The sequence below is a fragment of the Oncorhynchus tshawytscha genome, linkage group LG34, assembly GCF_018296145.1.
Source record: "Oncorhynchus tshawytscha isolate Ot180627B linkage group LG34, Otsh_v2.0, whole genome shotgun sequence".
NCBI lineage: Eukaryota > Metazoa > Chordata > Actinopteri > Salmoniformes > Salmonidae > Oncorhynchus > Oncorhynchus tshawytscha.
In genome coordinates this window covers 10,940,564-11,005,397 of record NC_056462.1, presented here as the reverse complement: position 1 = coordinate 11,005,397, position 64,834 = coordinate 10,940,564, and the positions used below count along the sequence as shown (strand labels likewise).

General features: G+C 43.9%; 1 protein-coding gene across 4 annotated transcripts; it reads left to right on the top strand.

Annotated features, from left to right (window-relative positions):
- Positions 1–6,376: 6,376 nt before the first annotated feature.
- LOC112231925 (protein WWC2-like) lies at positions 6,377–60,559 on the top strand. Of its 4 annotated transcripts, none has more exons than XM_042311762.1 (25): positions 6,377–6,698; positions 20,292–20,401; positions 31,770–31,885; positions 32,049–32,136; positions 32,240–32,316; positions 33,103–33,182; positions 34,193–34,322; positions 34,590–34,718; positions 35,531–35,604; positions 40,096–40,338; positions 41,648–41,737; positions 42,072–42,751; positions 43,650–43,761; positions 46,378–46,461; positions 46,554–46,640; positions 52,497–52,695; positions 52,969–53,130; positions 53,813–53,928; positions 54,453–54,702; positions 54,892–55,059; positions 57,150–57,242; positions 57,810–58,061; positions 58,641–58,768; positions 59,217–59,277; positions 60,352–60,559. In XM_042311762.1, exons 1-25 carry the CDS (start codon positions 6,565–6,567, stop codon positions 60,367–60,369), a joined length of 3,681 nt encoding a protein of 1,226 aa, XP_042167696.1. In that variant the 5' UTR covers positions 6,377–6,564; the 3' UTR covers positions 60,370–60,559. The 4 variants fall into 4 exon arrangements, with proteins under 4 accessions (XP_042167696.1, XP_042167695.1, XP_042167697.1 ...); XM_042311761.1 differs by having other exon boundaries at positions 46,375–46,461; positions 60,352–60,558; XM_042311763.1 differs by having other exon boundaries at positions 6,378–6,698; positions 59,217–60,559.
- The last annotated feature ends 4,275 nt before the right edge of the window (positions 60,560–64,834 follow it).

Here is a 64,834-nt window from a genome sequence, read left to right as displayed (position 1 = left end):
TGACTACTATGATTTCTCATTGTAGCCAATTCAATAATTACACGTTTTAATCACTTAATAATTCATAAACAAAAATGTGTATCAGTAAAAACACTAACTAATTAGTATGTCTATCTTTACTTGTTACTTCTGTGAACTTTGCCTTGTGCCTTGAAATGAGAAAATATCTTAAAGATACTGTATGTGGGTTTTTGAAAGGAATTTCGAAGCACAAGGCATTGTTTCTTAAACTTGCAGACGGCAAATAATTTATCCCAGACTAAATATGGGTTGATATTAGTTGGCAGGGGTCTTTACTTCAACATTATTTCTACTTCCCTTTAATTAAAGTACAAAAGGGAAAATAAATCAACATATATATGGGTTGTATTTACAATGATGTTTGTTCTTCACTGGTTGCCATTTTCTTGTGGCAACAGGTCACAAATCTTCCTGCTGTAGTAGGCACACTCTCTCTCTCTCTCTCTCTCTCTCTCTCTCTCTCTCTCTCCCTCCCTCCCCCTTCTGCCACTTTCAGGAGGAATGGATCTCCAAGAGATATTGGCCAGATGCATTGAATTCCACTGTTGCTAAACCAATTAAGATTAAAATGGCTTTTTCCTACGGAATGCATCAGTCATGCTGTTGTTGATTACGTAAATATGTATTTCAGTAGTTTGTTTAGGTGTTTGTTAAAGTTGAATAGTGAGTGTATTGACAACAAACTTTTTCTCTCTCTCCATGTCAAAGTTATGATGGTGCCCTTCTCAAAGTGGTGTTTGACTGACTGGTTCGAAAAGGTAGTCTCACTTGGCCAGACTTACACACAGGCATCGGATGGGAACGAGACTTCCAGAAGGGTAACAAAGGTATCAACTTCAATCCAACTACATCATACCTTAACCCCTGACGTCATGTCTTAGCACCGTACCATAGGTGTCTGTATCTGTAAAAGTGCTCGAGCGATATCCTATGTCAATGTATGGTGTGACAGAATACTGCTAAAATAGACGTCATCATTATGCAACTTACTGTTGTATTCTAGTATGTTTGAGTATGTTCGAGCTAATTCTGCTGTAGTAGAATTGTTCAATGGAATGTTTACAGTTAAAGTGAGTTTAGGGGATAAAACAGGTAACTTTGAGATGACTTTGGCTTTGAAGGGGTCGCGGGGGGGGGGTGATTTAAGTGGGGAAAGATGGGTGGAACTGCTCTCAGCAACATCAAAGCTCTACTTACAATTAGAGCAATTTTAGCAGCTTAGCTAATAGCGGTAGAGGACTGAACCAGAGGTAGCATCTGAAGAAAGCCATGTCTGAGTGTCAAATGGCACCCTATTCCCTATATAGTGCACTACTTTTGACCAGGGGCCCAATCATTATCTCACCATGTAGGGAATAGGGTTCTATTTGGGATGTAGCACATGACTACCGACGACAAGAATGCTGCGGAATTCTCGTGTTAAACCACAAGTAGAGCGGAGAGCCCACTGACCTAACTCCCCAGAAATGTGCTTAGCAGCTAAAGCTTCACCACCACCACACAATGAAGTCTATGGAGAACTCCGAGAAAACTGATGAACAAGTGTTTATCTGTATTTTCCTGGAAATATTGAAATGAATGGAAGATACTGTATTTCTCTGTCTTGGTGGTTTAAAATGAAATTCTTGAAAGGGTTTTGTGTGACCCTTTAAGAAGCGTCTGTTGGTTCATTAGAATATACAGGTAATTGCCAAATTAAAGGAAACACCAACATAGAGTGTCTTACTAGGGTGTTGGGCCACCACAGGCATTGGCTTAGATTCTACAAGTGTCTGGAACTCTATTAGAGGGATGCGACACCATTCTTCCATGAGAAATTCCATCATTAGGTGTTTTGTTGATGGTGCTGGGAAACGCTGTCTCAGACGCCGCTCCAGAATCTACCATAAGTGTTCAATTGTGTTGAGATCTGGTGACTGAGACGGCCATGGCATAGGGTTTATATCTTTTTTATGTTCATCAAACCATTCAGTGACCACTCGCGCCCTGTGGATGGGGGAATATTTCATCCTATGAGGGCATAGCCATGGTAGCCAAATAATGGACCAAATCAAATTACATTTTACTGGTCACATACACATGGTTAGCAGATGTTAATGCGAGTGTAGCGAAATGCTTGTGAATAATAATACTAGTCTGCACAGCATTTTTATACATGACCCTAAGCATGATGGGATATTCATTGCTTGATTAACTCAGGAACCACGCCTGTGTGGAACTACATGCTTTCAATATACTTTGTATCCCTCATTTACTCAAGTGTTTCCATTACTTTGGCAGTTACCTGTATATCTGAATCAGTGTTCTGGCATGCTGTAGCTGTATGACACAAAAAGAGGCTACAAATAAAGTATCATCATCATCATTTGTTTATGGGAGTAGATCTCATTGATGACATTCTGCCCTCTCTAGAGAGTACCCAGCTAGAGGACCCCCGGGCGGAGTGGAGGAAGGAGCAGGAGAGGATGTTGAAGGAGTACCTGACAGTAGCCCAGGATGCCCTGGTCACCCAGAAAGAGCTGTCCCAGGTAAAATGGATGGATTAGTGAATGGATGGATGGAAGGATATATGGATGGATTGATAGGTGAATGAAAGAATGACTGAATGGGTGAGTGGGTGGGTGAAAGGATGGATGAATGAACAAATATGATGAGTGAATGGATGAACAAACGAACACATGAACAAGACTTATTTCCATTGTGGTCCTCGTTACCAGGTCAAAGAGCAGTGTTTAATTGGGAGATCTGGTGACTAAGACACACCCCCTATGCTCCTTTGAGACCCCTCTTTCAAAGTCACTGATACCTCTTCTTCCAGCCATGGTGGCCAAAAAAATGGGCAACTAGGCATTTTTATACATGACCCTAAGCATGATGGAATGTTAATTGTTTAATTAACTCAGGAACCACACCTGTGTGGAATCACCTGTTTCAATATACGTTGTATCCCTCATTTACTCAAGTGTTTACTTGATTTACTTGTAGGGCGTTGCTATTCCACCCAAAACTACGATGGCAGTCAGTCACCATCCCTGAAGTATCCATCAGCGGAGGCTGGCGAGGGGAGGACAGCTCATAATAATGGCTGGATTGAGCCATCCTCTTCTCAGCAGCATCCACTGGTATCCATTTATCAAATGTGACAGAAGATATGGAAGAAAAGTAGAAGCTTGATTCCTGCCTCGGTCAGCAAATCAGATCAAAAGGTCGGGAATGTCCCTGATCTACCAAATTGAGTTTGGAGATAGTCGGAAAAAATAAAAAGACAAAGATGTTTACCAGCAGCGATGTGAGAATGATTTATTTCAACATATTGCGTAGTCAGCAGCACTGCAGAAATGGCAGTCTTTCCTGAGCTATTCTCTCCTCTCCTCCTCCCTTGCTCTCTCTCTTCCTCCCTCTTTCTTCTCCAACTCTTCTTGATCTATTTCTTGCTTTCATCATCTATCAAACTTCCTGTCTTATTTACCACCCCACTGGGCTCACCACGTCATGGATGGACATTTTTGGTTGAGACGTTGATCAATGAGCCTTTATTCACCCCCTCGAAAAGACTGCCATAAGTTTGTTGAATTCCCAATGTGTTATCACTATGCTTTCAACTATCTGAAAGCACAACCAAATGACCTGGATTGTAGTTGACAATACATTGAAAGGTCATTTGCAAGTCATCAGTGCTGTTCGAGATTCTGCGACAGATATTTATATTGTGAAGCTCTACAAAGACCTGCGACCTACGCATGCTATCTTGAACATACATACTTTCATAGTTACAGTAACCTCAAAATGTGGCCATGGTTTAGTTACTCATTTTAAGGTTGAATAAAAACTGTTACATTAGTTTGTAAGATAGTCTTAACTTTACAAGTCATATCGAATTGAGTTTGGTTGACAACACAACCAAATATCAACAGTAAAGGAGATGTATCTAATGCCTGGATAGTTTCATCTGAGCCACTGGATTAATCCTATTCTTAAACTTTTTTATTTAGTCAGAGATGTGAATCCAACATATCATTTGTTAACAAGTTAATAGGTAAGTTAAGATTACATTTGACATCAACCAAAGCTTGAATCTACGTATATGTATTGTCTATGTTTAGTTTAACCCTGGGTTGAATTGAAACAATAGCTGTTGAGGACTTTGCAAATGTTACAAAGGCCTAAATGACTTATAGAGTTAGATTTCATTTTCCCTATTAAGCCTACCCTTTTGGAATGACTTCGATAGCAACGGTGAATCTATTTAGTTATGAAGAGATTTCTCAATAATAATTCTCATGATTGCACATTGGTTGTAGTCAGTGACAAATATCAAAGCTCAGCAGGACTGGTTAAAACCCTGGATGGGAGACCAAATGGATAGCTGTAGATAGATTAACTCTCCTGTAGGAGGTGCTGCCTAGCCTATTGTTTTTTTCTGATCGTGTTAGATCTTCAAAGTTATATCCACTATTTCAGAGGTACAAATTCAACATATTATATAAGGGTTGTCTAGAATTGAGGTTACCATGATGACGTAATTCTGTGTTGGAAATTTCACCCTCAAAACAACAGGTTACTTTTTGCAAATCCAATGTATTATCCACATAGATTCCAAGTCACAATCCGTTGACAAATTACATTGAAAGAACATTGATTCAAACATTTCGTGCCCACTGGGACCTCTCATCCATCTCCTCTCCTCCCTCTCTGTCTCTAAACTTCCCTTTTGTTCATGTCCTCTCTTGAATGTCATATCAATAACATCTCCGGCCCTGCCCTATACTAACCCGTCTTCCATCTATTCTCCTCCCCTCTGTCTGTCTCTCTATCTACCTCTCTGTATTACTCTACTGCTCTCTTGAATTTCAAACAATATTTCCAGCTCTCCCCTTCTGACCTGACTGCTCTCTCCGTCTCCTCCCTGGTCTGAATGAGCAGCCTGCGAGGCTGATGAGATGAGGAGGGGAAAGAGAAAGGTGCTGTGTACCTCACATCCGAAAACTACATCACACAGACTCTGAGATAGACATATCCCAGCTTTGTTCAGAGAATGAAGTTTTTATCACAAATCTGTTTCTGAAAAGGCCCACCTACAGGGGGATCAAAGGTTCTCTCATAAAGTAAAAAGGATTCATATTGCCATGGACAGAAGTTAACAAAAAAGGCAACAATTAGTTGAGAATGGTTGGGAAAAGTTTGAAAAAGAAAAGAACATCCACAGTCTGTGTATTCCTAGAAATATATTCTCTCACTATAGTTCCTTTTGAAGGGGAGACGTTTTCCGATTATTTGTCCAGAAAATGTGTCAAATTGCATCCTAGCCCAAAGAGAACAGACGAGCAATTGAAATTGTATGAATAAAACTGGTGTTTTTCCCCCTGGCCCAGAGTTCACTCAAGGCAATGTCTTGTAGCCTACGTACCCTGTAGTGTGACTCCATAATGCCTTGCAGGATTACAGCTGATGTTTAACCGCAGGAGTGAAGAGCAATGTGATTATTTCACTAGCCACAAAAACAATGCTGTTAGTCTGTTACTTTTATTATTGATCTATGCGTGAGAATCAGCAGGTCTCTAGATAATCACGTGTATATCTGTCAGGGCTACATACAAAGCTGAAATATGCACTGATTCACCCATAACAGTCAGAAATAGAAAATATAATTATATAACATATGCTTTAACGCTTATATATACTGAGTGCACAAAACATTAAGAACACCTTCCTAATATTGACCTGGTCAGTCTATGTCATTGAAAGAGCAGGTGTTCATAATGTTTTGTACACCCAGTGTATAGGTCTATAGGTTTATAAGATGCCCTTTACAAAAAGTTCAGGCACCACACCCTAATGGAGTAATTTCTCCCCCTTATTCGTATCACAATTACCTTTTACCAGTTCAGTATAGACACTAATAAAATACTTTTTTTGTATTACAGCAATCACAGATTGTCCCTTTAAAGTTATGCAGTGTTGTTAAACTTTCTCTATTATTATGTTTAAGAATTATTTCCCCCAAGTTTATGTAGATATTGAATTATCTGCGGACATATCATATTTTATCCCTGTCACTGTCCCATCATCCTATCTGCCTATATTTTGCAATGGTGCATATTTCACCATTCCAAAACTTTTTCTCCCAGTTCTTGCATAGAGCGACAGCGGCCGATAACACAACTATTTAACGCGGCGGTGCAACGTGTCCCGCTTGTCTGGAATGGGACCGTGGGTATGGGACCAAATACTTCGATTGAACCAGTGTAACAAGTCGACAACACACATATTCCACTGGTGATGTGATGGGTTAAGCCGCAGGAATGCAACACTCAGGAATGTGCATGCAAATAGATTTATGCTAATGATATGCTAATGTACCGTTTGCTGGGAACGGAGTCAAGTCTGTCTGTCCTGGTCTGTCCCGGCCTATGTGTTCAGCTAGGAACCCAAGATGGAGGACAGGGGAACGCAAAACATGGATCTTTACTGAGTTTTTCGTCGCTTTTTAGTATTCCACTGGATTTTTTTTTTCTACCGTACTTATGGCGGAACTTATAGAAGATGAACATGCCTAGAAAGGGGAATGGCCAGCTGCCGTTACCCGACGGCTGGGAAGAAGCGAGGGACTTTGACGGCAAAGTGTTTTATATCGACCACAACACTAAACAAACAAGTTGGATAGACCCGAGGGACAGGTAACGAGCAAGTGTGGCTGTTTGCGAAATTTTGCGAAGTTGACAGGGGGCAGCGTTTGTAAACAGTTCATAAACAGTTTATAAACAGTTTATACAAACGTTTACGTATCGAAACAAAAGGGGTTCGAACAAGTGAATGCCTTGAACAGTAACGTTAACTGTTAACTATTACAGTACTTTAGCTATATGTATTATTATAGTGTGAAACTATCAACACGCCTTTACTAAGTTAGCTAGCACATCTATTGGTATTGCAAGAACGTGCAGAACGTGTTATTTGAACATATCTAACGTTAGCTATTGCAAAAACTGTGGTAACTGATAGCTAGTTGCATAGTTTATAGAAATAGAATTTCAGCTGGCTATGCCGGATGTAGCTAGCAGCTAGCTATAGTTTGCTAACTGGATAGCTAACTTTCACATGCCATGGTTTGGAATAAATTCCTTACGATGCTAACTTTAGCTAGCTAACTGTTTCACAATTTCAATAAGGATTCAACAAGTCATAGCTAGCTTACGTAGCTAGCACCATTATTCTTATGAGCTAGCAAGCTATCAAACCAACGTGCTCATTTTATGCAACTACAGCAAACTCGTGAGCTCTGTTGTTGCTGAAATTCTAGAACTTCTACTGCGTATGATTCCAACAGAGAAGCAAATAGGTACCAAATAAAAGCAATACTAAAGTTATTACAGTAAAATAAGCTATAACGTTACATCCATTATCCCAGAGAAGCAAATATGTACAAAATAAAAGCAATACTAAAGTTATTACAGTAAAATAAGCTATTTCATTACTGATGGCTATACTTACTATTTAGTGGTCTATGAAAAAGGCATTTCAAATGCTAAGCAGAAACGCTAGTGAAGACAGTGGAGTCTCCTGCAATCCCTGAAAGGACCCTAATAATTCATCACTCACTCTGAAATGGTCAAATCTATGGCCCTTTTTTTAAAGCTCCAGCTTCCCTAAGTTACCATTTTGGCTTTTGTAAATGTGTCATTAAATTGTCATGAAAAATATGGGAATCTGAGATCCACCAAATTTAGGGGCTCCCAAGTGGTGCAGCTGTCTAATGCACTGCATCGCAGTGCTAGAGGCATCACTACAGACCCTGGTTAGATTCCAGGCTGTATCACAACCGGCCGTGATTGGGAGTCCCATAGTGCGGCGCGCAATTGGCCCAGCGTCGCCCGGGTTAGGGTTTGGACGGGGTAGGCCATCATTGTATATAAGAAGTTGTTCTTAAGCCTAGTTAAATAAAATTAAACGTTTCCTCTGGAGAAGTGAAGGCCTCTGGTGCAGATGTATATTGACTCCTATGATCAAGTCTGCTCTAGCCCACTAATCAATGATATGCTGTGCCTTGGTATTGGATAAATAAAAAAAACATTTAACACGTAAAACACAATCATCTTAAACTGTAGCATATTTGATTGGCATATTATTAAGGGCTAATTTCATGGGGAGGAAGAAACCTAACAGCCCATTGCTTTGAATAATAGGCTAATTCTGTACATTAGCCGGTATTGACACGCACACTTAATTCAATTGAGGTCTTTCTTACCAGGGTTTTATTACATAGGGTTCACCACATGCCACTTATGACAAACCATTAAGCTCTAATTATGAGGATAATTCGTCAGAAAGTCCGGCCGTAATGGAAAGATAATGCCTAGCTGCCCTATGAAATTGCGGGATTCGTTAATGCTAATTTAGTTGTACGTTACAGTGTTGAGTCATGCATAGATAGAACATGGGTAGCTTGATTAAACGCTCAATGACTGAACAATTCTAGTCATTAGCCTAAGTTCTATCATTTAAATCAACTTGCTTCATATCAATCGCAACAGTAGTCCTATATTGTTGTCATATTGACACCTCATATGTATGTCAGATGTGTGTTGCTGATTGAAACCTGAAGAGTCGAAAGAGAAGGCCATGTGACACTGTGCTGAAAACGGATGTTCCAGTCTGTGCTCACTCAGACCCCCCTAAGCTGAACGAGCAAGGGTATAATTGAAGCCAAATGCTGCTATAGTGTGTCTTAATGCCTTACACTGTTAGAAAACTGCTAGCCTATAATAGGTGGCATGCCAGCCATTCCTATGAGACCACCACCAGGCATTGTGAATGATATTCATCAAGTTGCTCCCACTTAGAAACAAGCCAAATCATCATTATCCACGGTTCCCTCCCTCCACCTGAACTGCGTCTAGATTCTACACATTCTAGAATGATATGAACTTCCTAGAATGATAGGCTAATACCTCTAATTCTAGAACAGTGTTAATCGGCAAGAACGCTAGGATGCCATGTCAGGGTGGAAGGGAATCATACTCAGCCCCTTTCCACAATGTCAATCTTGGCCCAGGCTCAGATATGCTAACGGTATTTACGACCCTAAGGACCTTACCGTGATATGTTCAGAGGGGAAGAAATCATATATTGTAAAAACATATTTGACCCATGGGGGTATGTAGGTCTACTATTAGGCTACTATTGGTCCTGGCCCTGTATTGTCTGTCGATACATTGTTGTGAAGAACATAAATGTTATAAAGATTGTGTGTTCTGAGATAAGAGGGTTCGCTTGACTAATTACCGGCGGCCGTAGCTTTGGTGGCATGCCCTGCTCTTTCCACCTCTGCTACACCACATTCCTGTTCAGGAGAGAAGTTGCAGGTAGGCACAGATCTAGGATCAGCTTACTCATCCGACCTACTATGCATTTTGAGATAGTGATGCACCGATATGACATTTTTGGCCGATACCGGTATCCAATATTTTCCTTGCCCCCAAAAAACGATAACGATAACCGATATTTAAAATTTAAGTGTCCTTTTAAGCATTCTAGTACAGTCAAATAGTTAACACAGATGGACGCAGTGGTCTAATGCACTGCATCTCAGTGCAAGAAGCGTCACTATAGTCCCTGGTTTGACTCCAGGCTGTATCACATCCGACCGTGACTGGGAGTTCCATAGGGCGGAGCACAATTGGCCTCAGCGTCGTCTGGGTTTGGCTGGGGTAGGCCGTTGTTGTAAATAAGATTTTTTTCTTAACTGACTTGTCTAGTTAATAAAGGTTACACACACTCACACACACCACACTGACCAAAAAGTTATTTTGTTGGCATTTACGTATGTTCCCACTACCAGTAAAACATAATCAAAACATATTTCTTTCACTTACTTGCTGTGCTGTTTCATTGTTCATTCGTTCAGTCGTTTCATTTTCAACCAGGATTTCTGTGGAATGCCGTTTGGGTCTTTGCATGTCAAAAAAGATACACGTCAAATAACACTATTTAATGTGTCAAATAAGCTTGTTGACCAATCAGGACCTGATTATGACTGCACGTCGCATAATAATTTAACGCGTTCATACATTTTTTATGTAGTTATTACACATTGATTACACTGTCACTCATATTTCATATGTCACAACGATTCATCGATACCTATGCTATGATGCTAGTAAAGTTGTCTCGCTCACCTACAGTGCTGGTCATAAAAAAAGCTAGCTAGTTCATGGATCCAAACAATGTTCTTCCTCAAAAACATAGCAAAGCGACAATCTGTTTCAGTAGCTATTTGATTAATGGTGGCCGGACCCATCTATATGAAGCTAGCCACAATAAGGATAATAGCCACTAGCCATAATAGTGGATTTTGCCTTCAAAATAAAAGTATGTCATTGACAGTGATGAAAATGCATACAAATAGTATAATTATGCCATAATTGAATTGATCATCCTAAACTAGGCTGGAATGTTGTTATATGAAATCAACAAAAGACAATAATTTGTTAATTTGACAAAAAATCTGTTGAAATCACACTGGATGTATTATATTTGGGGAGGCAGGTAGCCTAATGGTTAGTGTTGGTCCAGTAACCAAAAGGTTGCTTGATCAAATCCCCGAGATGACAAGGTAAAACATCTGTTTCTCTGCCACTGAACAAGGCAGTTAACCTGCTGTTCCTGGGCTGTCATTGTAAATAAGAATTTGTTCTTCACTGACTTGCCTGGTTAAATAAGTACTTTAGAATTGCATTGTGGGCATACTTATTTCACTCTATGGATTGTGGATCAATGACATGATGTATCAGTCTACTCAGTGACACCCAGAGAACGTTAGCATCGTAGTTCTTATTGCGGGACTCTGAAACAACTGTGAATTGAGCCACATTTATTGTCAACCTATGTGTATTCAACACTATTCCAGAGGAAAAACAATACTGCGTGGATGTTTTGGAGTCTGATAACTCTGAGGGGGATGTTGGGAAAAAATATATTGGGTATTGAGTAGACTGTTACCCCATTTCATTGATCCCAATCCTTAGGTAAAGCTGTACAGTGCCATATGAATTGGGAGGTGATTTCATGCGATAAGAGCTACAACGCTAATCTTTGCGTAAACTCTTCACAGTTGTGTTCTGTGTGTGTCACCGAGTCGACTGATATCCCATTTCATTGCTTCACATTCCAACCTTGTTTAACATTATCTAGTCTAAATATGACATGATTCCACTAATTGTAACCTTCTGCATCAAAGTGGTACTATTATTTTGAAGGCAAACCGCAAATTCCACTATTGTGGCTAATTCTTATTGTGGATAGCTTCACAACACATTACCCGGTCAGGTCGAGCCTCACAAGCCAGGTGAAGCTAGCTGGATGCTTATGACGTTAGCTTTGGGCAACAGGTTTAAGTAGCTGGCTAGCTGTTTATTTTCATGAACTGAAGTTCAATTTCAGTAGGCGAACAACAAGTGGCTATCTAGCTAATACTTACAAGGATTCCTAAATCATTGCTAAGAATAGTGAAAATGACTGCAGTTTCTACTGGTCATTGTTTTCAGGCTGGTTGTATTGGTGCTAGCTAGGTACCAAGCTAAATCTAGCTAACCCCGAAGTTGCGGTCGAACAAATAATGCTTTATTACCAACCCGGTATTGTAAACACATCGTTCCTGGCACCGGTGTTTGCTTGTTTGTAGACTTTTTTGTACAGATTTGACAGTGCTACTGATAGTAGTGGTGGCACTTGGCTTGCACATGCAAATTCAGAACACACAACATTCTATAATAGAACTACGTTATTTAATGTGTCAAATTAAAAGCTTATTTAACGTGTCAAATAGTGTTATTTGACATGTATCTTTTTTGACACGCAAAGACCCAAACGGCGTTCCATAGTATGTTGTGAAGCTAATAGCAGTGACTCTTTTACTGTGGTACTCCAGTAGGGCAACATCTGAACAATAGCGCACTTGGTAACGTTAGTGTGTACCGGTGCTCGACCAGTCGTAAAAGCCAACATCACCCACGACAGAGTGATGTCGTTGTCAAGGGCAATGAATTCCGTTATCTTGGTGTTAATGGATTTCGCCTTTGAGTTGAACTTTTCTTACTCTTTCAAATGACTGCTCAATGTGTTGACTGCTCGATTCACACTGCAGACATTATGGGCTAGGTTAGGAATGCTGTGTTGTAGGTGTAGTGCAAAATATTATGTGGCGTCATTAAGTCATTTTACCTACGTTATATAGATACAAAGTTAGTTCAGGGCCTGTATTAAAAAATATTATCATGTTAGCAGTGCTGAACCAGGATCAGTTTAGCCTTTTAGATCATAATCAATAAGATTACATGGACAGAGTGGACCTGTTCCTAGATCAGTAGTCCTACTCTGAGACTCTATGATTATGGACCCAGGAGAGATTGTGCTGTCTGGCTTGTAGGGCTGGGAATTGCCAGGGACCTCAAGATATGATATTATCAGGATAGTTAGATGTCGATACATATGTATTGAGATTCTATATGTACTACGATTTGATTCTGTGATTTAATTTTGATTTGATGTTCCAAACATATTGCTCACTATATGTCTGCTGCAGAGAGACAAGAGAGACCATGAGAAAACGAGTTTTCATCAGTCAGGGAAATAAAAGTGCTGAAAACATGTTGGCTCACTGTTTAAAAAGAAGTTGGAGAACAAGCTATAGGATGAAAAATACTGGAATTCTGGTGCAGGTACAGATGACTTAGAGTCATATATAAATATAATATCATCCCAAAGTAATATTGTGATGTGTAACTGTATCGACCCCTCCCTCCATCACTACTGGCTGGTAGGAATGTAATGCCACTGTAGGCCTATGTACTTAATGGTGTTAATTGCGACAGCTTGTTGACGGCTTGGAAATATTAGCGTGTTTGCCATTTGACTGCACAATGCAAGGAAGGCGACTTGATGCATTTTGCTGACATGTTCTATGATTTCCATCATATTGTTTGGTTTGTTTGTGTGTAGGGTTGCAAAGGGTCAGAAACTTTCCGTAAAATTTCCAGAATTTTTCCATGGGAATTTAAGCCCGGGAATTTTGCTTAAATTCATTAATAAAGTTAGTTTATCACAGTGAACCTTTTTTGTGGGATAACACATAAGGCAATTCTAGGTCTTGTGGCATATTTTGGTTAAACTATCCCCAATTCAATGGAATTGCAACCCTCTGCATGCACAGTGCATTCTTCCATCACATGTGCAGTGCACGCTTCCATCACATGTACAGCTGATTCTCAAGATCTTGCACACTAATTAAACGCTATTGTGCCCACACTACTACACTGTCTGAGCCAAGGACTACATGCTTTCTGGTAAGTTTTGATTACAATACTGGGTGGGGTGAATATATTTTATATGACATACATTATTTTTTTGTTAACTAGTAAAGAGTAGCCTACAGCAAAGTGTGTTTAAATCATTTCTAACTTGTTAACAATTTCTGCTAGTTAGTTTTTGCTACCATGTGGGTTTTAGCTTGCTTGAGCCTACTAACTGAGGAGTGTTAATTCACCTGTTTCCATATATGTTTCATTTGAAAACATTGATCTTACAAAGGAGTTGTTTAATCTAACTGCTTAACTATTTATCTGTACATGGAATTGTATTTTTTTACTAATTGTAATTAGTAATTCCTTTGCATCGGGCACTATCTGATGTAATGTAGAAGGAAAAGCTGTGTACATTTACAAATACTGTGCCAAATCATATGTGAAGAATGCAACAAAGATGATGATTCATCTGGCCAAGTGCATAAAGTTCCCTCAGGGCTCACAACAAGCAACCTCTGACAAAAGTCCTTCTACTTCTATTTGAGGTGAAAATGATGAATCAGACACCTTATCGATAGCAACAGCTCATGGTCCTCCTGGAATCAGAAGTTTTTTTGACTCAATGGAGGAACGTAGTCAGAGAAATGCTGATGAATGTCTTTCTCGAGCTGTGTATGCAGCTGGTTCACCTCTGATACTCACAGGCAATGTGTATTGGAAGAGATTTCTGAATGTTTTTCGTCCAGCATACACCCCTCCAACCAGACATTCTTTATCTACTAATTTGCTGGATGCAGAGTTCAACAGAGTTCAAGTGAAGGTTAACCAAATCATAGAGAAAGCAGACTGTATTGCAATCATCTCTGATGGGTGGTCGAATGTTCGTGGGCAAGGAAGGTGACCAAATAATTATTTTCCACCATAATTTGCAAATAAATTAATAAAAAATCCTACAATGTGATTTTCTGGATTTTTTTCTTATTTTGTCTGTCATAGTTGAAGTGTACCTATGATGAAAATTACAGGCCTCTCTCATCTTTTTAAGTGGGAGAACTTGCACAATTGGTGGCTGACTAAATACTTTTTTGCCCCGCTGTATGTGACGGGTCATCAAGTTATAGCAGCAATTTACCTCACCAAGCAAAGTGAGAAGAATAAGAGCACCGCATTGAAGCTGCCCAGCAACACCTGTTGGAGTGGTGTTGTCATCATTTTTGACAGTCTTCTGGAGGGGAAGGAGTCTCTCCAAGAAATAGCCATATCACAGTCTGCCGATATGGACAACCCCATAAAGAGTATCCTCCTGGATGATGTATTTTGGGAGAGAGTGGTAGCAGCCTGAAACTCCTGAAACCTATAGCATTTGCCATTGCACAGATTGAGGGAGACAATGCCATCCTGTCTGATGTTCAGACTCTGCTTGCAGATGTAAGATAAGAAATCTGTACTGCCCTGCCCACTTCACTGTTGCTCCAAGCAGAGGAAACTGCAGTTCTGAAATACATCAAAAAGCGTGAAGACTTCTACCTGAAGCCCATACACTCCGCAGTGTACATGTTGGACCCAAAATATGCTGGCAAGAGCATCCTGTCTGGTGCAGAGATCAACAAGGCCTATGGTGTTATCAGTACCGTGTCTCGCCACCTTGGCCTGGATGAGGGCAAGGTTATTGGCAGTCTGGTGAAGTACACTTCCAAGCAAGGGCTTTGGGATGGAAATTCAATATGGCTGTCATGCCAACATATCTCATCAGCCACCTGGGGGAGGAGACTTTGTGGATCTGAGGTTCTTTCCCCTGTTGCCTCCATCATCCTCCAAATCCCACCAACATCAGCCGCCTCAGAGCGCAACTGGTCCTTGTTTGGGAACATACACACCAAAGCACGCAACAGGCTGACCAATACAAGGGTTGAAAAATTGGTGGCCATCCAGGCAAATTTGAGGCTTTTTTGAGCCTGACGAGCCATCCTCAACAAGGTTGGAAAGTGACAGTGAAAATGAGGCCTCAGAGTCCGATGTTCAAGAGGTGGACATTGAGGAGGTGGACATCCAGGGAGAACACATGGAAGCTTGAGAGGAAGATAACCAAAGCTTTAGTTTCTAGACTATCATTTAACAGATGTATGTTGAAAAAGTTTTTGGGAGATGCAATGGATCATTGGGGATCATTCAATATTCCCTTTCTTTTGTTGTTCAGTGAAATCATCCCATGTGAAGAGTCAACTCATTTAATTAAAGTACAATTCGTTACTAAATTGTTTTAAAAATGTCTATCGGAAGGATTTAATCATTTGCAATTATGTCTACTGATGATAAGGTAAAATGTTTTTGTCTCCATATGATATGGTAAATATATCCAATGCAAAAAAATCTACATTTAAATTGTATTAATATTAATTGGCATATTTCCATGAATTCCCATATATTCCCGTTAATTGCCACGGAAAGTTTCCACCTCTGAATATTCCCCAAAATGTGCAACCCTAGTTGCGGGGTACCGGTTCAGTGCATCATAATAACCATGACATGATGGATAGATGGAACAGAGACAGGCATAGTGTGCCACAAAGAATAACTCACTTCATCCGTATAATTTGTCCAGAAATGATTCTCCATTGACATAGGATGGAACTTTTTGTGTATGGGAATTGGGAAAACTCCCATTGCCAGATAGCAACAGGTGTTTCATATTTACAAATGATTCACCCCTGTACTCTGGTATTATGAAGTAAAGTTGGAAAGCACGAACCCTGTCAACGCTATATCCCCCAATTCATCCCAAAAGGATGCGTTTTGAAAAGATTTTGGTGTGTGCGTGGGTGTGTTATACTTGGAATCCAAGTGGACCCTCCCACCTTTAGCATAGCACCCCGCCAAGCTTCGCCAAGACTGTCTCATGCTTCATCTGCACGTCATCCCCTCTCATCCCTATGGTTACAGTCAGGCCAGGGACTAGACCTGTTCTGTTCAGTCAAGCAGAGGGGACCCTGGCTGTCCAGTGGAGGAATACACATTTTTGGCAGAAAAAAGGAATCCCTATTTTTTCCCCCACCTTTCTCCCTTGCTTTCCCTCGCCTCTCAAATTCACATTTAAATGAGCGTCATTGGCCAAGGCCTAACTGACAGGAGTGATTTAACGTTGTGAAAACAATGTAGGTTCTACAATATGGTTGACAAATTATTTCAATCTCTCTCGCTCTCCATCCTTCTCTCTTCTTTCTCACTCCCCCTCTCACTCTTCCCCCTCTGCCTCCCCCTTTCTATTTCCCTCCTTCTTTCGCTCTCCTCCCCCTGACGTCTGACAGGCCCAGCCATCCAGATCTCGGATTTATGAGAGGGGCTGAGAATAAGAGGCAGTGTCAGAGTGCTGCACCACATTCCTGAGCCCTCCCTCCCTCCCTGTCTAAATCCCCAGAAAAGAGAGAAATGTAAATGCCTCCCTCCTCACTGCTCCAGCCCCAAAAATGTTTATTTCCAGAAGAAAAGGCATAGATAAGACTCCAGCCCAGGTTTCCCCCCTCCCATACACACACACAGTCCCGCGTACACATGCAGACACACATGCACAAATTCTCTTGGCCCTCTCAGTTTGGAGCTTGACCCGTTTAACTGGGGCGAATTTGTAAAAGCATGGCCTCTGCCACAAAAGTCTTCCCTCTCGCTCTTTTTTCTTCTTTACTTTTTTTGGCGCTTTGTATGACGTGGTTGGCACGGTAGGGGGGAAAGAGACAGCAGAAGACCGATAATAAAAGAAGTGATGTAAATCGTGGCTTTTCACAGCTGCTGGCGTCTGTGCTTGAGTCTGAACGAGAGGGAGAAGGGAGAGGAAAGGGGAAATAGAGGGAAGACAAAAACAAGAGTGTGTGGTAGCCTTGGAGACCAGAAAACATGGCCGCGTCCTGTAATGTGCGCCACACATGGCCGTCCACAGGCCACGGTTTCCTGCTCCTCCACTGGCCAGCCAACATATTCCTAGGGGCTATGCTGAATGCTTTCAATGTGTCTCTATCTAGTAGCCTGCCACTGTATGTTTTCACTTGTATTCAGCTAACCAAGGTTGTAGCGTTCAGTTGAATTAGGTGTCAGTGCTGGGCTGGAACAAAAGCCTGCTCGCCTGTCACGCCTCTTCTGTAGAGCATCTCTTGACACAGAGGTCAGCGCTCTAGTGTGAAAGTGAATTTCAACAAAGTAGGCCCGTCTCCCCAGACGTAGCAGCTAGTTTGTATTATTGTGGTCTGATAGGCTAATTGCTTAGGTGCAAAATTAGCTTTGGCCAGAAAACAAAGCCCCAACTCACATTGTTTACATTGTTAGGACGGTTACAGGTTGTTTCTCACATCCATTCAACCCTTCAACAATCAGCCTGTTCTGTTCTGGAGATGCTGTCAGAGACAGTGACTAATGGGAGTCTCTTTATGTCCCCTCAGCCGACCGCTGTGGTGAGAAATAGGCCCAGGCCTAAAGACATTGGATCATTGTTACCATGACGACAGTGGACAGTGTACCGTCCAATCATCCCATCCCACCTCCCCTGTTGTCTTCCTCTTATCTCTCCCTCACATATCTCCTCTTCACACACACGCACACCCACTCCTCTCTGTAGTGGGGATGTTTGGCTCCTCTTCTGTTGGTCGGGGCGCATCAAATGGCGCTAGTCAGTCAGACATCTTATCTCAGCCACAGCAACAAGCTCCAGTCCAGGTCTTTGTGTCCCACTGCTGACTGTGTGGCTGGGAACCTTAATGATTTGTCCTCAGATGTGTGAAGGGCCAGATTTAACACTTTTCTCTCTTTTGGACATGATGCCATTTGTAGCAGTCTTGGTTATTGTGCAGGGGAAGGAGGTGCCCCGAGGTGATGTATGGGGCTGATGAAGGTGTTGGGCTGGCCATTGTGTGTGTGTGTGTGTGTGTGTGTGTGTGTGTGAGAGAGAGAGAGAGAGGGTTCAGAGCACAATGATGTGTGTGAGGTGATACAGAATGTGTGACATGGCAGTTGGGTGAGGTGAGGACATGTCATTGCGGGGTGGGTAGCCAAGGTGTGAGTGAGTTATCAATTTCTGGAATGTGGTACACACACACACACACACACACTGAGGGGCAGACTACTAGTCAGAAGATTTCTCAATAGTCACGCCATAGTGGAGAGGGAGGAGGGCGGTCCCTGTCCTGTCACTTCAGTACAGCCTCTATTTTCACATTGCTTAGTGTTGCTGCTGACCTGACTGAGTGTTGTATGAGGACATTTCTGTGTGTCAAAACAGTAAAGTGTTGGTTTGATCAGTGTGATGTTAGTGATTGGTCTACTGATAATGTAGAGGTTTTTAGCTTTTCAAACGCTTGGTTCATGCATTTGTTCTTCAGTTGAACAGCCACTCTGATGCTAAACTGATAGCATAGTAATAACTGTAGATAGTAGTCATGGTAGGCCAATACCTATAGTAGGACAGTGCGAGGACAGCAGACCAGTCCAGAGACTGGCTTCTGAGTTCAAAGGTCGTCGTGGTGTACGGAGTGCGATAGTCGGCCGACCCAGCCGAGGGGGCATACCAGGAATACCGCCTGTCTAATTTTTAACGTTTACAGCCGAGGGAGCGTGCATACCAGACTGGCGGCCGCCCAGGCCAAGAGAGTTGGCCTGTGTGTGTGTGTGTGCACCTGTTTGTTAGCATTAGCGTTTGTGTGTCTTAGAGTGCACTGAATAAACACAGTGAAGTACGCCGGGCGGCATGCTGGCTTGGCTTAAACTGCTACGTTAATACCCATTGCCCACATTCTTAGACTTATTCAATATAGATTCTGTCCCAGTTTCTCAAACATTTTTTGGAGTTTCAAAGATGTAACACAATCTTCCAAAACCGCTCTCTCCCTCTCACTCCTACACCCGTTCTCCACCTCCATCTTGTCATGACCCCGCCAGTAAACTTGGTTGTCTCTCGTCTACTGTCTACATGGGCCAAGTCATCCAAAATACCAGTAGAAAGGAGAGCGGGAACAATGTTCAGGCAGCCATCCAGCCAGTCCTTGGGCAACGCATCCCAAATAGATGGAACAGTGGTTTAGTGTCCCTTCTCTCTCCCTGTCTAGCCAGACTTCCCCCAGCCCACAGCCAGCCAGCCACACTGAGCTGAGTGAGTGGTACCACGATGCCAGTTTTAGACTTTGGTCCCTCAGGAATGTGTCACTGTTACTGCTGGATGCTCCAGTGGTGTTGTTGTTGTTTAGTGGCTTGTCTTTCTGAACTCTAGTTTCTAAGGTCACTAGGTCTTTCACATGGAACGTTCTAGACAGTCAATGGCCTCAGACGGAGGTCACTATAAGCCAGCGTTGTAGTAATGGATGATTCCTTTATGGCTTTTCTTTTTACTCATCTTTTTATATGAATGAACCACCTTATGTAGTTTATATATTGGTTATGATATGCACTAGCTTTACATTTCATGTGTTTCTGTGTACAGATACTGTATGTTTCTGTGTACAGATACTCTGGGTTTCTGTGTACAGATACTGTATGTTTCTGTGTACAGATACTGTATGTTTCTGTGTACAGATACTGTATGTTTCTGTGTACAGATACTCTGGGTTTCTGTGTACAGATAAAGTATGTTTCTGTGTACAGATACTGTATGTTTCTGTGTACAGATACTGTATGTTTCTGTGTACAGATACTGTATGTTTCTGTGTACAGATACTCTGTGTTTCTGTGTACAGATACTGTATGTTTCTGTGTACAGATACTCTGGGTTTCTGTGTACAGATACTGTATGTTTCTGTGTACAGATACTGTATGTTTCTGTGTACAGATACTGTATGTTTCTGTGTACAGATACTGTATGTTTCTGTGTACAGATACTGTATGTTTCTGTGTACAGATACTGTATGTTTCTGTGTACAGATACTCTGGGTTTCTGTGTACAGATACTCTGTGTTTCTGTGTACAGATACTGTATGTTTCTCTCTCTCTATCTCTCAGGTTGACGAAGCCCCTGTCGTTTGCGGACTGTGTGGGAGACGAGTTACCGTGGGGATGGGAGGCCTCATACGACCCTCAGATTGGCATCTACTACATCGACCACATCAACAGTAAGTTGACAGGTTTACCTCAGTGTTACCCCAGTAACATTATGTCTGTGCCAAAACCATCTGGGCCTTCCACCCGGGCAATCACTGTTCTGTCCATCCTAAACAAAGGACCCCAGGCTGTTTCATTCAAGATTACATCTCAGATGTTTTGGCAGGGGTATTTCCCGACACTGGATTTGATTTTCTCAAACACAACACAGAGAAATGAGTAGAACGGCAGAAACTGTGAGGATGTCGATTTATTTTGGTTTTCTTTCTCTGAATTACCTATTGGTATTTAGGAACTGAAAACCACTGGAACTTATTTGATTATTTATAGTCAGAGCGCCATGTTGTTTGATATTGATGAGATATTGATGAGACGTATGATCATTCGCCAAGTGTTTCCATCGAATGATGAATGTATTATTTGTATTGACTGAACTTTGAGAAATGATCGAGTTAAAGTCGAGTCAAAATCCTTACTGTGGCCAAAATCTTTACCCGGCCCTTTCTTTGCTCGGTAGTCTATAGCTGAGTTTTATGCTTTTCATTTGTCAAAACCTGTTTTCTAACTGATATGGGCTAAATAACACTAATCTGATGATATCCAGAGATATTATGAGTGTGGTGGTTGACTGCCAGCAGTCTTATCAGTGACATTAAGTAAGCATGTTAAAGCTAAACATGTTGCAAACTCACAGATGTCATTCTTGGACAAGTGTCAGGCCAAGACAATAAGCTATGTTGAATTTATCAAAATTGTCAGCAGATTGATCTTGATATTAATATTGTCAAGGAATTTTTCATATGAATTTTACATATTGATAAGGTATTCCCTCACCTTTGCAACTTATTATGCCACATAATTTCCAGGAATCAGAATAGGCAAATGTAGTATCTGGGATCTACATCTGTTTATATTAGTTACTGTGCTGTTACTAAGCAGTAATGCATTACGGCAGTGTTACGTTACTACACCTAATAGGAAATGCACATGCGCACTGGGGTGCCGCGAACTGTAGAGCACGAGGGGTTTTGAAAACTAACTGTACACCCGTCTCCTGCCTGGTCATTTCTCCACAACACAAATATTACAGCAAACAGAAGAAAAACTGAATACGTAGAGAGAGAGGGAGGGAGAGAGAGAGAAACGTTTTCAAACTCATCTCCACTAAATTAAATCATTTTATGATTCAATTAGTCACGTTCATTTCAAAAAGAGCAGATTAAATTCCACACGGACCGTCTGTCTCCTGCTGATCCCTTAGGAAAACACTCACATTAAAAATACTTCTATTAACTCCATTCAACTAAATCAGATGTTTGTTTTCTCCCAATACAGATTAAATCCATTTCCCAAATGTTTTTCCATTGTGCTGCCTGGCAGTAGCCGCAGGGTTGAGATGTGAGCTAGCTGCTGCTGCTGCTGTTGTTGTTGTTGTTGTTGTTGTTGTTGTGTGGGCTAGAGATTCTATTTATCTGTTGCTCTCACACACATTTCTACTGCGATTTAGCTTTGTTTGTTTGTTTGTCTAACACCGGTGGGTAAACAAACCCAGTCAGCTGTCAGTCAGGATTGGATGATTGTGTGGAGACTCCTTAGCTTCGGTGTATTAAGGCTGGCCCTCCTGTGGGTGGTTGGATACAGTGTATTTCTGCACTTCTGAGCTATAGTTTGAATCAGAGTTTGGCTTGTTGCATTGTATTTTTTTCATTTGGTCTGGTTGGTTTCACATTGGCGAAAGTCAAACAAACTAAAATGCCTAAACAAAACCATAAATCATTTGTTTATTGGAGGTAAATGCTTATGTTAAATCCATCTATGATTAGGAAGAGGCGTAACTTGTGTCCCAAACTTCATATTACTTTCGCTTTGGTCTTCCAACAACATGCAGGAGGAAACAGCTCAATATCCCCTCTGACTGCGAGGTGAATAGGCTATATTCAGTAGCCTATTAGTGTTGTCAAGATACCAGATTTGGACACCGATACCAGGTTAAGTATCACGATTCTCGATACCGTCACAATACTCAATACCAAAACGATAACACTGCAAAAAAAGAAGGCATTTGAAGCTGAGTCACGAATGGCACTTGATCCAGACAGATAAACACAGCTACTGCTCTGTTCAATCGTTGGGCATCTTTTGAGTTCAATATCATTCCATTTGACATTTTTTGCGTCAACATTTTTCAGAGACAGCCATGCATCCATTAATGAATCAATTATACAATCATACAATCAATTTTACTTTGTTTTTACAATCTAACTACATAACAACCTAATGGTAATTTTTCATTTGAATGGTACATCTCTATTGATAAACTGGGTAAATCAAGATGTAGCCTAGGCCTATTCACACGGATGCATATAATCAATAGGAGTGTGTGCGTGCATTGGGTTATTGAGCTTGTTTTGGCCGATTTCATGGGGATACAGATGAACAGAACGATCTGTTTCCTTTCCGTTTTTATTTTATTGTACTGACAGACAACATTCGCATAGGAGTTGTTCGTTTGATAAAAGTGTGCACTGTCTCTTTAACCAGTAATGACCTCATTCACGAGGCAAGAAGGGGGTGGCCTGGGGTCAGTTCATTGATGAAATAGATCATCTTTGGGAGAGATGCGAGAGAGAGACTGATTAAGTGAATGAATAAAGTTTTGGTGGCAATCAGTGTTAAAAATCGGCATATTTTGCATTATGGTTTGCATATTAAAACAAACAAAGCTGTTAGCTAGCAAGAAAAGTTAGCCTACGAAGCTGGAAGCTACCGGTATCGGCATGCATTGTAAAGTGTTCTATCCTTTATGGACATTGTTTTGCGAACAGTAACGACACGGCATGTAGCTTCAACATTTCTACATGCCGTGTCGTATTATTCAAGTGTGTTAACCTCTGTGCAGCATGAGTGGGGAGCTAACATGGTGCAGCCCAGACGCTGAGATCAGGCTAAGTGGACCACACACAGTACTTTCGTACTATAAGGGGGACGTTGGCTGCGCTGACAGAGTTGATCTGTGAGGCAAATTTGACAGAAGTGCCGAAAGGAGAGAAAAAATCTGGTACTGAACCATTTTTCATGTTCTAGTATAGAAAAAGTTCTGAACTAAGGAGGAAAATGCACCAGAGCTGGAAAAACCTCTCCAAACCAATTTGGTGTGAAAGCCTCCTTATCGAAGTGATACAATTTCCTTTCTCACCAACACCCCAATGACCATTTGTCAATGTACACTACCGTTCAAAACTTTGGGGTCACATAGAAATGTCCTTGTTTTTGAAAGAAAAGCAAACATTTTGTCCATTAAAATAACATAAAATTGATCAGAAATATGGTGTAGACAATGTTAATGTTGTAAATTACTATTGTAGCTGGAAACGGCTGATTTTTAATGGAATATCTACTTAGGCGTACAGAGGCCCATTATCAGCAGGCCAGCATCCCGGAGTCGCCTCTTCACTGTTGACGTTGAGACTGATGTTTTGCAGGTAATATTTACTGAAGCTGCCAGTTGAGGCCTTGTGAGGCATCTGTTTCTCAAACGAGACACTCTAATGTACTTTGTCCTCTTGCGCAGTTGTGCACCGGGGCCTCCCACTCCTCTTTCTAAAATCTATAATTTCTCCGAACAAGAATAGACTGACGAGTTTCAGAAGAAAGTACTTTGTTTCTGGCCATTTTGAGCCCGTAATCGAACCCACAAATGCTGATGCTCCAGATACTCAACTAGTCTAAAGAAGGTCAGTTTTATTGCTTCTTTAATGAGCACAACAGTTTTCAGCTGTGCTAACATAATTGCAAAAGTGTTTTCTAATGATTAATTAGCCTTTTAAAATGATTAACTTGGATTAGCTAACACAACGTGCCATTGGAACACAGGAGTGATGGTTGCTGATAATGGGCCTCTGTACGCCTATGTTGATATTCCATTTAAAAAATCTGCCGTTTCCAGCTACAATAGTCATTTACAACATTAACAATGTCTACACTGTATTTCTGATCAATTTGATGTTTTTTTAATGGGCAAAAAAATGTGCTTTTCTTTCAAAAACAAGGACATTTCTAAGTGACCCCAAACTTTTTAACGGTACTGTATATTTCATGTCTAGCTCAAGGCCATCATACTCTCTTCAGACTAAACCTCCCTTCACCTGTCTAGGCTGTATCCCAGATACCTGTGAGGTGAGTGGAGAATGTGGACTGATTGATAAGGCCCCAGAGTCTATCCTCTGCAGGTCAGGTGGTCTGGGGGAAAAAAACTCCTGGCCCTAGTCTAGGCTGTATCCCTGATACCTGTGAGGTGAGTGGAGAATGTTGACTGATTGATAAGGCCCCAGAGTCTATCCTATGCAGGTCTGGTGTTCTGGGGGGAAAAAAACTCCTGGCCCTAGTTTTGTCAAGACAGGGCGGCTGGGGGGTTAGTCTGGGTGGGTATCTACTTCTCCCTGTCGGTCCTGTCCTAGCTTCTCCCTCCCTGCCCAGGCTGTCCCCCGCCCAGCAGGCCTCACTTCCTTATTATGTAAACCCTGCTGCTGCCCTGTGGCCTCCCTGCATTGTTGGAGTGGAGGGAGGGACGGGACGGGGGTTGATAAGGGTCTGTTATGTGTGGTGATTTGCCTTCTTTTATGTGGCGTAGATGGGCCCAGAGAAGCGTGGTTGCCTAACCTAGTGGGAACTTATCCTGACTTCACATACCCACTCAGGGAGTTGCTTTGGGTTCCCCTGTCTTAGTGGAGGTCCTGTTGAAATCCTGGGTTTATTATGCATAGAGGTAGACAGACACATGCTCTCCCTCACACTCTTATAAGCTCTCATAAAATGGCATTGTAGGCTGTAGGTGGACACACGCGCGTGTGTTCTGTATATCAGGCGTGTGTGTGCCAGTCAGGCATTCATTCGGTCAGATATTCAGTCACATCCTGAGAGTTGAGGTGGGTGTGTTCTACCCGTGCAGGCAGGAGTGTGCTGTCAGATACCAATGACGAAACAATAGACTGACTGTGTCAACACTGTCCATTGTGCTCTAGCCACTACCTCATACCTTTTAGGGTTGCTCATCAGCATGTGGCTTTGTGTTCCCAAGTGTGTGTATATGTGTGTGTGTGAGACTCAAATCATTTATCGTATCATACAACCACTTCTGTAGGACATCGATACAGTGTCTAGCCAACATGATTCACATTGATTCACATTGATTCATTCGATTTGTAGGGAACCGTTACCAACCTCAGAGCGCAAGAGCAACTCCCAACATTGACCACAAGTTATATAGCAGATCAGAAACAAAACATTACTTAGGGCCTAACCGAGGATTATCCTACCCAGCAAACTGGGAACGTTCCCAGTACATTAGCTAAGATTCTCAGTTCTCGTTATGTTTTTTTTATATAACATTAGGATGATAGCAAATTATTGTAATATTTTTTTATGGTTTAAATTAAATATATTTGGAATGTTCTCCTAACATTTACTAAAATGTTGTGCACATCTGTAACAACCACATTCCCCAAACTTTCTCATTAGGTTTCCAATGTAATAACACAATGTACGAGTAATGTTTTTTCCAGCAAACCAAAATTGGTTCTGTGGAAGTTCCCAGAACATTCGTTAGGTTTCGTCAAACATTCTCATAACACAGATACTGCCCAGTCGTGCTGATGATTATACAATGTTTGTATCAAATATTTTGTTTTTGCGTTATTAGAACATATCCCGCGAGCTAACGAATGTTCTGGGAAATGTCACATAACCAATTTTGGTTTGCTGGGTAGCCTACACCCTCAGCAGAAGAATACACAGGGCTGAGAGCTCCATAGAGAGAGGGAGACAGAGAGAGCGGGAGAGTGGAGACACAGGCACAGTCACAAGCACGTACACACACACACACACACACACACACACACACACACACACACACACACACACAAAAATCCTGCTGGAGTGAAATCCGGTTATTCCTCATAGCAGCCAGTCTCTGCATTGCTGACATACTTAGTGTGGCATGGAGGGGGCCGTGCTCTTAGTGTAGAGACTTGTTGTTTTCCACACAAAGGCTGTGTCTCCCAAATGGCACGCTATTCCCTATATAGTGCACTACTTTTGACCAAAGCCCTATGGGCCCTACTCTACCTAGGGAATTGGGTGGCATTTGGGACACAGTCAAAGTACAGTAAGGAATGAAGGATTAACCCTTTCGTTCCCTGCCACCGGACAGAGTTGTGGGCTAACCCAGAAGAGAGGGTAAGAGACAAACAAAAGAGGGCCGAGACAGAGAACGAGAGAGGGAAAGGAGTGAGAGAGAGTGGGAGCAAGAGTGAGAGAGGAAGAGAGCGAGCGAGTAGTGTTGTGATTGATTCAGATGGATTGCTTCCTCTGCTCTCCCACTGTGCCTTTTTCTTTCCTCAAAACAACCCACTGTTAGGCCTGCTTCGTTTGCAGTATACAGTTCCTTCAGAAAGTATTCACACCCCTTGACTTTTTCCAATTTTTGTTGCGTTAACAGCCTGAATTTAAAATGGATTAAATTGCAATGTTGTGTCACTGGCCGACCCACAATACCCCATAATGTCAAAGTGGAATTATTCTAATATATTTTTTAAACAAATTAATTAAGAATGAAAAGCTGAAATTACTTGAGTCAATAAGTGTTCAACCCCTTTGTTATGGCAAGAATAAAAAAGTTCAGGAGTAAAAATTTGCTTAACAAGTCACATAATAACACGGACTCTGTGTGCAATAATAGTCTTTAACCTTTCTAGGGCAGGCTCGACAATATTCCGCTGAAAAGGCAGCGCGCGAAATTCAAAAAATATTTTTTAGAAATATGTAACTTTCACACATTAACAAGTCCAATACAGCAAATGAAAGATAAATATATTGTTAATCTACCCATCGTGTCCAATTTCAAAAATGCTTTACAGCAAAAGCACAACATATGATTAAGTTAGGTCAGAGTCAAGTCACAAAAACACACACAGCCATTTCCAGCCAAAGATAGGAGTCACAAAAAGCAGAAATATAGATCAAATGAATCACTAACCTTTGATGATCTTCATCAGATGACACTCATAGGACAGACATCATGTTACACAATACATGTATGTTTTGTTTTGTAACGTGCATATTTATATCCAAAACGATTTCAAAACATCCGGTGATTTTGCAGAAATACTCATAATAAACATTGATACAAGATGCAATTGTTATTCACAGAATTAAAGATAGACTTATCCTCTATGCAACCGCTGTGTCAGATTTCAAAAAAACTTTGCGGAAAAAGCATAATCTGAGAATGGCGCTCAGAACCCAAAACAGCCAGAGGAATATCCACCATTTTGGCGTTAACAGAAGCTAGAAAAAACACTATAAATATTCACTTACCTTTGATGATCTTCATCAGAAGGCACTCCCAGCAATCCCAGTTCGACAATAAATGACTGATTTGTTCCATAAAGTTCCATAAAGCGCATCATTTAGCCACTTGTTGTTAGTATGTTCAGCCCAGTAATCCATCTTCATGAGGCGCGAGCACTTCCTCCAGACAAAAACTCGAAAAGTTCCGTTACAGTCCGTAGAAACAAGTCAAATGATGTATGCAATCAATCTTTAGGATGTTTTTAACATAAATCATCAATAAGGTTCCAACCGGAGAATTTCATTGTCTGAAGAAAAGCATTGGAACGAGTGCAAACTCTGTCGGGAGCGCGCATCATGAGACCGAGTCTCTCTGCCAGCCCCTCACTCAAAGAGCTATTATGAGCCCCTCCTTTATAGTAGAATCCTCAAACCAGTTTCTAAAGACGTTGACATCTAGTGGAAGCCCTAGGAAGTGCATTCTCAGTCATATCTCACTGGGATTTCAGTAGGCACTGTTTTGGAAATCGATTTCTCACTTCCTGTTTGGATTTCTTCTCAGGTTTTTGCCTGCCATATGAGTTCTGTTATACTCACAGACATCATTCAAACTGTTTTAGAAACTTCAGAGTGTTTTCTATCCAATACTAATAATAATATGCATATATTAGCATCTGGGACAGAGCAGGAGGCAGTTCAGTCTGGGCACGCTTATTCATCCAAAAGTGAAAATGCTGCCCCCTATCCCAAAAAGGTTAACATAATTTTTAACGACTACCAATTATATGTAAGGTCCCTCAGTCGAGCAGTGAATTTCAAAGAGAAGGAGAAGAAAACAGGATGGATCAAGAACATTGTAGTTACTCCACAATACTAACCTAAATGACAGAGTGAAAAGAAAGAAGCCTGTACAAATTAAAAAAGATTCCAAAACATTGATCACAAGGCACTAAAGTAAAACTGCAAATAATTTGCCAGAGAAATTAACCTTATATCCCGAATACAAAGCGGTATTTTTCGGACAACTCCAACACATCACTGAATACCACTCTTCATAATTTCAAGCATGGTGGGGGCTGCATCATGTTTTATTTTTTAGTGAATTTTTACCCCGTTTTTCTCCCCAATTTCGTGGTATCCAATTGTTTTTTAGTAGCTACTATCTTGTCTCGTCGCTACAACTCCCGTACGGGCTCGGGAGAGACGAAGGTTGAAAGTCATCCATCCTCCGATACACAACCCAACCAAGCCGCACTGCTTCTTAACACAGCGCGCATCCAACCCGGAAGCCAGCCGCACCAATGGTCGGAAGAAACACCGTGCCCCTGGCAACCTTGGTTAGCGCGCACTGCGCCCGGCCCGCCACAGGGGCTGCTGATGCGCGATGAGACACGGATATCCCGACCGGCCAACCCCTCCCTAACCCGGACGATGCTAGGCCAATTGTGCGTCGCCCCACGGACCTCCCGGTCGCGGTCGGTTACGACAGAGCCTGGGCGCGAACCCAGAGTCTCTGGTGGCACAGCTGGCACTGCAGTACAGCGCCCTTAAGCACTGCGCCACCCGGGAGGCCGGGCTGCATCATGTTATGGTATGCTTGCCATCGGCAAGGATTAGGGAGCTTTTTAGGATAAAAAGAAATGGAATAGAGCTAAGCACAGGCAAAATCCTAGAGGGAAACTTGATTCAGTCTGCTTTTCAACAGATACTGGGACACAAATTCACCTTTCAGCAATAACCCAAGGTTTTTTCCAAGATGACATTGAATGTTCCTGACTGGCCTAGTTACAGTTTTGACAAATCGGCTTGAGAATCTATGTCAAGACTTGAAATGGCTGTCTAGCAATGATCAACAACCAACTTGACAGAGCTTGAATAATTTTTCAAATAATAATGTACAATCCAGGTGTGCAAAGCTCTTAGAGACTTACTCAGTAAGACTCACAGCTGGAATCGCTGCCAAAGGTGATTCTAACATGTATTGACTCAGTGGTGTAAATACTTATGTAAATGAGATATTTCTGTATGGATTTTTAATCAAAATGGAGACAAATTGAGTGTGTTGTATTTTAGAGAGTCTGACTGGTGTCTGATGTGCTTACCTTTTGTGACTAGGGGGCAGTATTTTCATTTTTGGAAAAATAACATTCCCGTAGTAAATGGGATATTTTGTCAGGACAAGATGCTAGAATATGCATATAATTGACAGCTTAGGATAGAAAACACTCTAAAGTTTCCAAAACTGTAAAAATATTGTCTGTGAGTATAACAGAACTGATATTGCAGGCGAAAGCCTGAGAAAAATCCAATCCGGAAGTGACTCATCTTTTGAAAGCTCTGTGTTCCAATGCGTCCCTATTGAGCAGTGAATGGGCTATCAACCAGATGACTTTTTCTCTGTATTCCCCAAGGTGTCTACAGCATTGTGACATAGTTTTACGCATTTATGTTGAAGAATACCCGTAAGCGGCTACATTGTGCAAGTGGTCACCTGATGGCTCTCAGAGTGATTCTCGCGTAAAATACAGAGGTAGCCATTATTCCAATCAGTCCTACTGAAAACCAATTGTCCCGGTGGATATATTATCGAATAGATATTTGAAAAACACCTTGAGGATTGATTATAGACAATGTTTGCCATGTTTCTGTCGATATTATGGAGCTAATTTGGAATATTTTTTCGGCGTTTTCGTGACTGCAATTTCCGGGCGATTTCTCAGCCAAACGTGAAGAACAAACGGAGATATTTCGCCTACAAAAATAATATTTTTGGAAAAAAGGAACATTGGCTATCTAACTGGGAGTCTCGTGAGTGAAAACATCCGAAGCTCATCAAAGGTAAACGATTTAATTTGGTAATTTCGATTTAATTTCTTGCTTTTCTGATTTCCGTGACCAAGTTACCTGCTGCTAGCTGGACAAAATGCTATGCTAGGCTTTCGATAAACTTACACAAATGCTTGTCTAGCTTTGGCTGTAAAGCATATTTTGAAAATCTGAGATGAAAGGGTGATTAACAAAAGGCTATTCTGTGTCTCAATATATTTCACTTGTGATTTTCATGAATAGGAATATTTTCTAGGAATATTTATGTCCGTTGCGTTATGCTCATTAGTGTCAGTCGATGATTATGCTCCCGGACCCGGGATGGGGAGTTACTAGAGGTTTTAAAGGAATAGGAACATTGTGTAAAACACACAGTGAAATGCCATTGTTGTTTGTGTCGATTTTCTTTGGATAGGATGACCTGATGAAAACATCAACCATGAAAAAATGTACATGTAACTGCCAAAATAAAGGAACACAACATGTCTTAATAGGACGTTGGGCCACCACAAACCACCAGAACAGCTTCAATACACCGTGGCATGGATTCTACAAGTGTCTGGAACTATTAGAGGGATGTGACACCATTCTTCAAGAAACACAAGAAATTCCATCATTAGATGTTTTGTTGATGGTGCTGGAAAACGCAGTCTCAGGTGCCGCTCTAGAATCTACCATAAGTGTTCAATTGTGTTGAGATCTGGTGACTGAGATGGCCATGGCATAGGGTTTATATCTTTTTTATGTTCATCAAACCATTCAGTGACCACTCGCGCCCTGTGGATGGGGGAATATTTCATCCTATGAGGGCATAGCCATGGTAGCCAAATAATGGACCAAATCAAATTACATTTTACTGGTCACATACACATGGTTAGCAGATGTTAATGCGAGTGTAGCGAAATGCTTGTGAATAATAATAATAGTCTGCACAGCATTTTTATACATGACCCTAAGCATGATGGGATATTCATTGCTTGATTAACTCAGGAACCACGCCTGTGTGGAACTACATGCTTTCAATATACTTTGTATCCCTTATTTACTCAAGTGTTTCCATTACTTTGGCAGTTACCTATATATCTGAATCAGTGTTCTGGCATGCTGTAGCTGTATGACACAAAAAGAGGCTACAAATAAAGTATCATCATCATCATCATTTGTTTATGGGAGTAGATCTCATTGATGACATTCTCCCCTCTCTAGAGAGTACCCAGCTAGAGGACCCCCGGGCGGAGTGGAGGAAGGAGCAGGAGAGGATGTTGAAGGAGTACCTGACAGTAGCCCAGGATGCCCTGGTCACCCAGAAAGAGCTGTACCAGGTGAAATGGATGAGGGAATGCATGGATGGATATATGGATGGATTGATGGGTAAATAAAATAATGACTGAATGGGTGGGTGGATGACGAGTGAATGGATGAACAAAGGACCTCATGAATAAATGAACGAACAAGACTTATTTCCGTTGTGATCTTCGATACCAGGTCAAAGAGCAGCGGCTGGCCTTGGCCCTGGATCAGTACACACGCCTCAACGACGCATACAAGGACAAGTCCAGCTCACGCACCAGCCGTGAGTAGTGAACCTGAACCGAACCTAGTTCTAAACCCATTGTCACACACAAGCGCGTCTGTCCTTCACACACTAACGGTCCAGGCGGCTCTCTCTCCTCCAGTGTTCTCGGGGTCTTCGTCCAGCACTAAGTATGACCCTGACATCCTCAAGGCTGAGATCTCCACCACCAAAGTCAGGGTAAGACGCATGTCTCTCTTTCTCTCTCTCGCTCGCACTCACACCTCTTCCTAACTAGTGTCTTCTTATTTATTTTTTGTTTTGTTGTATTTTACCCCCTTTTTCTCCACAATTTCGATCTTGTCTCATCGCTGCAACTCCCCAATGGGCTCAGGAGGCGAAGGTTGAGTCATGCGTCCCCCAAAACATTACCCACCAAACCTTGCTTCTTAACACCCGCCCGCTTAACCAGGAAGCTAGCTGCACCAATGTGTCGGAGGAAACACCGTTCAACTGAAGTCAGCCTGCAGGCGCCCGGCCCGCCACAAGGAGTTGCTAGAGCGAGATGAGCCAAGTAAAGCCCCCCCGGCCAAACCCTTCTCTAACCCGGACAACACTGGGCCAATTGTGCGTCGCCCTATTGGACTCCCGATCATATGACACAGCCTGGGATCGAACCCGGGTTTGTAGTGATGCAGTGCCTTAGAACGCTGCGCTACTATGGAAGGCAACTAGTGTCTTCTTGACTGTCTGTGTTTATGTCGTTCTCAATCTTCATTCTTTTTCTCCCTCTACCTCTTTCTCGTACTCTCTCTCTCTTTCTCTCTCTCGCTTTCTTTCTCTCTCAATTAAAGGGGCTTTATTGGCATGGGAAACGTATGTTTACATTGCCAAAGCAAGTGAAATAAACAAGAATAAACAAGAACAAAACACACCTCTCTTCTCAATGAAAGTGCATTCCTCTGTGTCTCTGTTAATGTGTGTCTGTACTCTGGTTTTAACATTTGTATTTTTCCGCTACTGTAGGTGAATAAGCTGAAGAGAGAGCTCTCCCAGATGAAGCAGGAGCTCATCTACAAAGAACAAGGCTTTGAAACCTTGCAGCAGTAAGTCCCCTTTTCACATTGATTACACCTGTCTGTCACACGTCTGTCTATTAAACACACGCACACATACAGCTGTGTATTGTCTGCTGCTCTGTGAATGTTGTGATTTTACAACTTTAGTGTTATGTGTCTGTTGGACTTGGTAGTGCCTGGGGGTGATCGTAGAACAGGTTGATTACATTACTCTGGTGCAGGAGCACTAAACTACAGAAATTGCCATGAATCATATTCCACATAATAATTCACTATTCCTGTTGCTATAGGGTTATTTTCCTGCTGTAGCAAACTGGCTCAAATTAAGATCCGACATCTGTAGGAACCTCTACAATCTACTAATGGGAATTCACGTTTGTAGGGAGAGAGATAATGACCATGAGATAGGAGGTAAAGAGAGAGGGAGAGAATGAAGGGGGGAAGGGGGGTTGATAGAAGGAGAGACAGAATGAAAGAGGAAGAAGGAGAATGGGGGATTGGGAGATGTAGGGAGAGAGAGAGAGAAAGAGAGGGGTTATGTTGCTCACATGGCACGCTCTGGAGTAAGCCCTGTCCAAAGCAGCCACTTTTTATTACAATAATTGAAACAATGAAGCATTGTCGTTCACCCTCCACACACACTCCATCCGCTCAGGAGGCACACACAATAAAGGAAAAGAATGAAAAGGGGGCAGGAACACACACACACACACAAACTGCATGCATGGCAGCTTAACTAAGGCTGCTTGTTATGTCATTTTCTCATACTACGCTATTAGACAAACACTCAACACACATCGCTCAACAAAGAGCTAGCTCGTGTGTAAGTGAAAATGCATGTAGACGTACGTATATATCTGAACTTTAACACCCATATAGACGTGTGTTCACATTCAAATTGATCTATACAGAATCCAGATCATTGGAGATTCTGATATTTGTGAACAAAACTTGTCTTTCTTTGGACTTCTTTGGACTGTTCTTCTCTCTTTGGTGTTGTGTCAAAAATAAATGTGTGTGTGCGCTCCCTTCTGCAGGATCGACCAAAAACTGTGTGGCGAGCAGAGTGGATACCGTCTGAAGGAGGCCAAGGCCATCGTGACGGAGCTCAAGTCTCTCCGCAGGGCCATCAGCTCTGGAGAGAAGGAGAAACAGGACCTCATGCAGGTACGTGGGTGTGTGGGAAATATTTTGGTCTGTGTGTGGGTTCCTATATCTGCTTTTTGAGAGCTCCTGGCAAGTTCATGTTCATTAGGAACCCAACAGAAGGAAACAGACTGAAACAGGAAGGGACTGGCTGAACATATCCGATTTAGAAATGCTAATTTTCGTTTTTCCGTTTTGGTGTGGTGTGCCTTTCAACCCTGAACTTCCCTCTAGACCCACCCCACCCCTAGAGTCTAGACCCACCCCATGTTCTCCTCTCTCCCATAGTCTCTGGCTAAGCTAAAGGAGAGGTTCCACACGGAACACAACATGGGCCGTTCGGAACCAGACCTCCGGAACCCAGTGGGCTCCAGACAGACGCTAGAAGCCGGCTCCCAGACAGACGTCTCTGGAGAGGTGAGCACCACCTCTCATTCTCTCCTCTCTTTCACTCTCACTTTCTCTCCCCTTATTCTCTCCAACACTCTATCTTGCTCCCACTCTCACTCAACAATTTGAGCCTTCCCTCCCTCCCTCCCCTCTCTCTCTCTTGCTTTCTCTCCTCTCTCTCTCTCTCTCTCTTATTTTCTCTCCCTCTCTCTCTCTCTCTCTCTCTCTCTCTCTCACTCTTGCTTTCTCTCCTCTCTCTCTTGCTTTCTCTCCTCTCTCTCTCTCTCTCTCTCTTGCTTTCTCTCTCTCTCTCTCTCCCCCTTCTCTCCCATGTCCCTTCTTTGTCTTAATAAAATGCCTGTGTGTTTCTGAGAGGAATGTCCCCGCCCCCTTCTGTGGGCCTTCCCTAGTGGGACTGGATTCCTCTGTACACACACACACACACACACACACACACACACACACACACACACACACACACACACACACACACACACACACACACTGGATTCCTCTGGTTCCTCGGAGCAGATGATAGCTGCTAGGGGCCCGGCCGGGCAGACTGGGCTCAGGGTTAGAGGTAGAGAGGCAAAGCTGCTTACTACACTGGGGCTTTTCTCCCTCCCTACACACACACACACACACACACACACACACACACACACAGAGCGAGACATTCACCGATGGAATGCTAAATGGAGGGAGGGCAGAATGAGGGATGGAGAGGTGGAGGTCTCTCTAATGATATTAAACCCAGTCACTTGAACTTCAAGCAGGTACATGTGATGTTTTTGTTCTCTCTGTCTCTCTCTCTCGCTCGCTCTCCCTCCGTTTCTCAGGCTGGTTTGAGGAGCAGATCATCCTTGGCTGAGAAGGTTAGACTTAGTCTCCAATATGAAGAGGCCAAAAGAAGGTAATCTCTCTCTCTCTGTTTTTTTTACTGCAGACATTCCTTATGTGAATATGCATATCACCTGACCACAGAACTGCAACAGTAAACTCAGCTCAATAGAGATGGATAGAGGGCGCACTTGACCGAAAGCCTGAAAGCACTTTAACATGGGCCTTAGATCACTTTAACATGGGCCTTAGATCACTTTTAACGTGGGCCTTAGATCACTTTTAACGTGGGCCTTAGATCACTTTTAACATGGGCCTTATATCGCTTTAGTTATGAGCCTTAGATCACTTTAGCATGGGCCTTAGATCACTTTAGCATGGGCCTGAGATCACTTTAGCATGGGCCTTAGATGACTTTAGCATGGGCCTGAGATCACTTTAATATGGGCCTTAGATGACTTTAGCAATGGCCTTAGATCACCTTAACATGGGCCTTAGATCACTTTAGCATGGACCTGAGATCACTTTAGCATGGGCCTTAGATTACTTTACATGGGCCTTAGATGACTTTAGCATGGGCCTTAGATGACTTTAGCATGGGCCTTAGATGACTTTAACATGGGCCTTAGATCACTTTAACATGGGCCTTAGATCACTTTAGCATGGGCCTTAGATCACTTTAACATGGGCCTTAGATCACTTTAACATGGGCCTTAGATGACTTCAACATGGGCCTTAGATTACTTTAACATGGGCCTTAGATTACTTTAGCATGGGCCTTAGATGACTTTAGCATGGGCCTTAGATGACTTTAGCATGGGCCTTAGATCACTTTAACATGGGCCTTAGATCACTTTAACATGGGCCAGATATGACTTTAGCATGGGCCTGAGATCACTTTAAATGGGCCTTAGATCACTTTAACATAGGCCTTAGATGACTTCGCATGGGCCTTAGATCACTTTAACATGGGCCTTAGATCACTTTAGCATGGGCCTTAGATGACTTTAGCATGGGCCTTAGATCACTTTAACATGGGCCTTAGATGACTTTAACATGGGCCTTAGATCACTTTAACATGGGCCTTAGATCACTAACATGAGCCTTAGATCGCTTTAGCATGGGCCTGAGATGACTTTAGCATGGGCCTTAGATCACTTTAACATGGGCCTTAGATGACTTTAGCATGGGCCTTAGATCACTTTAACATGGGCCTTAGATGACTTTAACATGGGCCTTAAATTACTTTAGCATGGGCCTTAGATTACTTTAGCATGGGGCTTTAACATGGGCCTTAGATCACTTTAACATGGGCCTTAGATCACTTTAGCATGGGCCTTAGATGACCTTAACATGGGCCTTAGATCACCTTAACATGGGCCTTAGATCACTTTAGCATGGGCCTTAGATCACTTTAACATGGGCCTTAGATGACTTTAACATGGGCCTTAAATTACTTTAGCATGGGCCTTAGATTACTTTAGCATGGGCCTTAGATCACTTTAACATGGGCCTTAGATCACTTTAACATGGGCCTTAGATGACTTTAACATGGGCCTTAGATCACTTTAACATGGGCCTTAGATCACTAACATGAGCCTTAGATCGCTTTAGCATGGGCCTGAGATGACTTTAGCATGGGCCTTAGATCACTTTAACATGGGCCTTAGATGACTTTAGCATGGGCCTTAGATGACTTTAACATGGGCCTTAGATGACTTTAACATGGGCCTTAAATTACTTTAGCATGGGCCTTAGATTACTTTAGCATGGGCCTTAGATCACTTTAACATGGGCCTTAGATGACTTTAGCATGGGCCTTAGATCACTTTAACATGGGCCTTAGATGACTTTAACATGGGCCTTAAATTACTTTAGCATGGGCCTTAGATTACTTTAGCATGGGCCTTAGATCACTTTAACATGGGCCTTAGATCACTTTAACATGGGCCTTAGATCACTTTAGCATGGGCCTTAGATGACCTTAACATGGGCCTTAGATCACCTTAACATGGGCCTTAGATCACTTTAGCATGGGCCTTAGATCACTTTAACATGGGCCTTAGATGACTTTAACATGGGCCTTAAATTACTTTAGCATGGGCCTTAGATTACTTTAGCATGGGCCTTAGATCACTTTAACATGGGCCTTAGATTACTTTAGCATGGGCCTTAGATGACTTTAACATGGGCCTTAGATCACTTTAACATGGGCCTTAGATCACTAACATGAGCCTTAGATCGCTTTAGCATGGGCCTGAGATGACTTTAGCATGGGCCTTAGATCACTTTAACATGGGCCTTAGATGACTTTAGCATGGGCCTTAGATGACTTTAACATGGGCCTTAGATGACTTTAACATGGGCCTTAAATTACTTTAGCATGGGCCTTAGATTACTTTAGCATGGGCCTTAGATCACTTTAACATGGGCCTTAGATGACTTTAACATGGGCCTTAGATCACTTTAGCATGGGCCTTAGATGACCTTAACATGGGCCTTAGATCACCTTAACATGGGCCTTAGATCACTTTAGCATGGACCTGAGATCACTTTAACATGGGCCTTAGATTACTTTAACATGGGCCTTAGATGACTTTAACATGGGCCTTAAATTACTTTAGCATGGGCCTTAGATCACTTTAACATGGGCCTTAGATCACTTTAGCATGGGCCTTAGATGACCTTAACATGGGCCTTAGATCACTTTAGCATGGGCCTTAGATGACTTTAATATGGGCCTTAGATCACTTTAACATGGGCCTTAGATCACTTTAGCATGGGCCTGAGATGACTTTAGCATGGGCCTTAGATCACTTTAACATGGGCCTTAGATCACTTTAGCATGGGCCTTAGATCACTTTAACATGAGCCTTAGATCACTTTAACATGGGCCTGAGATGACTTTAGCATGGGCCTGAGATCACTTTAATATGGGCCTTAGATCACTTTAACATGGGCCTGAGATAACTTTAGCATGGGCCTGAGATCACTTTAGCATGGGCCTTAGATGACCTTAACATGGGCCTTAGATCACTTTAGCATGGGCCTTAGATGACTTTAATATGGGCCTTAGATCACTTTAACATGGGCCTTAGATCACTTTAACATGGGCCTGAGATGACTTTAGCATGGGCCTTAGATGACTTTAACATGGGCCTTAGATCACTTTAGCATGGGCCTTAGATCACTTTAACATGAGCCTTAGATCACTTTAACATGGGCCTGAGATGACTTTAGCATGGGCCTGAGATCACTTTAATATGGGCCTTAGATCACTTTAACATGGGCCTGAGATAACTTTAGCATGGGCCTGAGATCACTTTAACATGGGCCTTAAATGACTTTAGCAATGGCCTTAGATCACCTTAACATGGGCCTTAGATGACTTTAGCATGGGCCTTAGATCACTTTAGCATGGGCCTTAGATGACTTTAACATGGGCCTTAGATCACTTTAGCATGGGCCTTAGATCACTTTAACATGAGCCTTAGATCACTTTAACATGGGCCTTAGATCACTAACATGGGCCTGAGATCACTTTAACATGGGCCTGAGATCGCTTTAACATGGGCCTTAGATCGCTTTAACATGGGCCTTAGATCACTTTAACATGGGCCTTAGATCGCTTTAACATGGGCCTTAGATCGCTTTAACATGGGCCTTAGATCGCTTTAACATGGGCCTGAGATCACTTTAACATGGGTCTCAGATCACTTTAACATGGGTCTTAGATCACTTCATCATGGGCCTTAAGTCCCATCCGATCTGACTTCAGATCAGAGCAATTAAGGGTCTATGTCCAGCCATTAAATGGTTATGCATTATCAGTCACAGGCGGTGACTTGGACGGCTGTCAGTTTCACACATTAGCGATGTGATCTGGGACCGCCGTGGGCAGTTTTAGGCTCAGTGAATAAAAGGCAGGTAAACCCCTCCCCTTATGGATGGTAAATCCCCGACATTTGGGTTTTGAAACGTTTTCTAATCCGCCGGTATAGAACAGGTGTTTCTACAGAGAGCCGGCGGTGGAGTGTGGCAGCATGACAACTCCCTTGTTACCCCTCCTCCTTTCGTAGATGTGGGCTTGCTGCTGGCTTTAGACCCCTGAGAGTGTGTGCCAGGAGAAAGGAGTTCAAGACAAGCATTTTCGCGGTATTCTCTTATGAGCGCATGTGTATTTATATAAGGGTTAAAATAGACTACATGGCCAAAAGTATGTGGACACATGCTCGTCAAGAAGTCATGGGCATTAATATGGAGTTGGTCCCCCCCCGTTGCTGCTATAACAGCCTCCACTCTTCTGGGAAGGCTTTCCACTAGATGTTAGAACATGATGATCCTATTCATCCCAAAGGTGTTCGATGGGGTTGAGGTCAGGGCTCTGTGCAGGCCAGTCAAGTTGTCTATGGAGATTGCATGGCTGTGTGCTCGATGTTATACACCTGTCAGGAACGGGAGTGGCTGAAATAGTTGAATGCACTAATTTGAAGGCGTGTCCACATACTTTTGGTGTATATAGCATCCCTACCCTCTGTTTCTGTTTCTCTCCTTCCTCCCACAGTATGGCCAACGTGCAGGTGGAGCTGGCCAAGCTGGAGAGCGAGGCGTGGCCGGGGGCGGTGGACGTGGAGCGGGAACGTCTCCTCCTGGTCTCGGAGAAGGAGGAGCTTCTCAAGGAGCTGCAGTTCGTATCGCCACGGCGACGCACCCCGCAGGACCTCCAACGTCTGGAGGCCCAGAGGCTGCAGCTGGAGCAGGACCTGCAGGCCGTCAGGAACACCCCCAGCCACGCCCTGGCCCAGAGGTGAGACCCACAATCCCTGGCACCTTCCCTTTAAAAACCTGGTGGTTGCCTCGCCGCTAATCGTAGCCGTGCAGTTCCAGAAGTTTAGACAGAGGGAAGTCTAAAAAGTCCCCCGGACGTAGGCGATACATGAGGTCGTGTGTATGTAGTGTTTATGTGTGAGTGCCCCATGTGTTCCTCATTGACATCCATCAGATAACAAACAAATTGATTTGCCCGCCCACGCGGTTACGGCCTTTTGTTTTCCTAATGAACGACGCAAACGTTCCAAAGGGTAAACATTGTGGGTAAACATTGTAAGGTGCCTTTAATTACCGTTCATTAGCATACCAATTGTTACTCACCCACACACTGAACACACACACACTGTGTGGTAATTGTCTTGTTTTGGAAGCAGACTGTGCCACTGCAACATCGCGTCACATTAGAAGGCAGAGCGACTGCCGTAATTGGAAACATGGCGCTTGTATGGGTTGTAATTGTAATTACATATTGTCACACACACACACACACTGACTACATTTGAAGAAGCCCTATAATTGTGTCTTGAGCTAATTAGGCTCTGTGTAATTGCTCGATAAATGAAGACAGTAATTAAGGTTAGTGTTCTTGAAGCTTAGTTAGCAGAATAGAGGGGATTCCTACCAGAGGGAAGGAGGCATGTTGTCTATTTAGTATTTATTAGATCAAGAAGTCTCATTGAGGTCAGAAGACCACTTTCCCAAAGGAGACCGAGATATGTGTTCTGACCCAGACATGGATATGTGTTCTGTCCCAGACATGGATATGTGTTCTGTCCCAGACATAGATATGTGTTCTGTCCCAGACATGGATATGTGTTCTGTCCCAGACATGGATATGTGTTCTGTCCCAGACATGGATATGTGTTCTGTCCCAGACATGGATATGTGTTCTGTCCCAGACATGGATATGTGTTCTGTCCCAGACATGGATATGTGTTCTGTCCCAGACATGGATATGTGTTCTGTCCCAGACATGGATATGTGTTCTGTCCCAGACATGGATATGTGTTCTGTCCCAGACATAGATATGTGTTCTGTCCCAGACATAGATATGTGTTCTGTCCCAGACATAGATATGTGTTCTGTCCCAGACATAGATAAGTTAAGAACAAATTCTTATTTTCAATGACGGCCAAGGAACAGTGGGTTAACTGCTTGTTCAGGGGCAGAACGACAGATTTGTACCTTGTCAGCTCGGGGGTTTGAACTTGCAACCTTCCAGTTACTAATCCAACGCTCTAACCACTATGCTACCCTGCCGCCCCAGTAATGACTTGTCTCTCTAGGTTGAAGGTGCAGGAGAGGAGACGAGTCCTGGTGCAGAGACTGGAGGAATCAACCAGACTGACCACACTGCTCCACTCTCAGCTCAAGAGGTGTGTGTGTGTGTGTGTGTGTGTGTGTCTGTGTGTGTGTGTCACACTTGTATCCCCATACTCAAATACACTCTTGCTCTAAGGCTGCAGTTTGGGTTTTGACAAATTATATCAGTTCTGAGAAAGATCTGATTTCAAAAGATCTGATGTGATTGGTCCAAAGACCATTTAGTGGGGAAAAAGATCAGAATTGGGCTGCCTGTCTAAACTCAGCCGAAGTGTTCCTCCGATACACATACATACAGCTACAGTAAATAAAATGTTGCTTTTTGAGGTGCTTGTTCATGGTGCGTGTGGCTGTGTGTTTAATGTGTTCTCTCTCTCTCCCTTACAGTTTGTCGGCCAGTACCCTGTCCGTCTCATCAGGCAGCAGCCTGGGTTCTCTGGCCTCCAGCCGTGGCTCCCTCAACACATCCTCCTCCCGCGGCTCCCTCAACTCCCTCTCCTCTGGAGACCTCTACTACACCCCTGCAGAACCCCCCTCTCCCCTGGACCTGGACTACCAGTGTAAACTGGACCTGCTCCTCCAGGAGCCCTTGACCCCCTCTGGGATAACCTACAGGCGGGGAGACCCCCCAGGAACTATCACCACCATCCACGAACACGAGGTGGAGAACCCACACCCACACAACACGTCGCTTCACACACACGCTGTCGGAACCGGTACCACCGACCTGGTCCCATTAGCGCCGCTGGTTGCGGTGTCCTCGAAGCCGGCCGAGCCGTCCAAGTCGGTGACGTCGCTTTCCTCGAGGTCGTCGTTGTCTTCTCTCTCGCCGCCGAGCTCGCCGCTGGTGCTGGAGGGGGTCGGTGCGTTCCCGACGGCGGGCCCACAGGACTTTGGGGACGGCGACGTCGGTCTGGTGGTGTCGGACTTTGGCGGTCTCAGCCTGGGATTCTACGACAGCCAGGGGATGGGGATGTTTGAGCCGGAGACGGGGGAGAGGGACAGAGGAGGGGAGGGGGGGAGGGAAGGGAGAGGGGCACTGGCCACCCTCAGAGAGAGTATTACAGGTGAGACGTTTGCTCTGTTCAAATTCTTCCTTTCTTTTTTTTGTGAACAATGTTTTTTTATTGGGTCACAAGGGCAATACAATCATACAAATATACTATTACACTTTCCCCACCCTTTTTATTTATTTTGTCATTTTTTTGCTACAATTCCAAACATACCCCTGGTGGACCCACCCAATCCACAACCTTGGACAACCCATTATATATATATATATGTGTTCTTGAGTCATTTGCTAATACAACACCGTCAAGTAAACATTTGACATCACACACCTACATCATATCCAACAGTTTAGAGATTTCTGAGGTGGCTACTTTCCGTGTTTCCAGAGAGCTAGGACTGGCTTTATTCATACGGGAAATTCTTCCTTTCTTTCTTCCTCCCTTCATTGGAATTTACCACTGATTAGAAATGCCTTGCGCTGCATGGCGCAACGCTACCACCTAGCAGCTCAAAATGGAGCTGCACTGAAACAGCACACATTCCCATCGCCAGTCCTCCGGTTCCCCGAACACCACACATTTGTATTGTATCCCCGAACAAATACTCTGCATTCAACTCAAGGGCTTGATGATTAGTTGACAAGTTGAATCAGGTGTGCTTGTCCAGAGTTACAGCTAAAAGGTGTACTGGTGGAGGGACTGGAGGAGTGGAGTTAGGAAACGCTGAATCACTCATGCTGAGTTTATAGGCTCCCATCACATCTATGTCTTACGCCTCGGATGTGTCTCATAAATATGCGAAAACACTTAATTTTTTTCCTTTTTAAAAAATTGAATGAATGAACCGATGCTCATTGACAACGCTTTTCTCGAGGACTTTGCAAGCAGAGCTGCAGCCACCCGCGCATATCAACTCTGGTGTCTTACTTCATGTCTTCGTCTGTGTTGTTGTCAGACGTGGACCTCCAGAGGCCGGGGGAGGACAGGCCCACCTGTGTGTCAGCAGCCGTGTCAGACGAGTCTGTGGCCGGGGACAGTGGGGTGTACGAGGCCTCTAATGTCAAACGGTGGGTCACACTCACTTCCAGCTCTTTTCATTATTTCGATCGATCGCACTCGCTCTCTCTTCAGCACTCTCCATCTCTCCCTTCGCCTGCCTTTCATTTTCAACCTCTGCCCCCCTCGTCCTCAACCTCTTCCCCACCTCTCCTCCCTCTCTCCTTTATCTTGAGGTACTGCTGTTCCCAATAGTGTTGGTCCACTCTAAGGGTCATGATGGATCTTTTAACCTCCTATTCCTCTCCTTTTTCTCCATTTAACTGAATGCCTGCGATGTTTGGTGCAAGATGTGATAAGAAAATCACAAGACCTCAATTAAAACACCAATCTGAAGGCTCCTCAACTCACCAGACACACACACACACACAATTCGCTTCGTCTCTTTTGTATCACACAGTTGGAGAGAAAGCTAAATCTGATCTTTAATGACTGAATGTAAGGAACCCTGTCTGTTTGTCAAACGAGAGAGATGTTTGAGATGCAGACACAGAGTTCTGTTGCCCAGTTGTGTCTCCCTAATTAGAGTGCATGGGCTCTGTTGCCCAGTTGTCTCCCTAATTAGAGTGCATGGGCTCTGTTGCCCAGTTTGGCTGTTCGTGATTAGAATGGCCTCATTGATGTCTGTTTTTCCACACTAAAAATGCTCCTATGGTTAAACTCTTTCATCTCTTGCCCCCTAAAGGGGTGCTTTGATGCTGATCCCTTCAACCAGTGTGGTGTGGACTGTCTCTCTCAGCTAGCTTTTTCCCTCCTTCCCTCGCTCCCCTTTTCTCTCTTTCTTCCTCTCTGTCACTTGCTCTCTGTCTCTGCTTGCTCTTTTTTTCATACCCTCCTGTCCTCCCTTGCTCTCCCCTTGATTTGATTTAATTAGACGATGAGCCAAGGACACCTTTTCCACTCTCTCTCTCGCTCTCTCCTCTGCTCCCTCCAGTCTCCCTCCTGTCTCCTCTTCTCTGCTCCCTCCTGTCTCTCTCCTCTCCTCTGCTCCCTCCTGTCTCTCCTGTGTCCTTCCTCTGCTCAATCTTGTCTCTCTCCTGTGTCCTTCCTCTCCTCTGCTCCCTCCTGTCGGCCTCCTCTGCTCCCTCCTGTCTCTCCTGTGTCCTTCCTGTGTCCTTCCTCTCCTCTGCTCCCTCCTGTCTCTCCTGTGTCCTTCCTGTGTCCTTCCTCTCCTCTGCTCCCTCTTGTCTCTCTCCTCTGCTCCCTCTTGTCTCTCTCCTCTGCTCCCTCTTGTCTCTCTCCTCTGCTCCCTCTTGTCTCTCTCCTCTGCTCCCTCTTGTCTCTCTCCTCTGCTCCCTCTTGTCTCTCTCCTCTGCTCCCTCTTGTCTCTCTCCTCTGCTCCCTCCTGTCTCACCTGTCCTCTGTGTCCTTCCTGTGTCCTTCCTCTCCTCTGCTCCCTCTTGTCTCTCTCCTCTGCTCCCTCTTGTCTCTCTCCTCTGCTCCCTCTTGTCTCTCTCCTCTGCTCACTCTTGTCTCTCTCCTCTGCTCCCTCTTGTCTCTCTCCTCTGCTCCCTCCTGTCTCTCTCCTCTGCTCCCTCTTGTCTCTCTCCTCTGCTCCCTCCTGTCTCTCCTGTCCCTCCTTCTCCCTCTCCCTCTGCTCCCTCCTTGTCTCTCTCCTCTGCTCCCTCCCTCTTGTCTCTCTCCTCTGCTCCCTCCTGTCTCTCTCCTCTGCTCCCTCCTGTCTCTCTCCTCTGCTCCCTCCTGTCTCTCTCCTCTGCTCCCTCTTGTCTCTCTCCTCTGCTCCCTCCTGTCTCTCTCCTCTGCTCCCTCCTGTCTGTCTCCTCTGCTCCCTCCTGTCTGTCTCCTCTGCTCCCTCTTGTCTCTCTCCTCTGCTCCCTCTTGTCCCTCTCCTCTGCTCCCTCTTGTCTCTCTCCTCTGCTCCCTCCTGTCTCTCTCCTCTGCTCCCTCTTGTCTCTCTCCTCTGCTCCCTCCTGTCTCTCTCCTCTGCTCCCTCTTGTCTCTCTCCTCTGCTCCCTCCTGTCTGTCTCCTCTGCTCCCTCTTGTCTCTCTCCTCTGCTCCCTCCTGTCTCTCTCCTCTGCTCCCTCTTGTCTCTCTCCTCTGCTCCCTCCTGTCTCTCTCCTCTGCTCCCTCTTGTCTCTCTCCTCTGCTCCCTCCTGTCTGTCTCCTCTGCTCCCTCCTGTCTCTCTCCTCTGCTCCCTCTTGTCTCTCTCCTCTGCTCCCTCTTGTCTCTCTCCTCTGCTCCCTCTTGTCTCTCTCCTCTGCTCCCTCTTGTCTCTCTCCTCTGCTCCCTCCTGTCTCTCTCCTCTGCTCCCTCTTGTCTCTCTCCTCTGCTCCCCTCCTGTCTCTCTCCTCTGCTCCCTCTTGTCTCTCTCCTCTGCTCCCTCCTGTCTGTCTCCTCTGCTCCCTCCTGTCTGTCTCCTCTGCTCCCTCTTGTCTCTCTCCTCTGCTCCCTCTTGTCTCTCTCCTCTGCTCCCTCTTGTCTCTCTCCTCTGTTCCCTGTTGTCTCTCTCCTCTGCTCCCTCTTGTCTCTCTCCTCTGCTCCCTCTTGTCTCTCTCCTCTGCTCCCTCCTGTCTCTCTCCTCTGCTCCACCTCCGTTCTCTGTTTTATATTCCAGACGTTCTTTTTGATTGGTAATAATGAAAAACCTGCTGTGTATGTCAGTAGGTCAATGGAGTCTGATGAACCGGTGGTGTATCTGGAGGATGAGCCTGTCCTTCCTGAGTCTGCCCAGGTCCAGATAGGCCTGAAGTAAGAATACAAACACACACACATTAAGCTACGCAATGTCTATAACTCCATCCTACCCTGCTGTCGGACAACTGAAAAATGGTTGTTTACAGATATGATGCTGCCAACTCCAGTTTTGTCATGGTGATCATGCAGCTGCAAAACCCTGCTGCCCTGTCAGTCCCCTCCACTACCAGAGTGTGAGTATTCACCCATTCATCCATTCATTCGTCCAGTCACTCATTCGTCCATCTTTCCTTTCATTCATTCGTACATGTGTGTGTACTAACTAGACTCTGTCTGTGTTGCGTTGACACAGACAGCATCGCAGCGTGTTATAGACCACGTGGACTTTGAGAGTGCCGCTGTGCTCAGCCTGTCAGTGTTGCGCTGACACAGACAGCATCGCAGCGTGTTATAGACCATGTGGACTTTGAGAGTGCTGCTGTGCTCAGCCTGTCAGTGTTGCGTTGACACAGACAGCATCGCAGCGTGTTATAGACCACGTGGACTTTGAGAGTGCCGCTGTGCTCAGCCTGTCAGTGTTGCGTTGACACAGACAGCATCGCAGCGTGTTATAGACCACGTGGACTTTGAGAGTGCCGCTGTGCTCAGCCTGTCAGTGTTGCGTTGACACAGACAGCATCGCAGCGTGTTACAGACCACGTGGACTTTGAGAGTGCTGCTGTGCTCAGCCTGTCAGTGTTGCGTTGACACAGACAGCATCGCAGCGTGTTACAGACCACGTGGACTTTGAGAGTGCTGCTGTGCTCAGCCTGTCAGTGTTGAGTTGACACAGACAGCATCGCAGCGTGTTACAGACCACGTGGACTTTGAGAGTGCTGCTGTGCTCAGCCTGTCAGTGTTGAGTTGACTTGGCACCTGGAGGCGTTAGAGCTGCTCTGGGTACGTGTGTCAATGTTGAATCTAGAGAGCTCAATACTGAGCTGGCTTTATTTATTTCATTTCAACTTTATTTAACTAGGCAAGTCGGTTAAGAACAAATTCTTATTTACAATGACGGCCTACCAAAAGGCAAAAGGCCTCCTGTGGGGACGGGGGCCTGAGATAATAAATAAATAACATAAAAATATAGGACAAAACACACATCACGACAAGAGAGACAACACAACATAACTGGTGTGATGTCCTCTCACAAACACACACACACACACACTCTGTCTCTCTCGCTCTCAGAGAAGTATGAGACTGACTGAGATGAGGATAGGAGGGACAGTCTCACACACACATCTCTTTGAAACACAAACTCTTTCTCACACACACCTCTGTGTGAAACACAAACGCTCTCTATCACACACACACCTCTCTGAGAAACACAAACGCTCTCTCTCACACACACACACACACACACACACACACACACACACACACACACACACACACACACACACACACACACACACACACACCACTGAGAAACAGAAACACAAACGCTCTCTCACACATACACACACACACCTCTGAGAAACACAAACGCTCTCTCACACACACACACACACACACACACACACACCTCTGAGAAACACAAACGCTCTCTCTCAAACACACACACACCTCTGAGAAACAAACGCTCTCTGTCTCTCACACACACACTCACACACACCTCTGAGAAACACAAACGCTCTCTCTCACACACACACACACACACACCTCTGAGAAACACAAACGCTCTCTCTCACACACACACACACACACACCTCTGAGAAACACAAACGCTCTCTGTCTCTCACACACACACACACACACACACACACCTCTGAGAAACACAAACGCTCTCTCTCAGACACACACACCTCTGAGAAACACAAACGCTCTCTCTGACACACACACCTCTGTGAAACACAAACCCTCTCTCTCACACACACACACCTCTCTGTGAAACACAAACTTTCACACACACACACACACACACACACACCTCTCTGTGAAACACACTCTCTCACACACACACACCTCTGTGAAACACAAACTCTCTCACACACACCTCTCTGTGAAACACAAACTCTCTCTCACACACATCTTTCTGTGAAACACAAACTCTCACTCACACACACACACACACACACACACCTCTCTGTGAAACACAAACTCTCTCTCTTACACACGGTGCACCCAAATACTACCACTGTCGAGAGCGTCCTGACCGGTTGCATCGGGAATTGCTCCATCCTCCAGCGGGTGGTGCAGATGGCCCGGTACACTGGGACCGTGCTTTCACCAATCGAGGACATCTACTGGAAACGGTGCCTGAGGATGGCCCGCAGCATCATCAAGGACCCCACACAACCCGGCCACAAGCTGTTCACTCACCGTCGGGCAGACGGTATCGGAGCATGAGGTCCGATACCAACAGGCTCAGAGACAGTTTCTATCTACAAACCATCATACTGCTGAACACTTGAACTGGACTGACCACCTGCTCTGATTCTTTGTACCTTGACACACATTCACACCCATACACACACACACACACACACACATCCACACACACATCACAACTGCTGCTACCAGACTCCTATTATGATTGCTAAATACCGCACAATTTAAACACTCCCCCAAATCAAATCAAATTAATTTATATAGCCCTTCGTACATCAGCTGATATCTCAAAGTGCTGTACAGAAACCCAGCCTAAAACCCCAAACAGCAAGCAATGCAGGTGTAGAAGCACAGTGGCTAGGAAAAACTCCCTAGAAAGGCCAAAACCTAGGAAGAAACCTAGAGAGGAACCAGGCTATGTGGGGTGGCCAGTCCTCTTCTGGCTGTGCCGGGTGGACATTATAACAGAACATGGCCAAGATGTTCAAATGTTCATAAATGACCAGCATGGTCCAATAATAATAAGGCAGAACAGTTGAAACTGGAACAGCAGCACGGCCAGGTGGACTGGGGACGGCAAGGAGTCATCATGTCAGGTAGTCCTGAGGCATTGTCCTAGGGCTCAGGTCCTCAGAGAGAGAAAGAAAGAGAGAATTAGAGAGAGCACACTTAAATTCACAGAGGACACCGAATAGGACAGGAGAAGTACTCCAGGTATAACAAACTGACCCTAGCCCCCCGACACATAAACTACTGCAGCATAAATACTGGAGGCTGAGACAGGAGGGGACAGGAGACACTGTGGCCCCATCCGAGGACACCCCAGGACAGGGCCAAACAGGAAGGATATAACCCCACCCACTTTGCCAAAGCACAGCCCCCACACCACTAGAAGGATATCTTCAACCACTAACTTACCATCCTGAGACAAGGCCGAGTATAGCCCACAAAGATCTCCGCCACGGCACAACCCAAGGGGGGGCGCCAACCCAGACAGGAAGATCACGTCAGTGACTCAACCCACTCAAGTGACGCACCCCTCCTAGGGACGGTATGAAAGAGCCCCAGTAAGCCAGTGACTCAGCCCCTGTAATAGGGTTAGAGGCAGAGAATCCCAGTGGAAAGAGGGGAACCGGCCAAGCAGAGACAGCAAGGGCGGTTCGTTGCTCCAGAGCCTTTCCGTTCACCTTCACACCCCTGGGCCAGACTACACTCAATCATATGACCCACTGAAGAGATGAGTCTTCAGTAAAGACTTAAAGGTTGAGACCGAGTTTGCGTCTCACACATGGGTAGGCAGACCGTTCCATAAAAATGGAGCTCTATAGGAGAAAGCCCTGCCTCCAGCTGTTTGCTTAGAAATTCTAGGGACAATTAGGAGGCCTGCGTCTTGTGACCATAGCGTACGTGTAGGTATATACGGCAGGACCAAATCAGAGAGATAGGTAGGAGCAAGCCCATGTAATGCTTTGTAGGTTAGCAGTAAAACCTTGAAATCAGCCCTTGCCTTGACAGGAAGCCAGTGTAGGGAGGCTAGCACTGGAGTAATATGATCAATTTTTTTAGTTCTAGTCAGGATTCTAGCAGCCGTATTTAGCACTAACTGAAGTTTATTTAGTGCTTTATCCAGGTAGCCGGAAAGTAGGTCATTGCAGTAGTCTAACCTAGAAGTGACAAAAGCATGGATACATTTTTCTGCATCATTTTTGTACAGAAAGTTTCTGATTTTTGCAATGTTACGTAGATGGGAAGAAAGCTGTCCTTGAAATGGTCTTGATATGTTCTTCAAAAGAGAGATCAGGGTCCAGAGTAACGCCGAGGTCCTTCACAGTTTTATTTGAGACGACTTTACAACCATTAAGATGAATTGTCAGATTCAACAGAAGATCTCTTTGTTTCTTGGGACCTAGAACAAGAATCTCTGTTTTGTCCGAGTTTAAAAGTAGAAAGTTTGCAGCCATCCACTTCCTTATGTCTGAAACATATGCTTCTAGCGAGCGCAATTTTGGGGCTTCACCGTGTTTCATTGAAATGTACAGCTGTGTGTCATCCGCATAGCAGTGAAAGTTAACATTATGTTTTCGAATGACATCCCCAAGAGGTAAAATATATAGTGAAAACAATAGTGGTCCTAAAACGGAACCTTGAGGAACACCGAAATTTACAGTTGATTTGTCAGAGGACAAACCATTCACAGAGACAAACTGATATCTTTCCGACAGATAAGATCTAAACCAGGCCATAACTTGTCCGTGTAGACCAATTTGGGTTTCCAATCTCTCCAAAAGGATGTGGTGATCGATGGTATCAAAAGCAGCACTAAGGTCTAGGAGCACGAGGACAGATGCAGAGCCTCGGTCTGATGCCATTAAAAGGTCATTTACCAAGTGCAGTCTCAGTGCTATGATGGGGTCTAAAACCAGACTGAAGCAACCAGACTGACCCCCCTTCCCCAAAACACGTGTAAATATCGGACAATAAATTGTGCCTTCCCATATTATACTGATGCAAAAATGTCTATTATATTCTACTGAGCCTTTGACCTTGTGTTCCTATTCTTATCTTGTATTATTTCTTATTGTTGTTGCATTATCCAGAAGGAACCTGCAAGTTAGCATTTAATTGGACCTCGAATCCAGTTCCACTGCATTTGTCATTGTTCCCCTCTAATCAGGGACTGATTTAGACCTGGGACACCAGGTGGATGCAATTCATTATCTGGTAGAACAGAAAACCAGCAGGTTTCGGACCTCGTAGGGTAAGAGCTGAATAGCGCTGGTGTATACCATGTCTATCCCGTACACACGACTAATAAAGCTTGAGAGACACACACACACTTGCCCTTACATCACACAGGTGTGTCTTGTCTACTCTCTGCAGGGGTGAGTGGGCTCTGTCATGTTATTATTTATCGAGACCCCTCGCGGCTTTCTCTCCCGCCAGCAGCCCCTTTTCCTGTTTCTTTTATGGCCGACAAAAATGAAAAATGAAGTTAATCCACCCTCTCATGTTCCCAGGCTTGAAAAGGCATTCGTGTCCAATCGAACAGCGGGGAAACGCCTTTGAATCCCTCGCACAACATTCAGCTGGAATATCTCCCCCAAAATATGATACAACTTAGCAGGTGGTATCTAGGCATTTTAACTCTGTTTTTTTTTTTGTTGTTTTTTTTTCTTCAACCAAACTTCCTTCATCGTATTCTCATTCAACTCATTTGAGTGAAAATTTGGGCTCCTTTGTAGTTTGTGAAATATGCATATGCAGATGAGTCTGCTGCGTGGGGGTTCGTTTGCGGGTGAGAGGAAAGGAGTCTTGCAGAGAGCAGAGAGGGTTTTTTTCCCGGGAAGTGTTTGAGTCAATGTTAACTGGAGCAGAGAGAGAAATCCTCAAAGATGCTCGAGGCGCTCTGGCCGGAAGCTACAGAACAGCAGGCAGAAAGGGAAGAGCACACATCTCAATAACACAACACACCAGAGGTAACCAGCCTTTATCCCAACAGTCCCCAGGCCACGTTCACTTTTCCAACCTACTGCCTCTGTCTCCACATTAACTCTCCGAGTTTAAGAATATTATGTTGTTACTGGACGACATGACCTCAACAACATTGAAATGTCTTCTTCTAGAACTCAAAGTTGCTTGTGAAAATGTCTCGTTTTCTTTTGAAAGTTTTTTGTATAACTCTCTTTTCTCTCTCCCTCCTGCTCCCCCCCAAAAAGATACATCCGGGTGGCGCTCCTCCCATCTTCCAGTGACATCAGCAGTCTGTTCAGGACCCGCGTGGTGCCCGTGGCGCTGCCCGACAGCGTGACGTTCAACGAGGTGTTCAGGGCGGCCGCGCCGCACGGCGTCCTCCGGCACAAGACGCTCCGCGTGGACGCCTGCACCGTGGGTCCTGGACGCACCGAGGACTGTCTGGTACGTACACAGCGCACAGCACAAACACACTTACCAACAGGCTTTGAGCACCTACCAACACTCAGTTAACTAAATACAGAGCTGACACTACACCTCCACTGTAGAATTCCCACACAACAACATATTGCTTGCTTATAACAACGTCACCCATTACGACTGGGACAGGGTCAAGAATGTGACCAAAGATGGGCAGACGAACTGACAGACACTTTCTCGCGCACACTCTGTCACTTTTTGTCATTATCTTTCTCCTGACTCTCTCTCTCTCGCTAGGCTGGAGCCCATGTGAGTCTGGGAGAGCTTCCAGTGAGTGGGGATATGACCCGTGTGTGGTACAACCTGTTGACCAGTGAGAGGACCAGAGAGATAGAAGAGGCCAGCCAGGAGAGACCCGGCCCTGGGCCAGAGCAGCACCCTGCAGGGCCCGTGGACATGGTGAGTCCTCCTCCACCACTTCAGACCACTTGACACTGCCTGCCTCAGTCTACATGTTTCTGGATATGCCCACTTCACTCTGATTGGAGATCAGTTCAAATTCACTGCTGCATGCAGGTTATGTTATGCAGAATATGCATTCTATTCTACTGAAGGGGAAATGACTAGTGGAGGCCTCAATCGCCAAGCTGTATCGGCCTCAGATGGCAGCACACGAAAGTCAAATGGAAAGTGGTTGTTGTAATTTGACCCCCTTTTTCTCCCTAATTTCATGATATCCAATTGGTAGTTACGATCTGGTCTCATTGCTGCATCTCCCCAACGGGCTCGGGAGAGGCGAAGGTCGAGTCATGTGTCCTCCGAAACAGGACCTTCCAGGTCGCGCTGCTTCTCAACACACTGTTCGCTTAACCCGGAAGCCAGCCGCACCAGTGTGTTGGAGGAAACACCGTTCAACTGACGACTGAAGTCAGCTTGCAGGCGCCTGGCATGCTACAAGGAGTCGCTAGAGTGCGATGAGCCAAGGAAAGCCCCCCGGGCCAAACCCCGCCAGGCCGCTGAGACAAATTGTGCGCTGCCCTATGGGGCTCCTGTGAGACAGCCGGCCGAGCCCCAGGCTGGGATCGAACCCCAGGCTGAAGTGGCACCTCGTTCCAATATTGTGTTGTGTGTATGTTGTCAGGATGCGGTGTCGGCCCTGCTGCAGAGGACCTCCAGCGAGTTGGAGGCTGTGGAACAGGAGCTGGCCTTGGAGGAGAAGGAGAGAGCGAGCCAGCTGGACATGGACGGACACCAATGGTACTGACCCACTGTCCCTCACAGCCTACTCTTTTTTACTACCATTACAAACACCATTACTTTCAGTACACACACACATATCACAGTTGGAGAGGCAGGGCTACCTGGGGATGGACAGAGACCAATGGTCCTGACAGCTCCCTCACAGATGACACTTTATAACCATTACAAACACCTTTTGACTTGGTGGGAGGTCTGTCGACGTGACCTTGGGCAGGGCGCTTGGTCCTGGTTGCTCCTGTGGGTCACTCTGGATGGGAGACGGTTAGATGACTGAATGGAATGTAAATGTTGAGTGGCTTCACTGCAGGTAGAGGTATGTTTTAATATTCAATTAAACATTTAAAATAGTTTTTTTTTAAAAACACCTTAGGGGGACATTTTCCTCTCATAAAAACACATGTCCGTCTTACTTTCAAGACGTACAACATGGCTACATCAACATTTGACTCAAATATACCAGCCAGGCAGGTTGTATTGCATGTAACAATATGGCTGACCCCTGACCCCTCCTCTCATGACAGGCTGAGCATGCTGGGAGAGGACAGCCCTCAACTGGTCCTCGGACTGGAGGAGGAAGAAGAGGGGGAGGAGGAGAGGAAGGATTCTGTCAAGGCAGAGAAGAGGTTTGCTGGCTCTGGGCAGGTGTACGGAGGGGAGGAGAGGGAGGAGAAGTGTAGAGAAGAGCCAGCCAGAGAGGAAGAGGAGGAGAAGGAAGAGGAGGAGAGGAGATGTAAAGAGAGACGCCCTCAGGCAAATAAAGGACCAACGCTGGTAAGCCACGTGTGCTCTGACACACACCCACACACATCCAGCTGAATGAAGAAATCTGGCCTCAAAGAGGTGTGTTTAATGTGGAACCCAGAGCCGTTAGATCTAGACACACACACACACTTCAAAAAGTCCACTTTTATTTGGTGAACCCACATCTCTGTAGCTGTAATATACTCTAACCTTCTCCAGGTGGATGCGGAGACGAACACAGAGATGTGTGGTGTGGCGGTGAGGCCTAAAGACAGACCCAGCCTAGGACCAGGACCACGCAGCGCTCAGAGAGGCTTCGTACGGAACAGTATGATCATGAGGTCTCAAACCTTCTCCCCTGGGGAGCGCAACCAGTACATCTGCAGGGTGAGTGAGTTGTATACATACAGTGAGCACCATAATTCATTGGACAGTGACCCTTTTTTTTTGTTACTTTGGTTCTGTACTCTAGCACTTTGAGTTTGAAAGAATACAATGACAATGAGGGTGAAGTGCAGACTGTCAGCTTTAATTTGAGGGTATTTTCATACATATTGGATGAACCGTTTAGAAATGACAGCACCTTTTGTACATGGTCTCCCCATTTTAAGGTACTACAAGTATTTGTTGAATTGGCTTCACAGAAGTGTGTCGTTAGGCAGGTGTATTCATTTGTGTCGTTAGTGAATGCAGGAGAGCTGTTAATGAATAGTATTGATTCTAGACTTTGCTATTGCCTTTGGAGGTTGTTGTTGGGGAGTGACAACATGGGGAAGACAGCAGTGTCGATGCAAATGAAGCTGGCCGTCATAAGGCTCAGAAATGAAAATCAATCAATCAGGAACATTACAAAAACCCTGGGCATGCCCAAGTCAACAGTTTGATTCATCATTAACAAGAAAAAAACAACAGGTGAACTCAATTATGTCAAAAGACCCAGTAGACTGAGGAAGATCACTGTAGTGGATGACCGGAGAATACTCTCTATGGTGAAGAAACCCCCCGACAACAGCCCAAAAGATCAAAAACAGTCTCTTGGATGCAGGTTTAGATGTGTCAAAGTCTACCATACGTAGAAGACTACACCAGCAGGACTACAGAGGGTACACTACAAGATGCAAACCACTGATAAGCCTGAAGAACAGAAAGGCCAGATTACAGTTTGCTAAAAAGCACCTAAAAGAGCCCCAAGAGTTCTGGGGAAAAAAGTATTGTGGACAGATGAGAAAGATTAACATGTACCAGAGTGATGGAAAGAGGAAAGTGTGGAGGAGAAAAAAAAGACATTCCCATGATCCAAAGCATACCACCTCATCCGTGAAACATGGTGGAGGGGGTGTTATGGCTTGGGCCTGTATGGCTGCCAGTGGAACAGGCTCACTTGTCTTCATTGATGATGTGACTGCAGACAGAAGTAGAACAATGAATTCTGAAGTCTACAGAAATATTGTATCTGCTCAGATCAACTCATTGGACGGCGCTTCATCACGCAACAAGACAATGACCCTAAACATACTGCTAGAGCAACGAAGGGGTTTTTGATGCCAAAAAGTGGAACATCCTTGATTGGCTGAGTCAATCACCGGATCTGAATCCAATTGAACATGCATTTTACATGCTGAAGAGGAGACCGAAGGTAATAAGTCCCCAAAACAAGCAGGAACTGAAGATGGCTACAGTACAAGGCCTGGCAGAGCATCACCAGGGAAGATACCCAGCATGCAAAGGATATGCGACCAAATATTAACAAGGATTACTTTATTCTACATTATGTTAAACTGTCCAATGTTTTTGGATGCCCGAAAATGGGGAGGGACTATGTACAAAAGGTGCTGTCATTTCTAAACGGTTCATTCGATATGTATGAAAATACCCTCAAATTAAAGCTGACAGTCTGCACTTCACCCTCATTGTCATTGTATCCTTTCAAACTCAAAGTGCTAGAGTACAGAACCAAAGTAACAAAACAATGGTCACTGCCCAATGAATTATGGTGCTCACTGTACATGCACACACACACACTGAAATGTGTAAGTACTGCATGCATTTTGCTCTGACAGGATTTACATCTACAGCACACAGAGAGGGAAACAGTTCTTAGAACCCCAGTTGAAACTCCAGTTGGAACCCAGTAGGAACCCCAGTTGGAACCTAGTTAAAACCCCAGTTGGAACCTAGTTAAAACCCCAGTTGGAACCTAGTTAAAACCCCAGTTGGAACCTAGTTAAAACCCCAGTTGGAACCTAGTTAAAACCCCAGTTGGAACCTAGTTAAAACCCCAGTTGGAACCCAGTTAAAACCCCAGTTGGAACCAATGGGTAGAGGTGTCATTTTTTAGATACAGAAACACACACACCCTCACGCACCCCAATCCCAGACCAAAGACCAAACTACCACAGAGCTTTCCCAGACTAACAACAGTGGATGTTTCTGTTCTCTACTCTTCCCACTCTCTCCATCGCTCCTTCTTCTTACAGTTGAACCGGAGCGATAGCGACAGCTCCACATTATCCAAAAAGTGCCCGTTTGTCCGGAACACCTCGGAGAGACGCAGCCTAAGGGTTAAGAGGGTGAGTTTAACATGTGTCCTCTCTTTATCTTGCATTCGCTTTCAGTTAACTTCATGGTGGTGATTTGGTCAATAAAGGGGGCCATTTTCATCAGGCAAAAGAGCACAGATCTTTGCAATAAATACCATGAAACTCATCATAATCTGAAGAGCAATGTTGAGAATGTTCTTCAACAATGTGCAATATATTCCATACAATACCTCCAATAGAAGTCCAATGTTTTACAAAATATGGCAGCCGATACTGGATAAAATGGTCTAGTCCCGCTTCATAACTGGGCTGATGATCTGCTGCTACCCTGCGCTGTACTCCACTCCATATTTATTTTGGGTTTAGCTAGACTGATTGTAATTTCTATATGCTGTCTTCTTAACAGCATTTACATTTTCTGGGATATATGAGTTAAGTTTTGTTATGTCCTCTAGATATGCCATTCCAGTCAACAGTACCGTACACTGAATGGCAATGTATCTTTGTCTTCTTTTTTTCATTGGAAAATAATAAACTTATTATAAAAAAACAAAAAACTATGTATTTCATTCTCTCTCCTCCCTCTCCCTCCCTCAGACCCTGTGCCAGCCGGTGGTGGTGCGGAGGCGTGGCGGAGCCGGGGAGACAAACACCCGGACCTCCCTGGACTTGGAGCTGGCCCTCCAGGCTTCGCGAACGCGTCAGAGCCGTCTGAACGACGAGCTCCAGGCCCTGAGGGACCTGAGGGCCCACCTGGAGGCCTTGAAGGCCCGGGGAGAGACGGAGCTGCCCGAGTCCGTGCTGCATGACCACCGGTTTCACAGGCTGCTGGAGCAGGCCGAGAGACAGGCACGTGGCTGGATAGACATATGATAGATACAGTATGCACATGCATAAACACTGCTAATGTCCAGCTGTGATAGAAGGACTAGGCCAAGGCCATTCGACATCACCATGTTTTGGAATGGTTTGAATGGCACTCAGGATCTGATGGCTTGTGTAAGGATACCCTCTACCCCCTTATGCCCCTCCAGGCACTCTACCATGCCATCATCAGCCACTCTCACTAATAGCAGCTAACGGCGGTCAATGCCAGGTCTCTGGCCCCAGGTTCTATCAAGCTTGATTAGGCACTGAAGAGACTTAATGGCTGTATAATCTGGTGCTGTTCGCTTTCACCTGAAGTGACCCTTTTAAAATAAATAAAACGTTGCCCAGGTCGCAACTTAAATAGTAAGATTTGGCATAAAGAATGAAACCATTAGTTTGCAGAATCCACATCAGTCAGAAGACACTGTATCCTGCATTTCAGAGCAACTGAAGTAAAATGCTTTCTAGCTCTCACTTTTAAGAAATTCTCTCTCCAATCTATCAGTCTCTCTCATTCAATGAACACTTTCTCTGTCTCCCTCCCTCCCTCCGTCCCAGGCGGAGCAGTCTAAGGAGCAACAGCGTCAGGAGCAGCGGGCTGAGAAGCTGATGAGGAGGGCCTCCAAAGACGTGTGTCGGCTGAGAGAGCAGAGCCAGAAGGTCCCCCTGCAGGTCCAGTCTTTCAGGTGAGACCGACATTCCTCCGTCCAGCTCTTATTCCTTTATGGACAACTATTTGACCATAGGGTTTGATCTGTTTGTATCTTGTCTCGCCATCTTGGATAACTGACCCTACTGGTCATGTAAGCCCTGTTTATACCTGCCGCTAACATGCGTCCTGATCTTGTCCTGTTCTTGTCTGTTTACACTTAGAAGATCTGATCACAATCAGAACACAATACGTATTTTAATCGTTTACACCTGTCAAAAAATGTGGGCACAATCAGAATGTGAACACAAGATCATGTTAGAACCAGGTATAGACAGGCTATAGTCTCTGAACTTGTTATGCTCCATCCTGATAGGCCTTGATGGTCAGGTTACTGTAAAAGCACTTTGTGAACAACTGCTGGTGTAAAAAAGGTTTTATAAATACATTTGCTTGATTGATAGCCATTTCTTCTCTCTTTGCAGGGAGAAGATGGCCTACTTCACACGAGCTAAGATCAATATACCATCCCTACCGGCTGATGATGTATGATTACATAGTGACACAATGAAGTATTTTTCCAACTTTTATAGCAGAGTATTTTAATAGTGTAGTTTCTTTGAATGAAACCAATCAAATAGTTTGTACACTATAGTTTACGCATTTGTATAATAAGTTGTTATTGAATACTATCTTGTAAAAAAACAACAAAAAAACTAAATAATGGCTTTCTTATATCAGGAGAAAACCCAAAATAGAGGTGTTTTGGTACTTGTATTCTGCTCGTGATTTTTCTGTACAGTTTTATAAGGTGTGTGTGTGTGTGTGTGTGTGTGTGTGTGTGTGGTGGAGGAGAGAGTGTTGTCGCCCTCTGGTGTCCTGTGGTGGAACTGCACCACAGGGCAGGGTGCGGGGTAGATTGAGTGAGTCTCACTCCCAGTCCCAAATCAACCCCGATTCCCTACCCCCTATGCACTTATGGAGATCTAACAGGATTGGATAGGTGTAAGTTATATGGTAATAACGACACTTTGCCTTCTGCTAGTCTAGATGGAATGTTCACTGTATTTCTTCCATGTATCCAATCCTTTCTGATCTCCAGAGGTGTATAGTGGGTAGGGCCTAGGGGTTGATTTGGTATTGGGCATCAGTGTTAGCTAAGTGTGCGTATGTGAGAGAGAGAAGGCGACCTACTACAGTATATCATATATAATGTCTTCTGTCCAAAGCTGGTGCTCTGCTATTTTTTTCTCTCATTCAGAACAAAACAAACATAAACCTTGTGAATGTAATGTAACTGCTTTTCCACTTCTATCTATCTCTGAGATACTGCACTGATACTGTTCTGTGGCTTCATGCTTTTTACACCGACCCGCCGCAACGCTAATTATTACTGCGTTCACTGGGCTCTAGTCTCAATTTTATAGTTCAATGTTTTGTCAATTACTAGCCTGGTCCAGGATATGTTTTTGCACAAACTGATCTGGGACCAGGCTATTTTGTAGTTCACTCTGCAACTTCATTTGTGAGATTGGTTTTCCTTTCCCACCTGTTTCCCAACTGTTGAAGTATTTATTCAAAGGATGAACATAAAACCTCTGTTAATGCCTTTTGTTACAGATAGGTTCTCTGGACTAGAGAAAAGACCATGCAGGAAACATACTGGACCCAAATCATGTCATTTCCAGCCTTCCAGTGTTTTTAAGGGGTCTGAAATAGCACCCTATTCTCTATGTAGTCCACTACTTTTGACCAGAGCCCTATGAGCCTTGGTCAAAAGCACAGAGCCCTATGGGCCCTGGTCAAAAGCACAGAGCCCTATGGGCCCTGGTCAAAAGCACAGAGCCTTATGGGCCCTATGAGCCCTGGTCAAAAGCACAGGGGTAAAAAGCACAGAGCACTATGGGCCCTGGTCAAAAACACAGAGCCCTATGGGCCCTGGTCAAAAGCACAGAGCCTTATGGGCCCTATGAGCCCTGGTCAAAAGTACAGGGGTAAAAAGCACAGAGCCCTGTGGGCCCTGGTCAAAAGTACAGGGGTAAAAAGCACAGAGCCCTGTGGGCCCTGGTCAAAAGCACAGAGCCCTGTGGGCCCTGGTCAAATGCACAGAGCCCTGTGGGCTCTGGTCAAAAGCAGTGGGCTATATAGAAAAAGTCAAATCAATACTTTTTTGGTTTTATCATAGACATGCAAGCTATAATATTCAGTATACATCAGTTTCTTTATATAATAATGGGTTGTTATACTCCAGTAATTCATTATATTTATTATTTCCTGCTCTATTTTTCTGAATAATAGGACAACGATTGACCTTTGTGGTTTCTTCTCTTTATTTTGTATCTAATGTTTTGTTTGTGTGTCTGTAAACCAGAGAACAAACAGTATTGTTTTTACTTTGCCTTTGTAACAGCTAATAGCTAAGGAACAATAAGGCTTGTATTCAAAACGCTTCTCAGAGTAGGAGTGGTGATCTAGAATCGGTTTTGACTTTTAATACATAATGAATAAGAAGGGGGATCTGATTCTAGATCAGCACTCTTACGCTTGAACAGGAGCTAACATCTGATTGAACTGTGAGCATAAACAGTATCTGTGGTATCGTACTTAGTGTGTATAGCTACCCCTGGACTCAAGATATATATGGCACTTCCAATCAAATTTGTTCACAACCGTTTAGTTTACCAATACAATGTTGCTTCACAATATCGACAACGAAGATGAAAACATGGATTTGAATTGTGGGTAGGCGGAAAAGTTTGGACTTTATTTTTCCTGTGTATTTATTTTTTGTGTTTGTATTATTTATGTTTTGGTTCTGTACAGACATACACCCTCCGGACCTTTTTAATTAGCAACTTATGGATGGTTCAAATGTTAACTCACTGTTTCCCCGCTGATAATCAACTAGTTTAGAGACGCACACCGATATCAAATATGTTTTATACAACTGACCTACAGTGCCTTCAGAAAGTATTCACACCCCTTGGCTTTTTCCACATTTTGTTGTGTCACAGCCTGAATTTAAAATGGGTTCACTTGAGATTTTGTGTCACTGGCCTACAGACAACACCCCGTAATATCAAAGTGGAATTATGTTTTTCGATTAATTTTTTACAAATTAATTAAAAATGAAAAGCTGAAATGTCAATAAGTATTCAACCCCTTTTGTTATGGCAAGAATAAATAAGTTCAGGAGTATGTGCTTAACAAGTCACATAATAAGCATGGACTCACTCTGTGTGCAATAAGTGTTTAACATGATTTCTGAATGACTCAACTGAATGAATCTCTGTACCCCACACATACAATTATCTGTAAGGTCCATCAGTCGAGCAGTGATTTTCAAACACCGCTTCAACCACAAAGACCTGGGAGGTTTTCCAATGCCTTGCAAATATGGACACCTATTGGTAGATGGTTACCAAAAAAAGCAGACATTGAATATCCCTTTGAGCATGGTGAAGTTATTAATTACACTTTGGATGGTGTTTCCATACACCCAGTCACTACAAAGATACAGGCGTCTTTCCTAACTCAGTTGCCAGAGAGGAAGGAAACCGCTCAGGGATTTCACCATGAGGCCATTGGTGACTTTAAAACAGTTACAGAGTTTAGTGGCTGTGATAGGAGAAAACTGGATCAACAATGGATGGATCAACAATATTATAGTTACCCCACAATACTAACCTAATTGACAGAGTGAAAAGAAGGAAGCCTGTACAGCAGTGAAGGCTGCTGAGGGAAGGACGGCTCATAATAATGGCTGGGATGGAGTGGTATCAACCACATGGAAATCAAATATTTGATGTGTTTGATACCATTGATGCCATTCCAGGCATTATTATGAGCCATCCTCCCCTCAGCAGCCTCCACTGCTGTACAGAATAAATATATTCCAAAACATGCAGCCTGTTTGCAACAAGGCACTAAAGTAATACTGCAAAAAAAAAGCTACATCTTTTACTTTTACCTGTATGTATGTATGTACTGTATGTAGTGCCTTCAGAAAGTGTTCATACCCTTTGACTTATTACACATTTTGTGTTACAGCCTGAATTCAAAATAAAATAAAATTCTCACCCATCTACTCAAAATACCCCATAATGACAAAGTGAAAACATGTTTAGACAAGTTCCCTAATTTAGTAAATGAAATAAAGGAATATCAAATTTATGTAAGTATTCCACCCTCAATACATGGTAAAATCACCTTTAGCAGCGATTACAGCTGTGAGTCTTTCTGGCAAAAGTCTCTAAGAGCTTTGATTGTGCATCATTTGCCCATTATTCTTTTAAAAATTCTTCAAGCTCTGTCAAATGTGTTGTTGATTATTGCTTGACAACCATTTTCAGGTCTTGTCTTAGATTTTCAAGAACATTTAAGTCAAATCTAACTCGGCCACAAAGGAACATTCATTGTCTTCTTGGTAAGCAACTCCAGGGTAGATTTAGCCTTGAATTAACCTTTCAGCAGGACAATAATCTAAAACACATCTCTCAGTGTCTGGTGGAAAGCAGACTGAACCAGATTTTCCACGATTTTGCCTGTGCTTAGCTCCATTATGTAAATGTTTTTTTTTATCCTGAAAAACTCTCCAGTCCTTAACGATTACAAGCATACCCATAACATGATGCAGCCACCACTAGGCTCGAAAATATGGAGAGTGATACTCAGTAATGTGTTATTTGGATTTGCCCCAAACATAACACTTTGTATTCATGACAAAATTTATAATATATATAAATAAAATATTGATAACTGAAACAAACAACCTTGTCAGAGTATTTTTGATTTCACATTTATCAAGTACAGTATTGGTATTAATTCAAATAATAGGAAAATTGGGCTTATATCACATCCAGCTTTGAAGAGCCCATAGAGCAAGACTATATGGACAAAAAAAGGAAAGTCATCTGGATAAACGCCATCTCCTTTAGCCTGGCCTAAAAGTACATCACATGACTATAATCCTCTCTTCTATCATTAGCCACCTAGATATGTACGCTAGAGGGCTTCACAGAGGAATGAACATAACGGCACTGTCGTGCTTGCTCGTGATTGGCTCATTCCTGCTCAAAACAGATGACGTTACACCCGGGAGTTGTGGTTTCATCAGTCGAGTAAACTTATCTATTTTTCTTTCCCAGGATATGATTCAAATGAGCATTTATAACTGACTACACACCACAACGTCTGAAGGATTCGGTGGACGAATACCAACAATGAAGGGATTGCTTCTAATCATTTTGCTTTTCCTCTCTGTAGCTCACATCAGAAGTTGGAATGAAGGCCAGTGTTTATTTCCGCATAATAGCTATTCACTTTCTAGAATCTAGTTCTCTTGCAAAAACGTTTAGGCTACACGATTATAGCTAAAATATCTCTGGTTCTTGCTTATTGTACCAATTTCAGAAATGGCTAGCTAGGCAGGTGGATATTAGTGTTCCTGATCAAGAATAGCTGCGGACCTTTTGCTTTTGTGCCGTAAAGATCAAAGCTCCAGAATGCATACAAGGGAGGCTCAGGCAACATCATATTATAAACATATTCTACACATAATAACTAAATTGTTGAGGATTGCCAATTTGCCATACGTTTTTCATCAGTAGCCTATTTGCTCCGCCTTATAATGCCTGGAATGGAGAATAATTCTTCTTCTCTATACCGCTCCAGGTAGTGTTTTGCTCCGAGACGTGCAGGTACTCACCCTGTATAAAGGCACGTACAGTCGTGGACAAAAGTTTTGAGAATGACACAAATATTAATTTTCACAAAGTCTACTGCCTCAGTTTGTATGATGGCAATTTGCATATACTCCAGAATGTTATGAAGAGTGATCAGATGAAGTCCCGAATCCCCAAAAACATTTCCACTGCATTTCAGCCCTGCCATAAAAGGACCAGCTGACATCATGTCAGTGATTCTTTCGTTAACACAGGTGTGAGTGTTGATGAGGACAAGGCTGGAGATTACTCTGTCATGCTGATTGAGTTAGAATAACAGTCTGGAAGCTTCAAAAGGAGGGTGGTGCTTGGAATCATTGTTCTTCCTCTGTCAACAATGGTTACCTGCAAGGAAACACATGCCGGTGTGCAATCATTGG

What these genes read in the sequence shown, in the direction of transcription:
- LOC112231925 (XM_042311761.1), top strand. Translation starts at nt 6,565, where the DNA reads ATGAACATGCCTAGAAAGGGGAATGGCCAGCTGCCGTTACCCGACGGC. An exon ending in CTGCAGGGCCCGTGGACATG is followed by an intron (nt 53,131 to 53,812) that starts GTGAGTCCTCCT and finishes GTATGTTGTCAG; the next exon opens with GATGCGGTGTCGGCCCTGCT. An exon ending in TGGAGCAGGCCGAGAGACAG is followed by an intron (nt 58,062 to 58,640) that starts GCACGTGGCTGG and finishes CCTCCGTCCCAG; the next exon opens with GCGGAGCAGTCTAAGGAGCA.